The sequence below is a fragment of the Nerophis ophidion genome, linkage group LG20 (genome assembly GCF_033978795.1).
Source record: "Nerophis ophidion isolate RoL-2023_Sa linkage group LG20, RoL_Noph_v1.0, whole genome shotgun sequence".
Lineage (NCBI taxonomy): Eukaryota > Metazoa > Chordata > Actinopteri > Syngnathiformes > Syngnathidae > Nerophis > Nerophis ophidion.
Genome location: NC_084630.1, coordinates 30,091,499 through 30,152,446, shown reverse-complemented (window position 1 = coordinate 30,152,446; position 60,948 = coordinate 30,091,499). Strand labels below are relative to the sequence as shown.

Here is a 60,948-nt window from a genome sequence, read left to right as displayed (position 1 = left end):
GACACACACTAGCTATGTGCCCATAGCGTTGGCACTTGAAACAACGTACTGGGGGTGGCACGTAAGCTCTAACATAGAAGCTTAAATACCCAATCATGATTCTCTCTGGGTCCCGCAGTCCTGGGTTCAAATCCAGGCTCGGGATCTTTCTGTGTGGAGTTTGCATGTTCTCCCCGTGAATGCGTGGGTTCCCTCCGGGTACTCCGGCTTCCTCCCACTTCCAAAGACATGCAGCTGGGGATAGGTTGATTGGCAACACTAAATGGGCCCTAGTGTGTGAATGTGAGTGTGAATGTTGTCTGTCTATCTGTGTTGGCCCTGCAATGAGGTGGCGACTTGTCCAGGGTGTACCCCGCCTTCCGCCCGATTGTAGCTGAGATAGGCGCCAGCGCCCCCCGCTACCCCAAAAGGGGAATAAGCGGTACAAAATGGATGGATGGATGGATTCTCTCGGGTAGGACCTCCTCTGCAAACTGCACTAGGACAGATTCGCTCTCAGTCTTTTCACCGTTCCTAAATGCCATCATTCTTTTCATCATAGTGACATTTCCTCCTTTTATTTCTCTTTTCAGATCATCTGAATTTTCTCCTCTTGGGATTCCTGTCATGACTCCTCTTGCCCCCTTTCGTTCTCCCACTTCAATTTTTTCCTTTATTATTTTGTTGCACAGTTTTTGCAATCGCATTGCTTTGTTCTTTTGCTCTCATTTTTTGCATTTAATCAACAGCCGTCCGTCCCTGAGCACCTTCGCTATCTCCACCTCTCCAATGTCCTTCTTTAATCCCTTAACCAGTGTCATCAAACTAATGTCATTCATATCTTGGTTTGATTTAAATGTATGAATTATCTTATATTCATCCACCATAACCCTTTTCCTCTTATCAACCTCTTCATCGTCTTCATGCACTCTTTTAGCACTCGACTTTACTTCACTCCCTCCTCTCTCCCCTCTATCCATCCATCTTCTTCCGCTTATCCGAGGTCGGGTCGCGGGGGCAACAGCCTAAGCAGGGAAACCCAGACTTCCCTCTCCCCAGCCACTTCGTCCAGCTCTTCCCGGGGGATCCCGAGGCGTTCCCAGGCCAGCCGGGAGACATAGTCTTCCCAACGTGTCCTGGGTCTTCCCCGTGGCCTCCTACCGGTTGGACGTGCCCTAAACACCTCCCTAGGGAGGCGTTTGGGTGGCATCCTGACCAGATGCCCGAACCACCTCATCTGGCTCCTCTCGATGTGAAGGAGCAGCGGCTTTATTTTGAGTTCCTCCCGGATGGCAGAGCTTCTCACCCTATCTCTAAGGGAGAGCCCCGCCACACGGCGGAGGAAACTCATTTCGGCCGCTTGTACCCGTGATCTTATCCTTTCGGTCATGACCCAAAGCTCATGACCATAGGTGAGGATGGGAACGTAGATCGACCAGTAAATTGAGAGCTTTGCCTTCCGGCTCAGCTCCTTCTTCACCACAACGGATCGGTACAACGTCCGCATTACTGAAGACGCCGCACACCGCGGCGTCTCTCCCCTCTAGTCCTATCCATTTCCATACTATCCTCATACATCCCGTCACTATCCCCTTCCATTTCGATCCAGTCACAAAACAGCTTATGCTCAACCGCCAAAACAGATTTAGACACTCTCGCCGCCGCCAAATTCACTCCAAATGTTTGGTAGTTCCGCGTCTCTCCTTCCGGAAGCTTCCTCCTCCTCCTCGCCCCGGCGTCTCGCAGGCGTGTCCAAATTCGGCGAATCACAATGAACCAAAAAATGATTGACATTTTGTCTGGCCATTCAGTAACCACGTTGTGTTAACATCTCATCAGGTCGTTTGTTCAACCAATAGTAACAGAGATTCTAACGACACTAAGTAGGCGGGACTTCCCTTCCGTTTCAGCGTCCAGGCCTCACTCACTTGAAGGGCACACGTCTCTCTCTATTTTCTCAAGGTTTGTGTGCTAGAGGTAAGAACACGGCGTCTTGTTACTTACTCTTTTCTGTCAATGGATGATTTTTAAATAAATGCATTGCAATGTAATTTTGCACCTTTACAAAAATGTGCCAGCTAGTATACCTCACTGTAGTACTCTAGCTTGCTATGCTAACAAGGCAAAGCAAGTCAATGTCAGCTTGCTGGTAAAATTATTACCAAAGGACAACATTGGTTAAATAAAGTCAGGAAAGACCTCAAACTTTGTAACATCGGAATGATATGGCTATCATACTGAGGTGACATCGGTAGCATTATTACAAATAATCATATAAATCATTGACCCCAATCGGGACAAGCGGTAGAAAATGAATGGATGAATAAGCTTAGTGTAGTGTAAACCGTACGCATTGATTTTTAACGTGAATTTTCCATGGTCTTCTTGGACAAGTGTTTGAGAACAAACTTAATTGTAATTTTTCTCACCAGAATTGCGATTATACATTAAAATGTGAAATTAATTTATAGACCAGGGCTCACCAACGCGGTGCCCGCAGGCACCAGTTAGCCCGTAACGACCAGATGAGTAGCCCGCTGGCCTGTTCTAAAAATAGCTCAAATAGTAGCACTTACCAGTGAGCTGCCTCTATTTTTTAAATGTTATTTATTTACTAGCAAGCTGGTCTCGCTATGCTCGACACTTTTGATTCTAAGAGAGACAAAACTCAAATATAATTTGAAAATCCAAGAAAATATTTTTAAAGATTTGGTCTTCACTTGTTTAAATAAATTCACTTATTTTTGTACGTTGCTTCTTATAACTTTCAGAAAGACAATTTCAGAGAAAAAAATACAACTTTAAAAATGATTGTAGGATTTTTAAACACATATATACATTTTAAATTCCTTCCTCTTCTTTCCTGACAATTTAAATCAATGTTCAAGTAAATGTATTTGTTTTATTGTAAAGAATAATAAATACATTTTAATTTAATTCTTCAATTTAGCTTCTGTTTTTTTGTTGAAGAATATTTGTGAAATATTTTTTCATCAAACTTATTATGAATAAAATTCAAAAAAATTATTCTGGCAAATCTAGAAAATCTTTAGAATCAAATTCTAATGTTATCGCAAAGTCTTTTGAAATTCTTTTAAAATTTTTGTTGTGGAAAATCTAGAAGAAATTATGATTTGTCTTTGTTAGAAATATAGCTTGGTCCAATTTGTTACATATTCTAACAAAGTGCAGATTGGATTTTAACCTATCCAACACATGTCATCAAAATTCTAAAATTAATCTTAATCAGGAAAAATGACTAATGATGCATGAATTATTTTTTTTATTTTGTCAAAAAGATTCGAATTAGTTAGTTTTTCTCTTCTTTTTTTCGGTTGAATTTTGAATATTAAAGAGTCGAAATTGAAGATAAACTATGTTTCAAAATTAAATTTTCATTTTTTTTCCCTGTTTTCTCCTCTTTTAAACCATTCAATTAAGTGTTTTTTTCATCATTTATTCTCTACAAAAAAACGTCCGTAAAAGGAAAAAAAATGTACGATGGAATGACAGAAATACCCATTTTTATATATATAGAGATGTATTTATTAAAGGTAAATTGAGCAAATTAGCTATTTCTGGCATCAAACTGGTAGCCCATTGCATTAATCAGTACCCAAGAAGTAGCTCTTGGTTTCAAAAAGGTTGGTGACCCCTGTTATAAACTGTCAATCATCATAACCTTGTTTTCAGGTGCCACACATGAGAACAAAAGCTGGCGTGCACATCACTTGTGCACGCCAGCTTTCTGAGGGATCACTTGTGCACGCCAGTTTTCCGAGACTCTGTATTTAGTTGGCGCAGGCAGCATGAAGCAGGGCTTTTATTGTGAAGATAGGAAATGTGCAGTCGGCCTTTAGAGTTTTGACGGAAGGTACGGCGCGAGAGTCTGTTGAAATAAAAAGTGTTTCTCGCCTTCCTCTCGGTCATTTTTCATAATAATGATCTTGAAGCAGCCAGGGTCATCTCACAAGACCCTCCGGTACCGTGAATGTCATTTAAGTGACGTCTTGGTGAAGATTGATGATCACTAATTTTTAGGTCTATTTTTTTTTAAAGCCTGGCCGGAGATCGACTGACGACCCCCCGCGGTCGACTGGTAGCTCGCGATTGACGTAATGGGCACCCCTGATCTATCTAGTACTATCTATCTATATGTTATAGTTATTTGAATGACTCTTACCATAATATGTTACGTTAACATACCAGGCACCTTCTCAGTTGGTTACTTATGTGTCATATAATGTACACGTATTCAGCCTGTTGTTCACTATTCTTTATTTATTTTAAATTGCCTTTAAAATGTATATTGTTGGTGTTGGATTTTATCAAATAAATTTCCCCTAAAAATGCGACATATATTTGTTTTTTCCTTCTTTATTATGCATTTTCGGCCGGTGCGACGTATACTCCAGAGCGATTTATAATCCGAAAAATACGGTAATTTCTGTAAACAAATTAAATTAAGAACTTTTTTTCCCGAGTTCTAAAAACAAGGCTGAAGTTTGTCTTTTTGTTCCACGTGATCATGGCATACCCGCTTGTTTGTCCACGCCCATTCAATTTGATGCTGAAATATTCCCACATTTCCTCCTGATTATAGTTACTTACTTACCGAGGCTCTCTGTACATGCTTCCTATGTGTGCAAATCTGGCGCCCCGCTCTCCACCCACTGAGACAAAGATTCCAACTGACTAAAAAGAGAGCTCACTGTGTTAAGTTCATTCTACCGTTAGACGCGCTCAGAGCGCTACAGTGAAACAGTATCTGAGGGGTCTTCAAAAGTTTTAAATCCAATAATTTGGAATTTAAGGCCTTAAAATGTCTAAAATTCTCCTAAAATTTCATAAAAGGTCTTAAATATGATTTTGAAAGGTCTTAAAATGTTTTTTATGTTACTTTTTTTTTTTAAAACATGCATAAACATCAATCTTGCTTTTTAAATGTTTGGATTTTTGAGGACGCTAAAACGGAACAAAAGTAGGCTACCTGTGCTGACCCGTCAGAATTTATTGAGCACCACTAGCTAGTGTGCTGTACACGCAGCGTTGTTACTGCTAAGCATAGCAGCGGAGAAAACTTAACAAAAGCCCACAGCAAAGCCAAATGACTTGCGTAAGATGGGTAAGTATAAGCTCAACGATTTAGTCGGTGTTGTTTACTCGAGTTATATTGCCATCATAATGCAGTCCGCATGAATCTCTTGTGTGTGACTGCCATCATATTGTAGTCTACACATATCTCTTGTGTGACTGCCATCATATTGCAGTCTACACGTATCTCTTATGTGTGACTGCCATCTGCTGGTCACACTTATCATTCCACCATGTACCAAATAAAACTGCTTTGAGGTCGGTAAGCAAAACCAGAATTATTCCGTACATTAGGCGGTCAAGTTATGAGCAAAATAAAGGATTTTAAGTGCGCCTTATAGTCCGGAATATACGGTACTTACAATTCATTCTGAACCTCTGATTTTACTTTGTTGTTGTATTATTTTGTCCTTATGGCTGTGAACTGGTCTTAAATTATTCTTAAGATGGTCTTGAAAAAGTTTTACCCTGTGAAACGTCTTTCTCCCCGTTTAAAGAGAAACACGAACAAACACGAGGCTCAACAATTCTGATTTGCGAACATGTTTGCCACTCAAATGCCAGTTAAATCAACATCAATTAAAACCTTGATGTCGATTAATTGTGCAGCCCGAGACAGTGTCGTTTATTCGTATGCTAATACATCCATTTGTCTTTATCCTAATGTAGGATTAACAACATCCATCATGGGAGGTCATGACAGCGGATCGCATCCCCAGTTCACTGGACTTGCAAAGTACTTCAACTCATACACCATCACAGGCAGGAGAAATGTAAGTTGGCAGAAGTTATGTAAATACACTATTGACCTATTTTTCAAGTTTGATTTATAACTTTTCTTTTCTCAAGTGTGTTCTGGCCACATATGCCACCCTAGTCGCTATTGGCCTTTTCTTCCGATTGAAACCCAAGAAACAAGCCGCCGTCACTGAAAAGTAATGTAAGTACATACTACTTAATGTAATAACACATGAATGTATTAGTTAACTAACATGAGTATGTCTTTTACAGATCTTGACCATGTCTGACTGCTGGGAGTGGAGAAGGCATCTGGGTGTACTTGTAATAAAATAACTGTTTGGTTTCCTTATGTTAAGAATAAAGATCTATGGCCAAAACATAAAAAACACTTTTTTTATTTACATGTTTAGCCATAAAATAATATAATACAAAATGATTTCTAACATAATTACCAGGTACAGTGGCACATTCTTAGGACTTCCTTTAGGTCCAGTGTAGTCGTTACAAAACATAATTTACAAAACGTGTCATCACGTGTCATCCTTAAAGTGCCTAATACTATCAGTCACTTTAAGGAAGAAATGTTCATTTCAAGCTTTTGTTGGTTTCTCTATTCAATAAAGTCCTAAGGGTTGTAGGCACCTGCAGCCAACAGTAGATTTCTGCGGGTGAAGTGAAGATGTATGACAGGTGAGGATTTAGTTGTGTAGCAGCCAAGCAGAAGCTCCTGTGAGTTATCTTGTAGGTGAATGTGTCCTGTAGCTGCAGTGAAGTCGTCAGTCTCCAAATCATCAAACGCTTTTGTGGCGTTCCAAAGGCGAACGGTGTTATCCATAGAGCCTGACGAGACAAAACATGATTTATAGACACAAAAGTTTCCAGAATGAATCATAAATTTGGACTACATCCCTTAGTTCAGAGGTGTCAAACTCATTTTAGCTCAAATGCTGCATGGGGGAAAATCTATTCCAACGCGGGCCGGACTGGTAAAATCATGGCATAACTTAAAAATAAAGACAACTTCAGATTATTGTCTTTGTCTTACTTTGGCCAAAATAGAACAAGTACATTCTGAAAATGTACATACTAAAAATAATACTCTTGGCAAAACACTTGACCTACGTTGAAAACTAAGGAAAAAAACTGGTGCGGTTTAAAAACCACAATGTACTTAGAATATGTCTCAGTCATTTACAAAGTCCATCCATCCATCTTCTTCCGCCTATCCGAGGTCGGGTCGCGGGGGCAGCAGCCTAAGCAGGGAAGCCCAGACTTCCCTCTCCCCAGCCACTTCGTCTAGCTCTTCCCGGGGGATCCCGAGGCGTTCCCAGGCCAGCCGGGAGACATAGTCTTCCCAACGTGTCCTGGGTCTTCCCCGTGGCCTCCTACCGGTTGGACGTGCCCTAAACACCTCCCTCGGGAGGCGTTCGGGTGGCATCCTGACCAGATGCCCGAACCACCTCATCTGGCTCCTCTCGATGTGGAGGAGCAGCAGATTTACTTTGAGTTCCTCCCGGATGACAGAGCTTCTCACCCTATCTCTAAGGGAGAGCCCCGCCACACGGCGGAGGAAACTCATTTGGGCCGCTTGTACCCGTGATCGTATCCTTTCGGTCATGACCCAAAGCTCATGACCATAGGTGAGGATGGGAACGTAGATCGACCGGTAAATTGAAAGCTTTGCCTTCCGGCTCAGCTCCTTCTTCACCACAACAGATCGGTACAAAGTCATTAAACTTTAATCACTTCCTGTTTAGCATTCTAACGTTAGCAGTTTATTAAAAATGTTTGATAAAGCAACCGATTGTTTCCACAAACTGCCACAATGGTGAAATCTGCATACTGCCACAACACATTAATTTTTATTTCAAATACAATTACATTTAAACATGGTGTCAGTTATCAAAACAACACCATAGCTTTGATGTTGCTTTTATGAACAGGGCCTGCCAGGACTTAAGACCTTGTTTTAATTCTTCCACCTTCTTTAGCCTTTGTTCAGTGTCCATATTCTCGTCTTTGTGTTTCTTAGACGTTTCATAGTGCCTTGATAGAGTATATTCTTTCATTATAGCCACACTTTCTCCACATGCAAGACACATAAGTTTGCCTTTTACCTCCTTGACTTTGACACCTAGGACTTGAAAATTCAACCTAAATCGTACTCGTCCTAATACTTTGTTGACAATACTACACAGTAAGGCCCTTTTCTGCCTCTGTGCAAAAAGCAAAGTTTATTAGAGCAAGTTTTGGTTGAGTTTTTTGTGAATGGCACACACATAAAACACTTATGAAACTACAATTGTGAAAATTTCAGTGACCTTTAATTTAATAATATTGTGGATAAACCGCAAACATTCCAAAAGACCTAAAACTTTAAATATTCTAGGTCGCCTTACTTAAGAACATGTATGTTAAGGTATGCATGTCATTCCCTTGATTACAATGACAATCTGAAGAGGGAGTGGGAACTCGTTGCTAAGCAACAGCATCAAAAACCATAAATAACTGCTACCCTGTATGGTTCTATGGGATCAAAAATGTTCAAAAAATAGAAATGCATTTTAACTCAAACTCAACCTTTTATTTAATGTTTTCATCTGGATTCTGTTCTTTATACTGTCCCCGTTCAGATAGAACTGCCAAAAATATCGACTGTTTGTTATTTTAAATCGAGTAAACTTATCAAATCAGGATGAAGTAATTGTTTCCACCAGTGCAAAGAATGTATTTAAAACAGCATTTCAAATAGGGGGGTAACGATTTAATTCAATATTTGTCTTTTTTTTTTTTTTAAAGAATGGCACGATCCAAAACGATTCAGTGACTTCAAAACAATTTAGTAACTTTCGAGTAAAAACAATCAAGCAGTGTGACTGTAAAATAAATACTGGAAACTGCAGGTAAATGTGCCTATACAGTATTCCTGTATTTTCTGGAAGGGAATTAGGTATAAAAATGAATTATGGATACAAACGAGTAAACAACAATTAATGGCCAATGCATTTACATCTTATTTGAATAAAGTGCAAATAACACTTTGTTTGGAATTAGCAAGAGAAAACCTTTTTTGCTGACATTTTCAGAATTCACACATTTCATCACTTTTCAACATTTAAACTGTTGACTTACCTCCTAAATAAAATTCCCCGACACAGCCATATCTGTATCAGTTTTATGTCTTAGCATCATCGATGAAGGACAGCATTCCAGGTGTGTAGAAGCATGTATGCTCCCTCATCCCTGTTATTGGTTTTGGCCCCTATCTTCCTAATTTCCATAGCCTTGATTGATTTATTCATCTGGTCTATTTATTTCTGAAGAATTCACCTTTGCTTGGCTGCCGATTGTTGTCGCTTCATGTTGTGTTACGGAAGTCGGTGCGTCGCTGTAGTGGTCACTTCTGTTGTGTCTTCTGTAGCTTAAAGTTGTGTTATGGCTTCATATTATTGTGTTGTATTTGTTGGGGCTTTTGCAATCGTACTGTAGCTGAAAGTTTTTGTGTTATAATTTATGACATTGTCTTGTGGCGTTTGCATTTGTTATGACCTTTCACTACCACCTTGGCTGTCCGCAAATAGACTTAACTTTTAACGCCTTTCTTTTTAAAAGTGATAAACTTCATAAAATCTGCTGTTCCTCAATCCAATGTTTTCGTTTTTGTAGTATCGATATAATTGATAAATTCCCTTTTAAAACGATCTTGGATCGATACTAGAGAAGTCCGATAATATTGGACTGGCGATATTATTGGCCACTAGATGCTTTAAAATGTAATATCGGAAATTGTCGGTATCGGTTTCAAAAAGTAAAATTTATGACTTTTTAATACGCCGCTGTGTACACGTAAGTAGGGAGGAGTACAGAGCAACAATAAACCTTAAAGGCACTCCCTTTGCGTGCCGGCCCAGTCACATGATATCTACAGCTTTTCACACACCAGTGAATGCACTTCATACTTGGTCAACAGCCATACAGATCACATTAAGGGTGGCCATATAAACAACTTTAACACTCTTACAAATATGCGTCACACTATGAACTCACACCAAACAAGAATGACAAACACATTTCGGGAGAACATCCGCACCGTAACAACATAAACACAACAGAACAAATACCCACAACCCCTTGCAGCACTAACTCTTCCGGGACGCTACAATATACAACCCCCGCTGCCCCCTACCATTAACCGCCCACCTCAACCTCCTCATGCTCTCTCAGGGAAAACATGTCCCAAATTCCAAGCTACTGTTTAGTGGCATGTTAAAAAAAAATATTGCTCTTTGTGACTTCAATAATAAATATGGCAGTGCCATGTTGGCATTTTTTTATCCATAACTTGAGTTGATTTATTTTGGAAGACCTTGTTACATAACTTGAGTTGATTTATTTTGGAAGACCTTGTTACATTGTTTAATGCATCCAGTGGGACGTCACAACAAAATTAGGCATAATAATGTGTTAATTCCACAACTGTATATATTGGTTGATATCGGTATCAGTAATTAAGAGTTTGAAAATATTGGAAATCGGCAAAAAAAGCCATTATCGGACATCTTTAATCGATATTTATCTTCTGGAAGGATAAATCTTGCTGAGCACAGATCAATCGTTACACGCCTAATATCAAGCCTACAGGCTAATTAGAGAATTTTAAACTAGTCCGCAGCATAAAATAGTGAAGTACCCACCAGAGGCAAGAATCTCTCCGTCCCTGCTGAACCTCAGAGAGTAGATGGTGTCTGTGTGGCCTTTGAGCTCTGCGATCATGAGGCCGTGACCAAGGTCCCACAGGAGAACTCGGCCATCAGTAGCCCCCGAAGCCAAAAACTTTCCGTTGGGAGAAAATGACAACGCATGGATTGGACCCTAGAGGATGGAATATGTAGTAGATATTAAACATTTTTTTTTTCACCTACTGTGACCTGTATTGATCAAAAATATACACTCATTGGGATACTTATAGCTAGGAAGTACTGTTATGGTTCTAACCTTGTGACCAGTAAAGATGCGGACACAGTTCCCCGTCAGAACATCCCACAGGCGGATGGTGCGGTCAGACGACCCTGTGGCCACGTAGTTTGAGTTGGGATGGAAGCGGGTGCAAGTGATGTCTGCCAGGTGACCAGCGAACATCCGCAGTGGCTGGTAGTGATCTGTAGCCCACAGACTAAGCGAGGGAGAGAGAGAGAAACAACTGAGCACACCTTAACAACACGCCAACAGGTGCTTACAATGGTCAGATTAGATCAGGGGTCGGCAACCCAAAACGTTGAAAGAGCCATATTGGACCAAAAATACAAAAAATAAATCTGTCTGGAGCCGCATAAAATGAAAAGCCGTATAAAAGTATTATAATGAAGGCAACACATGATGTAAGTGTCTACATTAGCTATAATAGCCTACTATCAAAATGACTGAATGATGTGTCGCAGGCTGAAGCAAATCTTAATTGACAGAAATGTAGAAATTTAATATTTATTCTACACATTTTTACAACATTAGAAACCATTAGTAAATCAGAGGCTACTCAGAAGGTGAGATAACTGGAAACTACTGGCTTTTAATGGCCAAAGATATTCAAACCCCGTTTCCATATGAGTTGGGAAATTGTGTTAGATGTACATATAAACGGAATACAATGATTTGCAAATCATTTTCAACCCATATTCAGTTGAATATGCTACAAAGACAACATATTTGATGTTCAAACTGATTAAATTTTTTTTTGTGCAAATAATCATTAACTTTAGAATTTGATGCCAGCAACACGTGACAAAGAAGTTTGGAAAGGTGGCAATAAATACTGATAAAGTTGAGGAATGCTCATCAAGCATCTTATTTGGAACATCTCACAGGTGTGCAGGCTAATTGGGAACAGGTGGGTGCCATGATTGGGTATAAAAACAGCTTCCATGAAATGCTAAGTAATTCACAAACTAGGATGGGGTGAGGGTCACCACTTTGTAAGCAAATTGTCAAAAAGTTTTAGAACAACATTTCTAAATGAGCTATTGCAAGGAATTTAGGTATTTTACCATCTACGGTCCGTAAAATCATCAAAAGGTTCAAATAATCTGGAGAAATCACTGCACGTAAGCGATGATATTACGGACCTTTGAGCCCTCAGGCGGTACTGCATTAATAACCCACATCAGTGTGTAAAGGATATCACCACATGGGCTCAGGAACACCTCATAAAACCACTGTCAGTAACTACAGTTGGTCGCTACGTCTGTAAGTGCAAGTTAAAACTCTACTATGCAAAGCAAAACCCATTTATCAACAATATCCTGAAACGCCGCCGGCTTGGCTGGGCCCGAGCTCACCTAAGACAGACTGATGCAAAGTGGAAAGGTGTTTTGTGGACTGACGAGTCCACATTTCACATTATATTTGGAAACAGAGGACGTGGGGTCCTTCAGAACAAAGAGGAGAATAACCATTCGGATTGTTATAGGCGCAAAGTTTAAAAGCCAGCATCTGTGATGTTATAGAGGTGCATTAGTGCCCAAGGCATGGATAACTTACACATCTACGAAGGCGCCATTAATGCAGAAAGGTCCAAACAGGTTTTGGAGTAAAATATGTTGTCATCCAAGTAACGTTATCATGGACGCCCCTGCTTATTTCAGCAAGACAAGTGTTACAACAGCGTGGCTTTGTAAAAAAAGAGTGCGGGTACTTTCCTGGCCCGCCTGCAGTCCAGACCTGTCTCCCATTGAAAATGTGTGGCGTATTATGAAGCGTAAAATACGACAGCGGAGATTCCGGACAGTTGAACAACTGAAGCTCTACATAAAACAAGAATGGGAAAGAATTCCACTTTCAAAGCTTCAACAATTAGTTTCCTCAGTTCCCAAACGTTTATTGAGTGTTGTTAAAAGAAAAGGTGATGTAACACAGTGGTGAACATGCCCTTTCCCAACTACTTTGGCACGTGTTGCAGCCATGAAATTCAAAGTTAATTATTATTTGCAAATAAAAATAAAGTGTATGAGTTTGAACATCAAATATCTTGTCTTTGTAGTGCATTCAATTGAATATGGGTTGAAAAGGATTTGCAAATCATTGTATTCCATTTATATTTACATCTAACACAATTTCTCAACTCATATTGAAACGGGGTTTGTATATCAACAGAGCTAATTATAGTGTTTTTAGATCAGGGGTCACCAACCTTTTTGAAACCAAGAGCTACTTCTTGGGTACTGATTAATGCGAAGGGCTACCAGTTTGATACACGCTTGTATAAATTGCCAGAAATAGCCAATTTGCTCAATTTACCTTTAATAAGTAAATCTATATATATAAAAAAAATTGGTATTTCTGTCTGTCATACATTTTTTTTCCTTTTACGGAAGGTTTTTTGCAGAGAATAACTGATGAAAAAAACACTTAATTGAACGATTTAAAAGAGGAAAAAACTAGAAAAAAAATGAAAATTTTATTTTGTAACATAGGTTATCTTCAATTTCGACTCTTTAAAATACAAATTCAACCAAAAAAAAATGAAGAGAAAAACTAGCTGATTCAAATCTTTTTGAAAAAATTAAAAAAAGAATTTATGGAACATCATTAGTATTTTTTCCAGATTAAGAATAATTTTAGAATTTTGATAATATGTTTTAAATAGGACAAAATCCAATCTGCACTTTGTTAGAATATATAACAAATTGGACTAAGCTATATTTCTAACAAAGACAAATCATTATTTCTTCTAGATTTTCTAAAACAGAAATTTTAAAAGAAATTCAAAAGACTATGAAATAAGATTTATATTTGATTCTACAGATTTTCCAGATTTGCCAGAATATATTTTTTTTAATTTTAATCATAAATTTGAAGAAATATTTCACAATTATTCTTCGTGGAAAAAACAGAAGCTAGAATGAAGAATTAAATTAAAATGTATTTATTATTCTTTACAATAAAACAAATACATTTACTTGAACATTGATTTAAATTGTCAGGAAAGAAGAGGAAGGAATTTAAAAGGTAAAAAGGTATATGTGTTTAAAAATCCTGAAATCATTTTTAAGGTTGTATTTTTTTCTCTAAAATTGTCTTTTTGAAAGTTATAACAAGCAAAGTAAAACAAATAAATACATGTATTTAAACAAGTGAAGACCAAGTCTTTAAAATATTTTCTTAGATTTTCAAATTCTATTTCAGTTTTTTCTCTCTAAGAATTAAAAATGTCGAGCAAAGCGAGACCAGCTTGCTAGTAAATAAATGAAATTTAAAATATAGAGGCAGCTTACTGGTAAGTGCTACTATCTGAGTTTTTTTTAGAACAGGCCCGCGGGCGACTCATCTGGTCCTTACGGGCAACCTGGTGCCAGCGGGCACGGCGTTGGTGACCCGTGTTTTACATCAACCGCCTTATTAGGCAGCTAATGGTCCTTTGGTATTTAAGGCAGCTCAATGCATCTCAAATAATTAGTCTACAAATATAAGCACAATGACGTTGTCTTCTACTGTGCTATTAATTGAAAACATTTGTTTTGAAAAAAGAGCCAAATGAACACATTTTCCTAGCTCAATTTAGTGCGGGTGTACACCGCCTACCGCCCGAATGCAGCTGAGATAGGCTCCAGCGACCCCCCCCCGCAACCCCAAAAAGGGACAAGAAGTAGAAAATGGCTGGATGGAATTTGGTGCGTCTCATCACAACTGAAGACCTTGTGGTTAGAGTGTCCGCCCTGAGATCGGTAGGCCGTGATTTCAAACCCAGCCGAGTCTTACCAACAACTTTAAAAATGGGACCTAATACCTCCTTGCTTGGCGTTCAGCATTAAGGGTTGGAATTGGGGTTAAATCACCAAAAATGATTCTTTGGCGTGGCCACAGCTGCTGCTCACTGCTCCCCTCACCTCCTATGAGGGTGAGGGTGATGGGTCAAATGCAGAGGATAATCTCACCACACCTAATGTTTGTGTGACAATCATTGGTACTTTAACTTTTAACTTTAACAACTAAAGACCACAGTGATATGCATAAACTATGACTACCAGATAGATTGCCTGTTCTAAATATATCAGCATTTCAGTTAAGCTTCGGCTTTTACAGCAGTCGTACACAATTTGTCCAGAAATTGTCTTATCTAGTAGTTAAATGTGACTTCTTGACTAGTAGCTACAGGGTATGTGATTTTAAACACATCAGAAACTGCTTTCCTCCAAAACAAAACATTTTACGCCAAACCATATTACAGAAAAGATATGTGCTTTGATATAAAAGAGCAGGCAAGTTGACACATTTTTACTTCTGGATGATGTTTGATTATGGTAACATTCTGTATTTAACAAACTGAACGTTCTGATAGGTGATACTGACACACAGAGACAAAAGTGCTGTGTGTGGTGAGGAAAATAAAAGCCCACAATTCTTACCGAGCAACTCTGTCGTGTCCTGCAGAGATAAAATAGTACCCATGCGGAGAAAACTGGGTATCCCACACTGGGTAGTTGTGACCTTTGTAGCCCACCAGGCATGTAAAGGTTTGCAGGCTCCACAGCCTGATTGAGCCATCTTCAGAGCTTGACAGTAGGTAGTTTCTAAAAGTGCATGGCAGCTTTTACTATGATGATCAAACACACCATAGCATGTTTTGCTTCATCCAGAGAATGTGAATAATGCAATACCAGGTGGAGCATAGCTGATGTTTTTTTTTTTTTTTACCTGTCTGGGCTGAAGCTGATACCATACACAGGACCACTGTGCCCATACAACATCTTGGACTCGCTGGATGTTTTTTCATCCATGATCCTCTCCAGCACATCATCGGACTCCTTGTCAATCAGATTCAAGTCTGAGAAAAAAAAGGAAGAGCACACCAAATGTAGCTTGGTTGCACAACATGTGCTGGACGACAGCAAAGAGTTCATCTCAACCAATTTAGATTTTTTCCAATTTAAGTATTTTCTCAAGCATATAGCTATAGTTTGTAAAAAAAAAAAAAAAAAAAAAAAACCCAAAAAATATGCTGTGTAAATGCAATATAATCTTTGTGTGTATGCCGTGTATGCACAGTCGCCCCTCCCCTCATTTATCGCAGTTAATTGGTTTCGGACGCAATAAACAAAATTTAAAATATAGGAATCATTGATTACAAATGTATTATTTTTATAGCTAGAGCATGAAAAACTGTTTACAACATTATGAGAGCCCTCTAAACTTGAAGAAACATATGACTGACCATTATTATGTGTGTATGTGTGTGGTGGGGGGAAAATGTGGTATGGGGGTTGCAGAGTGACACTCTTTGAGCCTGGGGTTATATAATGAGGACAGGAGGAACTGTTTTGTAAATGTTTTTATTGTAAAGCACTTTGTGCTACATATAATATGCATGAAAATTGCTATAAAAATTAAGTTTGATTGATTGACACTCTTTTAATCCAATATAGCATTGGTTCTGAAATGGGGGTACGCAGGTATGCCAAGGGGTATGTGAGATTTCTTTAAAATATTCTAAAAATAGCAACAATTCAAAAATCCTTTATAAATATATTTATTGAATAATACTTCAACAAAGTATGAATGTAAGTTCATAAACTGTGAAAAGAAATGCAACAATGCAATATTCAGTGTTGACAACTAATCTTTTGTGGACATGTTCCATAAATATTGATGTTAAAGATTTCTTTTTTTGTGAAGAAATGTTTAGAATTAAGTTCATGAATCCAGACGGATCTCGATTACTATCCCCAAAGAAGGCACTTTAAGTTGATGATTTCTCTATGTGTAGAAATCTTTATTTATAATTGAATCACTTCTTTATTTTTCAACAAGTTTTTAGTTATTTTTATATCTTTTTTTCCAAATAGTTCAAGAAAGACCGCTAAAAATGAGCAATATTTTGCTTGATGTAATTTACTTCTTTATCTCTTTTTTTCAACCAAAATTGCTTTGCTCTGATTAGGGGGTACTTGAATTAAAAAAATGTTCACAGGGGCTACATCACTGAAAAAAGGTTGAGAACCACTGCAATATAGTAATGCTGGCCGAAGCTGAGTCAATCAGTGGCCATTATAATGAACAGCACGCTCTGATTAGATTGGTCTCCTCTAGTGGCCAATACTACTTAAGTATTGGTATGTGTAGTTGATTTAGTCCTTTTATGTTTGAAAATGATTAATTTAGGCCAACAATGTTGTCTAAAATGCTTTGAAAAAATAAGGCAAAAAAAAGCTAAATCTACAATGTGGTGAAGCCGCAATATTTTGGAAAAGGATGACTTTATACCAAAAAACTCTTGTTGTAACTCCTTTAAAATATAACTAACAAATAAATCAAATATAGCCACATAACATTTATGCTAATAGCATGTTGACACTAAGCACATTACACTAATTTAACACAGATTGTATTTTAAAAATACACAAATAACTTCCAAAAACGATTCAGGCACCAGGACATTTATTAACAATACAGAAAAACAGTGACCTTACCATGGCCAGCGGAGCAACTATATGATACAACAAATGCTAGTTTTACAGTCTTCAGGGTAGTTTTAATTCATAATTTAAATTGTATGTATTCATAATCAGATCAATGTTCTAAACACTTTGCTTCATTTAAAATAAATATATTACAGGTAATCTTATTGTGCATTTATGTTTTGTTTCCTTGGGACCCAAATAGCACCAATTTGGTTTTGTTATGTAGGACCCAAAGGATTCTAAAGCTTTTTGTGAACTATATTGGGACTCTTAGTCTGGGTTTGTTGTCAATTTGGCACATTTTCAAGCCGTGTTAACGGGGAGTGCCACTGTTTATTTACTGTACCTGCAGCCGACTTGACCTTGCGTAGCTTTTTCGGAGTGACGCTCCACAATCTGACTGTGGAGTCAGCGAAGCCTCCTGCAATTAAGCTGGAGTCGTCTGTAACGTCCACAGCTGTTAGACCCTGTTAGGCAACATGAAAAAAAAGACAAATTACTTTATATTTAGACCACTTGACACCTTTGAACATCCATTTAAGAGTCATAAGAAGTTCAAGACCTGATATGCATTAAGAAACGAGTAGAAGCAAATGGAAGGAAGGTTATCTGGTCCCAGTCGGATCCTCTTGGTGGCCTCTTTCATGTACATGATCTTGTCCAGTTTGTCGGAATCTTTTAATTCTGGAAGGGGTATTCTGAAAAACACATGTGAAATTTGCTTCAATACACACTTCAAACAAAAAGTACATTCATGTGTGCCAATAACACAAACAAAGGGGGAAAAAAAAAATCACACCTTGTCTGGGAAGGTGCATTTGGGTCCTGCTTCTTGCTCTTGGAGCCCATGCTGTCTTTTTTGGGTTTCTTCTTCTTGGGTTTACCCTCTTCATTCTCTGCTTCCTCGTCCTCATCATCAAGTGGGAGTTCAATTTCCGGCTCCTTAAGCAATCCATAGTAAACCTAGGAGAGAGTGGTTAAGAGGCAAAACTTTACACACTTCTTTTGAAGACAATGATGGAAAATAGCAAGTGAGCAGGGGAATGAAATATTGCCAACCTTAGCCTTATTAGCTTCTCTCTTGCCCTCTCCTGCCAGACTGCCAGACATGGCATCAATCTGACTCTTGCTGCGTGGCATGCCATCAAATATGTCAATGTAGAGGTGCTCCTGGATGATATTCCAAATCTGATTGTTCTGGCGCTCCTGCAGGTGCCTCTTGAGCAGCTGGTATGAGTCCCGGGAGATTCGCAGGACAAACTTGCTGGTGCGGAAGTCCAGCAGGGTCTCATTGCCTCGCATATGCTCCTTCTTTGTTATACCCGACAAAATGTGCAGGTCATCCCTATAATAGCACTCTTGATCCCCCCTGAACCTAAAATGGAGTAGAAGGCAGTTTAAAATGTCAAGCAAGCAGAAGAAGAAGAAAACACCAGTGCTTTCCATACATTCATTTGTGGCATTACCTCTTAAGAATTCTCCACTTATATACAAGTTTATGGGGAGACTCCTATTTTAGATGCGTCACTTTTGCTTCCGATTTTGCTTATGTGCAAGATCGGTGCCCAAGTCATTGGCGATGAGTTTTTTTTTTAACACGTTAAGAGATATATTTGAAGCATTAAATATGTGACATGTTTTACCAATCTCCTCATATCTTTATAGTGGGAATGAAAGCCTTCTGAGTTTAGTAAATAGCAAATGACTTGCTAAACAAATGAGTTTAAATGGCTAACCTGCAAATAATGATACTAGACTACAGTTTGATTGACACTTGCTATATGAAAGTATCTTTGCTGCATTGTTTTTAGGGCTGCTCCTATCGATTATTTTAGTAATCTAATAATCCTTTGATTAATTTGTTCAATTGATCAGATAAAACACATGTTTTAGCCTCAATGCATGTTTTACGGGAAACTAATCGAATAAGCATTAGAAAATGGATGGATGGATGGATGGATGGATAGTTGAAATAATCAAGATTTTTCCACTTGCCATAATCTTTCTTTTTCCGAAAAAATCCACATCATTAACATTGACATTTCACTTTTAACATGTATGAATTCATAAAAATAATACAAATTAAAAACTCAGTGCCGTTCGCCTCCACACAGATCTCGCCACAGACACCACTCTTATGTGTGCTCGATTGCAGCGGCTGTGCAGAAACTATGTCCGCGTAATTAAAGTTCCGGATCGAAGCAACAGAATATTAGTCAAAGCTCTTTTCTACTCGATTTCATCGATTAAATGTCACAGCCCTAATTGTTTTTATTTATATTTCAGTTAATACTAGGGGTGTAAGATAACCAGAATTAATGATAAACAGCGGTAAAACGCCCGGCGGTCAGTGTTACTGTTTCAGATGAAAATGATCAATAAACCATGATTGATAACCGCACTTCAATAAACTCTTGGACTGATGATACTGCTCATTAACTGGAGAAGCAAGCTAACACAGTAATGACTAGCTAGTTTAAAGGGGAACTGTACTTTTGTTTTTTGTTTTTTTTCCTATCATTCACATAATTATTAAAGACATGACGATGGATGCATTTTTGTTTATGTTTTGTAAGTCTTAAATAAACGTAACTAAATGTCAGCTCATTGGAGGTCCTCCATTACGCCTATAAAATCTGATAAATAAAAGCGTCAACAATACTCAATTTACATTTCGTGACTTGACTAATAAATAAGTATCAGTAATATTGTTAATATAAGAGCTGACGCAGACAAACTATTTATAGCGGGGACGTGATCACTACCGCGTGTCCCTATGTTTACATCTTTAAGAGGTCTACTGTTTCCTCGCTTCCCTGCTCCTTGAAAGTTTATTGTAGATCATAAATCATGCATGTCACCTAGAAAGTAGATGGCTGAGAACATAAAGTTGGGACACTGACAGCCATTGGAACTGGCGGGAACGACACGAAAAGAGCTTGGTCAACCCACCGCTCCCCAACCCCTTTCGTCGCGAGGATTATGAGCCATTCTTAATCTAAATGGGAATATATGAAAATCCTAGCAGTCGGCATCCCAATGGCAGCAGACATTGTAAGTGATGTTTTATTATGTTTGTTGGCTCTCAAAGTCTGCAGTGAGCAGAAATCAGTGATTAAGGGGAAAAAAGAAAACCTAATGCGTTTTTTAAATTAATATGCCGTGTATGCTTCAAATTATCAAAATACGTTAATATTAAATGTTTTTCTTAACGTGCTTGTTACTACATTACATATATACTTACATCATGTTTTTAGGGGCTTTATAGGCAGAATTTAAACGGCTCCCATAGGCTCCACTGTAAACTGACTTTTGATCGCATTTTTTAAATATTTAGAATGCACACTTCTACCTGGGTAGAGCGGTATACGTTAGGTCAGGAAAAAATACGGAGGCCAATTCATCCCTACAAGCCTGTTCTGCAGTTTTCTGTGCTACTCAGGAGATTTTATATAAAAAATATATATATTTTATATAAAATCCCCTATATAAAATATCCGTTCAATACATTTTCTACCGCTTGTTCCGTTATAAAAAAATATAAAATATAATTTATTTTATATAAAACCCCCTGAAGAGCAGAGAAACCTGCGAAACAGGCTTGTAGGGATGAAATAGCCTCTGTATTTTTCCATGACCTAATGTAATTTGTATTGTATGTTGTCGAAATATCGCGCAACTTTAATGATAACCGTTTTAATTTAGGTCACAGGAACCATGATTTGTAATTTTCATATAGTTACATCACTAGTTCGTATGCAAATAAGAGGCAGACATCGCGTTTGTCATTATATGAGAGAACCAGAAAACATCTTAAATCCATCAATGTATTTAGTCTTTCATTATTCCGTTTCTAATATTTTCTGAGAGTCAAATCAAAGTCCGACCATTACTTTTTGAGCAATGTCGCTAACCAACAAACTAAGACCGACTGGATGTTTTTATCAGATACTAAAAAAGATTGCTGTCCAGAGGGAAACACTGAACTCGGTCACAATCACTCACTTTTCAAAGAAAGTCTTGGCCTCATTCTCGTTGTTGTTGTAGACCAGTTCCAGGTACATGTGCACAAACAGTGGGTAGAACACCTGGGACAGTTCTGCTCTGTGACAGTCCAGAACCGTCTCTATAAACTTTTTCAAGCCGCTGTAGTAAGTTTCGTAGAGAGTGGGATCTCCTTGCTGGCTGTAGGCTGACAGAACCACACTCACATCTGGCTGGTCCTCTCCCGCGGGTGCTGAAAGACAAGTTAACATTTTATCAATATCAGCATATACTGTAAATCCGACTTGGGCAGAATACGGCCCATTGAGATTTTCAATCCGGCCTGCCGGGCGTCTTCATAATTGTTTTAGACCTTTAACATCAAAACTGTAGCTGCCATTATGATGTGAAGTGCTGTTTTTAAACTTTTGTTTTTGAACTATAGAAAGTATTTCAATGGTTGAAATCTACGCTTTTGAGTTATTACTGTTATCTACGTCACAGCAGCTCAGAGGAGGACAAAGCAGAGTGGGCGGGGTTTGTTTTCAGAGCAGCCAACCCGAAACGCGTGTCTCAGAAAAATATGCGGAAGCAGATTTTTACAACACATTTCTCTATAAAGGTGATTATATAAATGATAAATGGGTTGTACTTGTATAGCACTTTTCTACCTTCAAGGTACTCAAAGCGCTTTGACACTACTTCCACATTTACCCATTCACACACACATTCACACACTGATGGAGGGAGCTGCCATGCAAGGCGCTAACCAGTACCCATCAGGAGCAAGGGTGAAGTGTCTTGCTCAAGACACAACGGACGTGACGAGGTTGGTACTAGGTGGGATTGAACCTGGGACCCTCGTGTTGCGCACGGCCACTCTTTCACTGCGCCACGCCGTATATATCATATATATACAATATGTATCATATATATATACAATATATCATATTGTAGGTGTTAATTACATGTTGTATTCATATTAAGCATTTTTTTACATTTTTGTTGTGTTTTGCTTGATTGTAAAAGATATCTGTCGAAGAGCTAGTTTGAGAAGTAAGAGAGGAGCGATGTTCATATGTTGTTAATATTCAGTGTTTTATTGTCCATACTTAATATTGTAAATCCCGCTTTTTTAATTTTAATGTACATTTTGGGTGTCCCATTCATTAACAAAACGTAAAATTCCATTTCGCTTTTTTGAGGTGGTCTGTCATAACTTGTTTTAGGAACCTATCAGACATTGTGACTTTTGGTATTCGTGTTCCTAAAAAAAGGGACCCAAACATGCATCCTGTAGAGCAGATTTTTACAGATACATGTGTATACTATATATAATTTATACACACATACACAGTGGCCTCCCAGACACATTTCTTCTCTCAATGTGGCCCCCCGAGTCGAATTATTTGCCCAGCTCTACTGTAAATACACACTATGCTCGCTCAGAGTGCATAGCTTTCATACAGAAAGAAAGCACACCTAATTCATATCGTCACATGCACAAGTGATTGTAGTTTGTAAATCCAGGTGTAATAATGTTCTCTTAGTTCTTCTATGGTACCACAAATATATCTATCAGTCTGCTGTTTTGCAGTTAAACCTTATTTTAGATACCTTCCCAAGAAACACAGCATCTTTGAAAAGTTAGTATGTTCACTACGATAGACTTACACACAAGTACTATGATGTACCGCAGTAGTTCTCAAACTTTTTTCACCAAGTACCACCTCAGAAAAAGTTTGGCTCTCCAAGTATTACCATAATGTCCAACATTAAAATAGAATAGCGTAGTAAACCTAAATATTGGACTGGACGAAGTGGCTGGGGAGAGGGACGTATGGGCTTCCCTGCCTAGACAGCTGCCCCCGCGACCCGGCATCGAATAAGCGGAAGAAGATTGAGGGATGGATGGATGGATAGATGATTGAAAAAAATATTAAGTTGCCGTTTTTGAAAGGCAAAAAAGTTGTCTTTTCCACGTGTCAAGACAAGCCTGTGGGTATTGATGGACAACAAAGCTCAAGACATTCCACGGTGTTTACCTTATCACATCATTATGCGCGGATTCGCTAGATCTCGTAAAAGCCTGCGCTCTTTCGTTGCACTGGGGAACCGCAACAAAACAGCGATGGGGATTGCCGGACGGCTGTTGGCGGTGTGACGTTTTGCTATGTTTTGCTGCCTTGCCGCATCCTGTGGATCTCAGGGGTCTGCCGGTCATCAGACGTTCCGAACTGACACTAAAAACTGACTTACTTCGTATTGTAAGAACAGAACTTGTTTGTAAACAGAAGACCTCTTGTGTGGTTTACTTAAAAGAATTGGCGAAAACTGCATTCTAAGAACTCTGGCTTACTAGTGATACCCAGAGCCCAAAAAAAGTCTGCGGGCTATAGAGCGTTTTTCTATTCAGGCTCCAGTACTCTGGAATGCCCTACAATAAGAGATGCTACCTTAAAACTCATTTGTATACGCAGGCCTTTCAATAGGCCCCCCTTTTTAGACCAGTTGATCAGCCGTCTCTTTTCTGCTCTGCCCCTCTCCCCTAAGTGGAGAGATTATTAGGTGACCACAGATGAGGCACTAGCTGTTTAAAGTCGGGACCCGGGGTGGACCACTCATCTGTGCATCAGTTGGGGACGTCTCTGCGCTACTGACTTGTATCCACTCAAGATGATCCCCTGCTGGCCCCACTATGGACTGGACTCTCACACTATTAACTAGATACACTCGACGTCCATTGCACCGGTTGCCCAGGGGGAGGGTCCCCACATCTGCGGTCCTCTTCAAGGTTTCTCATTGTATCCCATTGGGTTGACTTTTGTCTTGCCCTGATGTGGGATCTGAGCCGAGGATGTCGTTGTGGCTTGTGCAGCCTTTTGAGACACTTGGAATTAAGGGCTATATACGTAAATAAACTTTGATTGATTGATTCCTCCAAGTCCGAGTCCATTGGTTCTCGTCTGGAAAAGGGGGGCGTGCCATGTCCGGGTTGGGGAGGAGACCCTGCCCCAAGTGGGGGAGTTCAAGTACCTCAGTCTTGTTCACGAGTAAGGGAAGAGTGGATTGTGAGATAGACAGGCGGATCAGTGCGGCGTCCTCAGTAATGCGGACGCTGTATCAATCCGTTGTGGTGAAGAAGGAGCTGAGCCGGAAGGCAACGCTCTCAATTTACCGGTCGATGTACGTTCCCATCCTCAGCTACGGTCATGAGCTTTGGGTTATGACCGAAAGGACAAGATCACAGGTACAAGCGGCCGAAATGAGTTTCCTCCGCCGGGTGGCGGGGCTCTCCCTTAGATATAGGGTGATAAGCTCTGTCATCCAGGGGGAGCTCAAAGTAAAGCCGCTGCTCCTCCACATTGAGAGGAGCCAGATGAGGTGGTTCAGGCATCTGGTCAGGGTGCCAACCTAACACCTCCCTAGGGCACAGCCGACCAGTAGGAGGCCACGGGGAAGACCCAGGACACGTTGGGAAGACTATGTCTACCAGCTTGCCTGGGAACGCCTCGAAATCCCCCGGGAGGAGCTGGACGAAGTGGCTGGGGAGAGGGAAGTCTGGGCTTCTCTGCTTAGGCTGCTGCCCCCGCGACCCAACCTCGGATAAGCGGAAGAAGATGGATGGATGGATGGTTGAAAAAATATTAGGCTTTCGTTTTGAAAGGCAAAACCGTTGTCTTTTTCACGAGTCAATTCAACGCCGTCACAGCCTGTGGGTATTGATCGACGACAAAGCTCCAGACATTCCGCTGTGTTTACTTCAGTGTTTACTTTATCACATCATTACACGCATATTCACGAGCTCTCGTAAAAGTCTGCGCTATTTCGTTGACCTATTTCGCACTGTAAGAACGGAACTTGTTTGTTAACCGAACACCTCTTGTGTGGTTTACTTTTTAAAAAAATGTCAAACTTCCATTAGCAGAATAGGACCTTAATGTGGTAATTTATCGTCAATCTAAATCCTGTCGCCATGTATTATGTTATCTAACACTTTATTTACACTTAAAACGTTAAAGCACAGCAACTCTGGCACACACTAGACCAGGGGTCACCAACACGGTGCCCGCGGGCACCAGGTAGCCCGTAAGGACCAGATGAGTCGCCCGCTGGCCTGTTCTAAAAATAGCTCAAATAGCAGCACTTACCAGTGAGCTGCCTCTATTTTTTAAATTTTATTTATTTACTATCAAGCTGGTCTCGCTTTGCTCGACATTTTTAATTCTAAGAGAGACAAAACTCAAATAGAATTTGAAAATGCAAGAAAATATTTTAAAGACTTGGTCTTCCCTTGTTTAAATAAATTCATTTATTTGTTTTACTTTGCTTCTTAAAACTTTCAGAAAGACAATTTTAGAGAAAAAATACAACCTTAAAAATGATTTTTGGCTTTTTAAACACATATACCTTTTTACCTTTTAAATTCCTTCCTCTTCTTTCCTGACAATTTAAATCAATGTTCAAGTAATTTTTTTTTTAATTGTAAAGAATAAATCAATCTTAATTTAATTCTTAATTTTAGCTTCTGTTTTTTCAACGAAGAATATTTGTGAAATATTTCTTCAAACTTTTTATGATTCAAATAAAAAAAAATATTCTGGCAAATCTAGAAAATCTGTAGAATCAAATGTTAATCTTATTTCAAAGGCTTTTGAATTTATTTTAACATTTTTGTCCTGGAAAATCTAGAATAAATAATGATTTGTCTTTGTTAGAAATATAGCTTGGTCCAATTCGTTATATATTCTAACAAAATGCAGATTGGATTTTAACCTATCTAAAACATGTCATCAAAATTCTAAAATTAATCTTAATCAGGAAAAATTACTGAAGATGTTCCATAAATTCTTTTTTACATTTTGTCAAAAAGATTCAAATAGGCTAGTTGTTCTCTTCTTTTTTCGGTTGAATTTTGAATTTTAAAGAGTCGAAATTGAAGATAAACTACGTTTCAAAATTTTATTAACATTTTTTCCTGTTTTCTCCTCTTTTAAACCTTTCAATTAAGTGTTTTTTTCATCATTTATTCTCTACAAAAAACCTTCCGTAAAAGGGAAAAAAAGGTACGATGGAATGACAGACAGAAATACCCATTTTATATATATATATATATATATATATATATATATATATATATATATATATATATATATATATATATATATATATATATATATATTTTTTTTTTACAGGTAAATTGAGCAAATTGGCTATTTCTGGCTATTTATTTAAGTGTGTATCAAACTGGTAGCCCTTCGCATTAATCAGTACCCAAAAAGTAGCTCTTGGTTTCAAAAAGGTTGGTGACCCCTGCACTAGACTGAAATATAATTTGTGCAGCATGAATAAATCGTATTCGGTACAGTAGACAATCTTAATCACAAATATCGTTGACGCATCACAATTAACGTAGTAATAAAAACATACATTTTAAAATAAGTAACAATCTCATGATTAGTTACCAGACCTTTGACCGGCGCTGGTGCTCCCGCAGATGATGTCACACGGTTTAGAAGAGAGTTGGCATCCAGACCTCCTCCCTCCACAGTTCCCGGTGCACCCCCAGAACCGGCGGACACATCGCCCGCCTTCAAATCCAACAAATTCTCCGGTAATCCAGCTTCACGACGCAAAATGTCGACGGACTCCGACAGTTGGTTCTTTTTCAGGAATTGCAGAATTGCCAGCAACGTCTGCTGCTCCTCAGGGGCTCCTGGCGTTGGTTTGTTACCTCCGCCCGAAGCACCGGGACCGGGGGACGTGGAATGTATCTTCCCGTCGTTCGCGTTGTTGTTTGCAAGGCCATCTATTGATGGTTCCGTTTTAATGTCCTTTATTTCATCTACGTCGGCCATACCGCCTTGTACGGCCGCCATTTTTGAAATGAAATGCGCATGTGCAGCGATACAAAAAAAGTGTAACCCTCGTGGTGCTGCATACAAACACCTGATTGGCTAGCTTTGAATTACGTCACGAGTAGAGGGTGTATTGATAGTCACGTGGTGCAAGGTCTATTTCAATTCACAACTCGCCGGTGACATTTTAACTCTTTAATCAAAAGTTAAAAAGACAAACTAGGAAAAAACAGGTCATTTCAGTCAATTTCAGTGGTTCTCAAATGGGGGTATGTGTACCCCTGGGGATACTTGAAAGTATGCCAAGTGGTACGTGAGATTTTTTTTTTAAATATTCTAAAAGTAGCAACAATTCAAAAATCCTTTATAAAAATATTTATTGAATAATACTTCAACAAAATATGAATAAATGTATTGCCCCCTCAAATCAAAATTTGAGAAAGCAAATTTTAATAAACTCACAAAATTACTACATTAAAAGTTGACAAAATTATCTGCACCAGCGGAAAAATCCGCCGAAAAAGTGACACACGATATAGTAGTCGGCTTCCCTCTCATCCCCCCACCCCCGCCCGCTGTGCGTGTATTCACCATTCCACAGGATGCGCAGCAGACACACACCCGCACACATCCCTCAGCCCTCAGTAAACATCCAATCACTGTTGCAGTATGAAAGTAGAAGAAAAGGAAAAGTTGTCTACATTTATCATATACTTGTTAGGATGGGTGTTTTTGTGTAGTCTTATCTGTCATAAACACGTTTATCGTCGCGGACTTTCGGTGCTACGGAGTTCCTTTTTTTTTTTTTTTTTTTTTTTTTTTTTTTACAACTTGACGAGAGCAGTGACAGCGGAGGCTCTGAGCAGCAGTGGTTTGGAAGGCAGAGAGCCCCCACTGTCCCTGTAACAAGCTACGAGTCATTTATGATGCTGTTAATGACGGTAAAAATGAAACATAATAGGTAAATATCCTGCTTAGCAGTCTTCCTCTGCTGTCCTCTGTTCAGAGCGGAGTCCCTAGCAACGGCCCGTTTTACTTAGCAACGGTCTGGCAATCGACTGCTGGAATTCTTTTTCTGTTGTTTTTCTTGTAATTCTACATAGTCAACCTTTAATGTTTCAATCTACATTTTGCCATAAACAAATTATAAGTTTCATTTGATATGACCAAGACACCTAAAAACAAAAACACTGCCGTTTTCATCAATTTACAAGCAAGTGGGCAACACACATACATTGGAGTGAATTAATTTTGTGCCCAGATGAGTGCCCATGTTCTGTTTTATAAATTAGTTTGAGATTCTTTTTTATCATTATTCATCAGACTACCTTTCAGTTTTGTAAATATTGACTGTAGTGTGTGAAGTCCTACTTTGGGTAAAACTTTATTTGAGAGTTAGGCCATCCAGTTAGGATAAATGTTATGTTGTTGGTTGATAAAATCTGGATGAAGGATGTTTTATTTTATTTTATTAATTTATTTTTATTTTTATTTTTCAGTTTCCCCCCCTGAGGGATTGCCACCTTATTGTGGTCAGGGGGTTTGCGGTCCTCAGTGACCGTAAGAGCTATACCAGCAGGAGCTTAGTTTTCAGGTGGGACACCCAAGTTGGACAGGTCTAAGGTATAGGCCTGACAAAGTGCAATCCACTACTCCAGGTTGGGGTTGGACACATAGCTAAAGACCCATTTCAATGAAGAAAGCATCGTTACTATAAGCACAGGAAAAAAAGTGCTGGAGCATGATGTGTACACATGATGCCCCCTTCACATTTCTGACTGCCCCCTCATAAAAGCATGCCTAGAACCGCCCCTGATGTAAGTTCATAAAGTGTGAAAAGAAATGCAACAATGCAATATTCAGTGTTGACAGCTAGATTTTTTCTGGACATGTTCCATAAATATTGATGTTAAAGATTTATTTTATTTGTGAAGATATGTTTAGAATTAAGTTGATGAATCCAGATGGATCTCTATTACAATCCCCAAAGAGGGCACTTTAAGTTGATGATTACTTCTATGTGTAGAAATCTTTATTTATAATTGAATCACTTTTTTATTTTTCAACAAATTTTTAGTTATTTTTATATCTTTTTTTCCAAATAGTTAAAAAAAGACCACTACAAATGAGCAATATTTTGCACTGTTATACAATTCAATAAATCAGAAACTGATGACATAGTGCTGTATTTTACTTCTTTATCTCTTTTTTTCAACCAAAAATGCTTTGCTCTGATTAGGGGGTACTTGAATTTAAAAAATGTTCACACTGAAAAAAGGTTGAGAACCACTGATGTACTATGTTAAGTGGCCTTGTTTAGGTAATTGCATATTTCCATTTTTTCAGAAACATTTTTCAAAACAATGTATATTTTATATGTTCACATAGATCGGGGGTCGGCAACCTGCGGCTCTGGAGCCGCATGCAGCTCTTTAGCGCCGCCCTAGTGGCTCCCTGGAGCTTTTTCAAAAATGTATGAAAAATGAAAAAGATGAGGGGATGGATGGATGGAAAAAAATGTTTTAAATTTTTTGTTTTAATATAGTCTCTGTCGGGGGACAAAAATGACACAAATCTCCCTAATTCTTATAAAGCACACTGTTTTAATAATAATAATAATAGATTGTGTTTGTAAAAAGCACTTTATGTAGAGCAAACAACCTCAAAGGGCCACAGTGTAAAAAAATAGTAATAATAAAAATAAATAAAATATAAAACTAGAAACAGCCCAATAGCTACAACCAGCATGCATGTCCATAGAAAGGCTTTTTTAAAAAGATATGTTTTTAAGCCTTTTTTAAAAGCATCCACAGTCTGATGTGCCCTCAGGTGGTCAGGCAGAGCATTCCACAGACTGGGAGCAGCGGAGCAGAAAGCCCGGTCTCCCATTGTTCAAAGCTTTGTCCGTGGAGGTTGGAGGAGGTTAGCCTGTATGGAGCGGTGGTGTCGTGTGGAGGATTTGGGGGTGAGCAGTTCCTTGAGGTAGAGGGGGGCATTTCCATGGAGGCACTGGTGAGTTAGTATGGAGATTTTGAATTCAATCCTGAATGGAACAGGAAGCCAGTGAAGGGATTTGAGAGTTGGTGTGATGTGGTCATGTTTCCGCACTCTCATCAGGATCCTCGCAGCACTATTTTGTACTACCATGAATTGATTAACGTGAACCCCGACTTAAACAAGTTGAAAAACTTATTCGGGTGTTACCATTTAGTGGTCAATTGTACGGAATATGTACTGTACTGTGCAATCTACTAATAAAAGTATCAATCAACCAATCAATCAATCAATCAATGTACTGCAGCTTCTGGATGTTCTTGCTGGGGATCCTGACAAGAAGTGCGTTGCAGTAGTTTTTATTCAACATACTTCACTGATTCGAGTATTTATTTGGCGAGCCCCGTTTTGTCCTACAAATTTTGGCGGTCCTTGAACTCACCGTAGTTTGTTTACATCAGGGGTCACCAACGCGGTGCCCGCGGGCATCAGGTACCCCGTAATGACCAGATGAGTTGCCCGCTGACCTGTTCTAAAAATAGCTCAAATAGCAGCACTTACCAGTGAGCTGCCTCTATTTTTTAAATTGTATTTATTTACTATCAAGCTGGTCTCGCTTTGCTCGACATTTTTATTTCGAAGAGAGGCAAAACTCAAATAGAATTTGAAAATCCAAGAAAATATTTTAAAGACTTAGTCTTCACTTGTTTAAATCAAATCCATTCCAATCCACTTTATTTATATGGCACATTTAAACAATAAAATGTTTCCAAGTGCTGCACAACAATATTAAAAACAACATTCAAATACTATCCTGAGCACCACCAATGACTGAATAAAAACAAAAAATAAATAATAAATAATAATAAATAAATACATATAAAACCAGTATAAAAAGACAATATAAAATAAATATGATTAAAAACGATTTTAATAAATTCCTTTATTTTTTTACTTTGCTTCTTATAACTTTCAGAAAGACAATTTTAGAGAAAAAATTCAACCTTAAAAATTATTTTAGGATTTTTAAACACATATACCTTTTTACCTTGTAGATTCCTTTCTCTTCTTTCCTAAAAATTTAAATCAATGTTCAAGTAAATTCATTTTTTTTATTGTAAAGAATAATAAATACATTTTAATTTAATTCTTCATTTTCGCTTCTGTTTTTTCGACGAAGAATATTTGTGAAATATTTCTTCAAACTTATCATGATTAAAATTAAAACAATAATATTGTGGCAAATCTCGAAAATCTGTAGAATAAAATTTAAATCATATTTCGAAGTGTTTTGAATTTCTTTTAAAAATTTTGTTCTGGAACATCTAGAAGAAATAATGATTTGTCTTTGTTAGAAATATAGCTTGGTCCAATTTGTTATATATTCCAACAAAGTGCAGATTGGATTTTAACCTATTTAAAACATGTCATCAAAAATATATATTTATTGTGAGAAGTCATTAAGATGATCAGTGTTTCCACAAAGATAAATATCATTAATTATTAATAATAACATAGAGTTAAAGGTAAATTGAGCAAATTGGCTATTTCTGGCAATTTATTTAAGTGTGTATCAAACTAGTAGCCCTTCGCATTAATCAGTGCCCAAAAAGTAACTCTTGGTTTCAAAAAGGTTGGTGAACCCTGGTTTACATGTACAACTTTCTAAGACGTGTTTTATGCCACTTCTTTTTCCGTCTCATTTTGTCCACCAAACTTTTAACGTTCAATCAATCAATGTTAATTTATACAGCCCTAAATCACAAATGTCTCAAAGGACTGTACAAACCACTACGACTACGACATCCTCGGAAGAACCCACATAAGGGCAAGGAAAACTCACACCCAGTGGGAGGCCAGTGACAATGATGACTATGAGAAGCCTTGGAGAGGACCTCATATGTGGGCAACCCCCCTCTCTAGGGGACCGAAAGCAATGGATGTCGAGCGGGTCTAACATGTTACTGTGAAAGTTCAATCCATAGTGGCTCCAACACAGCCGCGAGAGTTCAGTTCAAAGCGGATCCAAGACAGCAGCGAGAGTCCCATCCACAGGAAACCATCCCAAGCGGAGTCGGATCAGTAGCGTAGAGATGTCCCCAATCGATACAGGCGAGCGGTCCATCCTGGGTCCCGACGAGCGGTCCATCCTGGGTCTCGACTCTGGAAGCTAGTACTTCATCCATGGTCATCGGACCGGACCCCCTCCACAAGGGAGGGGGGGACAGAGGAGAAAAAGAAAAGAAGCGGCAGATCAACTGGTCTAAAAAGGGGGTCTATTTAAAGGCTAGAGTACACCAATGAGTTTTAAGATGGGACTTAAATGCTTCTACTGAGGTACTGGAGCTGAACGGAAAACGCTCTATAGCCCGCAGACTTTTTTTGGGCCGGAGTCTTTTGAACGCAGATTTTTTGCCGGGACATATGGTACAATACAATCGGCAAGATAGGCTGGAGCTAGACCGTGTAGTATTTTATACGTAAGTAGTAAAACCTTAAAGTCACATCTTAAGTGCACAGGAAGCCAGTGCAGGTGAGCCAGTATAGGCGTAATATGATCAAACTTTCTTGTTCTTGTCAAAAGTCTAGCAGCCGCATTTTGTACCAACTGTAATCTTTTAATGCTAGACATGGGGAGACCCGAAAATAATACATTACAGTAATCGAGACAAAACGAAACAAACGCATGGATAATGATCTCAGCGTCTTTAGTGGACAAAATGGAGCGAATTTTAGCGATATTACGGAGATGAAAGAAGGCCGTTTTAGTAACGCTTCTAATGTGTGACTCAAAGGAGAGAGTTGGGTCGAAGATAATACCCAGATTTTTTACAGAGTCACCTTATTTAATTATTTGGTTGTCAAATGTTAGAGTTGTATTATTAAATAGAGGTCGGTGTCTAGCAGGACCGATAATCAGCATTTCCGTTTTTTCAACGTTGTGCTTGAATGCACAAAGGTGAGTTTTGTTGACGTTATTGACGTTGTGGAATGCTAATCAGACATATTTGGTCACTGCATGACTGCAAACTAATCGATGCTAACATACTATTTAGGCTAGCTGTTTGTACATATTGCATCATTATGTCTCATTCATCATATTTGAGCTCATTTAGTTTCCTTTAAGTCCTCATAATTCAATTTGTATCTCATGACACACTACCTGTATGTAATATGGCTTTTATTTTTTTGTGGCTCCAGACATATTTGTTTTTGTATTTTTGGTCCAATATGGCTCTTTCAACATTTTAGGTTGCCGACTCCTGACATAGATGCACAAATCCTATGTTATACTAACAGTAGCAAGCATTTTCCACATGTAGAAAAACATACAATTTTGTGCCAAAAGTCATTATTTGTCATACTCTCCCAATTGTAAATGCCTTTGCAAAGATTGCAAACTTATTAGTGGTGTTTTCACATTAATTAATTGATTGGTTGAAACTTGTATTAGTAAATTGCACAGTAAAGTACATATTCTGTACAATTGACCACTAAATGGTACTACACAAATACATTTTTCAACTTGTTTAAGTCGAGGTCCACGTTAATCAATTCATGGTACACACCTGACCAATTGTTGCATGCTTGGGTCCTAATTTGGCTGCACCCTAGCAGAACACACTTTCCCTCCTCTGGCACAAATTGGAAGATGTGGACCAAAACCCAAAACCAGTGAAGTTGGTAAAGTGTGTAATTCGTAAATAAAAACAGAATACAATGATTTGCAAATCCTCTTCAACTCAGATAAATTGAATAGACTGCAAAGACAAGATATGTAATGTTCAAACTGAAAAACTTGTTTTTTTTTTTTCAAATAATTATTAACCTAGAATTTAATGGCAGCAAACACATTGCAAAAAAGTTGGCACAGGGGCATTTTTATCACTGTGTTACATGGCCTTTCCTTTTAATATCACTCAGTAAAGGTTTGGGAAATTAGGACACCAATTTTTTAATTATTTTCAGGTCGAATTCTTTCCCATTTTTGCTTGATGTACAGCAGAAGTTGTACCTCAGCTACCTGTAGGTCTGGACTACAGGAAGCCCAGACTAGTACCCGCACTCTTTTACTATGAAGTCACGCTGTTGCAACACGCGGCTTGGCAGATATATACATATATATATACATATATAATTGGACTTGGACTTAGACTTCCTTTTATTGTCAATCAAATTTTAACTTTACTGTACAGATAATAACTAAATTTTGTTGCATTAGCTCGTTGTAGTGCAGGATAAATGAGCAATAAGGTGAGTTTATACCAAAATGGATACATGGATGATACAGCAGAGGATTGGGAGAATGTCATGTGGTCGGATGAAACCAATATAGAACTTTTTGGTATATACTGAACTCGACGTGTTTGGAGGAAGAAGAATACTGAGTTGCATCCCAAGAACACCATACCTACTGTGAAGCATGGGGGTGGAAACATCATGGTTTGGGGCTGTTTTTCTGCTAAGGGGACAGGTTGATTGATCCGTGTTAAGGAAAGAATGAATGGGGCCATGTATCGAGAGATTTTGAGCCAAAACCTACTTCCATCAGTGAAAGCTTTGAATGGTTGACCAAATACTTATTTTCCACCATAATTTACAAATAAATTATTTAAAATTCCTAAAATGTGAATTCGTGGATTTTTTTTCACATTCTGTCTCTCACAGTTGAAGTGTACCTATGATGAAAATTACAGACATCTGTCATCATTTTAAGTGGGAGAACTTGCACAATCGCTGGCTGACTAAATACTGTTTTCCCCCACTGTAGTATTTAGGCCACTATAGCATAGGTTTAAGACAAGTACCATTTTCTACCACTTGGAGGCAGTTTAGTCATACAACACCTCTGTCCTCCTTGGGAGCCCCAACACAATGACCTTCTTTAATATTATGTCAAAGATGTTGCAGAAAAGACAAAGGAAAATGCTGCCAGATACCCCACCCTGAATGCATCAATATGGTGAGAATCATCCGAGTAATGGTAGCGTCATTATTCTCTTTTGTCCTTTTTCCTGATTAACTTGAAGTTTTGTAGCATCTACATTGGGCCTACAAATGTAAAAAAAAACAGACACCCTATTTTTCTTAATAACCAGTTCCTTTAAATGGGAAATGCACATTCAGTTTTAATTTCAAAGCATAATTGCTCGTTGGTACATTTGGACAAAAGAAGGGTCGGCAGCACAAGCAGAAAGCTGTTGTGTAACACTGCAGGGGGCTTGTTTGATGGCTGCGGAGGAACACCGGGGTTTACATCATCATTTCAGGGTGTGGTCACCTGTGGAGAGTCATTGCATAGCTGCTTCTCATTGTATGTCAAAAACAAAAGGTGCGTCATTCAAAGATACGATAAAGTATTGGCAATGCCATATGTGTTTTTGATGTTGGCAGCAATAAAAAGCTATTTCAAATTCTGGATATGTGACATAAAGCGAAGCAGGTGCGATGAGGCATGGCAGCTTTTACAATTCACTTCATACAGTAGCACCCCATAGTTGAAATTAATGTGCCAAGGTGCATTTATGAAAACAAACGCGTAAAAGACACAGTATACGCTCCAACCCATGACTGTACTCTGATTTTCCAATTTAGAGATACGGGAGGAAACAAGTATGCAAAAATGAAGGCATTATATACACAATATATTTATCCTTTTGGTTATTTTTTTGTGCTAAAAAATAAAAGTGAACTGTTAAATGTGAACAACAGACCACTAACATTGCATTTTAGATTAAAATTTAGTTTATTTAAAAAGGGACAATACACATCCCACAGTGTTAGATTCAAGAACTCCTTCCTTCCACACTCCAACCAGCTGTATAATCACTCGCCATACAGCAATAGAGGACATCTGTCTATTACCTGATGTTAGCTACCTCTCTTTGTTTATAATGTAAATTTTCAGTTGGATATACTCTCTATTTTATGCTGCCTCCCTTTTTTGTTGTTGTTGCTGCAGCTGTTACATATACTGTAACGCCCTGAGATTGGTAGGTTGTGAGTTCAAACCAAAGACCATAAAAATGGGACCCATTACCTCCCTGCTTGGCACTCAGCATCAAGGGGTTGGAATTGGGGGTTAAATCACCAAAAATGATTCCCGGGCGTGGCCACCGGTGCTGCCCACTGCTCACCTCACCTCCCAGGGGGTGATCAAGAGTGATGGGTCAAATGCAAAGAATAATTTCGCCACACCGAGTGTGTGTGAGACAATCATTGGTACTTTAGCTTTAACTTTAATATTGTACATGGTATTTGGGATTTGTTACATATTGTACATATTATATAACAATATAATATAATACATCAATATGTATCATATACTGTATATATATTATATACTGTATGTATAATATATCAATATTACATATTTTATATTTTATATTGCTGCTATGGTGCATTTTTAGTCTACTTAATAACTGCGTTATCCTTTCCATCCTTACCCTTTTCAGCCTTTGTAACAATTTCGAAGAATTTCCCTTGTGGATCAATACATTTTGTCTAAGTCTAAGTCTATATTAACAAACATTTGACATGTAAATATGTGACATTATAGCCTAAGGCAGTGGTTCTCAAATGGGGGTACGCGTACCCCTGGGGGTACTTGAAGGTATGCCAAGGGGTACGTGAAATAAAAAAAAAAAAAAAAAAATTGAAATAGCAATTCAAAAATCCTTTATAAATATATTTATTGAATAATACTTCAACAAAATATGAATGTAAGTTCATAAAATGTGAAAAGAAATACAACAATGCAATATTCAGTGTTGACAGCTAGATTTTATGTGGACATGTTCCATAAATATTGATGTTAAAGACTAATTTTTTTGTCAAGAAATATTTAGAATGAAGTTGATTAATCCAGATGGATCTCTATTACAATCCCTAAAGAGGGCACTTTAAGTTGATGATTAGTTATATGTGTAGAAATCTTTATTTATAATTGAATCACTTGTTTATTTTTCAACAAGTTTTTAGTTATTTTTATATCTTTTTTTCCAAATAGTTCAAGAAAGACCACTACAAATGAGAAATATTTTGCACTGTTATACAATTTAATAAATCAGAAACTGATGACATAGTGCTGTATTTTACTTCTTTATCTCTTTTTTTTCAACCGAAAATCCTTTGCTCTCATTAGGGGGTACTTGAATTAAAAACATGTTCACAGGGGGTACATCACTGAAAAAAGGTCGAGAACCACTGGCCTTAGGCTTATTTACGTCGTCAGTCCCTTGGAAAGTTGACGTCAAAATGAAGACAAATGTATATGTTGTTATTCAAATCACCTGACATGTAAAGTGGGGCAAAAAGGTATTTAGTCAGCCACCAATTGTGCAAGTTCTCCCACTTAAAATGATGACAGAGGTCTGTAATTTTCATCATAGGTACACTTCAACTGTGAGAGACAGAATGTGAAGAAAAATCCAGGAATTCACATTGTAGGAATTTTAAAGAATGTATTTGTAAATCATGGTGGAAAATAAGTATTTGGTCAACCACTCAAAGCTCTCACTGATGGAAGGAGGTTTTGGCTCAAAATCTCACGATACATGGCCCCATTCATTCTTTCCTTAACACGGATCAATCGTCCTGTCCCCTTAGCAGAAAAACAGCCCCAAACCATGATGTTTCCACCCCCATGCTTCACAGTAGGTTTGGTGTTCTTGGGATGTAACTCAGTATTCTTCTTCCTCCAAACACGACGAGTTGAGTTTATACCAAAAAGTTCTATTTTGGTTTCATCTGACCACATGCCATTCTCCCAATCCTCTGCTGTATCATCCATGTATCCATTTTGGTATAAACTCAAATCGTCGTGTGTGGAGGAAGAAGAATACTGAGTTGCATCCCAAGAACACTAAACCTACTGTGAAGCATGGGGGTGGAAACATCATGCTTTGGGGCCGTTTTTCTGCTAAGGGGACAGGACGATTGATACGTGTTAAGGAAAGAATGAATGGGGCCATGTATCGTGAGATTTTTAGCCAAAACCTCCTTCCATCAGTGAGAGCTTTGAATGGTTGAGCAAATACTTATTTTCCACCATAATTTACAAATAAATTCTTTAAAATTCCTACAATGTGAATTCCTGGATTTTTTTTTCCACATTCTGTCTCTCACAGTTGAAGTGTACCTATGATGAAAATTACAGACCTCTGTCATCATTTTAAGTGGGAGAACTTGCACAATCGGTGGCTGACTAAATACTTTTTTGCCCCACTGTATACTTTGTGTATATATATATATATATATATATATATATATATATATATATATATATATATATATATATATATACACATACATTTATCAATTTTTTTAATGTAATTTTTTTATATACATGTTACAGGTTGTATATATTTTATTATTGAATGTATCAAATGTGACGCCTTTGGCTTATTTAAAGGATTACATGGATTCAATTCTTAAAGATGTCAATAAACTCAATAATCAATCTCTCAATCAATTCAAAACACAGTACAGAGTATTATTAATATTCAGAATATTAAAATGTACATTTCCAAGATTTAAGTGCCAAAGGTGCTGTTGCAAACACAAATCTACTTTGTACATTACATGAGTACATAAAACAACTGATGGAATACACATTTGATAATATACACTTCCATTTTGTAGCCTCGATGAAGATAATGCAATGAGTGAGGGGGAAGAGGTGATAGACGCATATAGTAGCCTCTTTTCACACCTCACTGGTGACTTCAATCTGTGTGTGCGCCTCCTTTCTTTCTCTTTTAAGAGGCACATGCGTGTGGCTCCTCCCAACACATGCAGCAGCCTATTCCTACTGTATATGAAACAAAGCGAAACCCCAAAGAAAAACCTTTCTAGATGTTCAAAATGCGTCCCAGGCTTATAGGATATTGACATTTAACAGTCAACCTCCCCTGCAGCAGCCGCACACCAGCGCTCCAAATTAAGAGGCCATTGTTGTGTTTACAGGAGAAGCGATGGAAAATGTATCCTCTAATTAGACAGCTGTAAATCAAAATGGGCGTCGCCGTGCTGGGATTGAGATGCATTTCATGATTGGGAGGCGTGATGTATCATTACTAATATCGCTGCAGAGCTGGCATGTTTGCATGTGAGGCAGCCATAATGCAGGGGGGGGCACTTGTAGGGCGTGGCGGGTCCACAGTCACTTTTATTTCTGAATCACTGCACGCTGCATGAAGGTTACGATAAATTCACCGTGTATTTTTCATTACTGTGGCGGTCCAAATGTATTGAACATGCTACAAAACTGTCTTGAAGATGACTCCATCTCACTGGATGTCCTCCACATAGTCAACATGGCACTAAAACAAGGCGTGCCCTGCCTCTCCTCTCTTTATTTCTTTAATATGTGTTTTTTTGCAGCTTGTCGGTGCGTCAGCGTGTGGAGCAAAAACAAAAAAATCAAGGGTGCTGCACTTTTTTTTTGAAAACCTTCTCTGGCTGCTTTTGAGGCGTAAACGGTCAGGCGGTGCGGCAGGGGTCCCCCGTGGCGTTGCAGGTGTAAATAATTCATGAGGTGTGACTCTCGGAGGGAGGTGGGAGCAGCTCAAGGAGAAGGGGAGTGAGGGAGAGGAGAAGATGAAGGAAGAGAAAGGAGGCTGCGTATATGTGGGTGGTTGGGGTTCGGAGGATAGGAGGAGCGGTGTGGCACCATGGGGAGCACGTGGTACCCTCGGAACGCATGTTAGATGCAGAAAACATGAAAATAGACTGAAAACATGTTGCATTGTATATTTGTGTCTAACTTGTTTATGTATTTGACATTTAAAGGTGCAGGTAAATGCAATGGGGCTCTTGTGCACAAAGGAATCAGAGAGAGCGTTTTGCCCATCCGAGCGGAATAATGGGTGTGAAGGCAAAGGAGCGGCTGCAGCTTTTCTATTCGGGTGATGAAATGAAACGGGGATCTGCATTATTCAATACTGACCTAACTGGAGAACTGAATCCTGCACGCAGGTTGGAGGCCTTATGGAAGGACATGTGCTATTACAAGGGCTGGAATGAAATCCATCCCCACTGTGTATTTATTTGTACTAATAACGCGATTTGTTAGCGACTTTGCAACTTTGTCCTATGTCTACAACTTTCCCGCACATTTTGGCCAATCAAATGTCAATCAATCAATCAATCAATCAATGTTTATTTATATAGCCCTAAATCACAAGTGTCTCAAAGGGCTGTACAAGCCACAGCGACATCCTCGGGACAGAACCCACAAAAGGGAAAGGAAAAACTCACAACCCAGTGGGATGTCAATGTGAATGACTATGAGAAACCTTGGAGAAGACCGCAGATGTGGGTGACCTCCCCCCACCCCCCCTAGGGGAGGCCGGATGCAATGGACGTCGAGTGGGTCTAACATAATATTGTGAAAGTCCAGTCCTTAGTGGAGAGTCCAGTCCCTGGTGGGGCCAACAGGAGACCATCCTGAGCGGAGACGGGTCAGTAGCGCAGAGATGTCCCCATCCGATGCACAAGCGAGTGGTCCACCCCGGGTCCCGACTCGGGACAGCCAGCCCTTCATACATGGCCACCGGACCTGCGCCCCCCCCTCCACAAGGTAGAGGAGGGCAGAGGAGAAAAGAAAAGAAACGGCAGATCAACTGGTCTAAAAAGGGGGTCTATTGAAAGGCTAGAGTATACAAATGAGATTTAAGATGGGACTTAAATACTTCTACTGAGGTAACATCTCTAACTGTTACCGGGAGGGCATTCCAGAGTACTGGAGCCCGAATAGAAAACACCCTATAGCCCGCAGACGTTTTTTGGGCTCTGGCAATCACTAATAAGCCGGAGTTCTTTGAACGCAGATTTCTTGCCGGGACATATGGTAGAATACAATCAGCAAGATAGGCTGGAGTAAGACCGTGTAGTATTTTATACGTAAGGAGTAAAACCTTAAAGTCACATCTTAGTGCACGGGAAGAGGGGTTGGGGGTTACTGCGGATGTCGTTATGGCTTTAGCAGCCCTTTGAGACACTTGTGATTTAGTGCAATATAAATAAATATTGATTGATTGATTGATATAAAAGGTATATACAGTAGAGGCGTAATATGATCCAACTTTCTTGTTCTTCTCAAAAGTCTAGTAGCCGCATTTTGTACCAACTGTAATCTTTTAATGCTAGACGTAGGGAGACCCGAAAATAATACGTTACTGTAATTGAGACGAGACGTAATGAACGCATGAATAATGATCTCAGCGTCACTCTTGGACACAATGGAACGAATGTTAGCGATATTATGTTATTAAATGTGTGTCCTTGCAGAGAGCAGTGTTTTTCAACCTTTTTTGAGCCGAGACACATTTTTTTTTATTGGAAAAATCCAGAGGTATACCACTGGCAGAAAACATAAAAAAATGAAACCCAGCAGCCGATCTTGACAGTAAAAAGACAATCTCGCAATTGTTGGATATAAATTCAAACCATAACCAAGCATGCATCACTATAGCTCGTCTCAAAGTAAGTGTGCTGTCACCACCTGTCACATCACACCGTGACTTATTTTGAGTTTTTTTTATGTTTTCCTTTGTGTAGGGTTTCCTATTTTGTTGTTGATTGTCATGTCATGTACGAATGTACTTTGTGGACGCCGTCTGCTCCAAACGCTGTAAGTCTTTGCTGCCGTCCAGCATTCTGTTTTTGTTTACTCTGCAGCCAGTTTAGTTTTAGCTTCATTTTGCATAGCCTTCCCTAAGCTTCAATGCCTTTTCTTAGCGGCACTCGCTCTTTGTTTATATTTGGTTTGAGCATTAGACACCTTTTTACCTGCACGCTGCCTCCTGCTGTTGTCTGCATATTGTGATCACGACAAACCATGTTTCCAACATCTACAAAGCAATTAGCTACTTGCTGCCACCTACTGTTATGGAATAGTATTACACAGTTACTCTGCCGAGCTCTAGACAGTACAGACACTCAACAACGGCACATTTGTGGATTATAATTACTGGTTTGCATAAAATATTTTTAACCCAATAAAGTGAAATTATATAATTTCCCACTACACACCAGACAATATCTCAACGTACGCTAGTCTGCTACGGCACAGTGGTTGAAAAACACTGGTGTAGACGAAGCAGAAACCGCAACCTGCAATAATCTACTCATTATTGCTCAAAGGATACAATTGTCATCCTCCTCTCCGCAGTTCAGACCAACTTCCGATTCCCATAGTAGAGCTAAGCATTCAGTGTAATCAAATACCGTATTTTACGGATCACAGGGCGCACCAGATTATAAAGCGCACTGTTGACGAATGGTCTATTTTTTAAATCTTTTTTCATACATTAGGCGCACCGGATTATAGGGCGAATGAAAGGAGTCATATTATCAATATTTTTTTCTAAATGTAAAATACTTCCTTGTGGTCTACATAACATGTGATGGTGGTTCTTTGGTCAAAATGTAAACATACATTGTGTTTTACAGACCATCTTCAAGCCGCTTTCTGACAGTCGCTACAGGATGCAAGGTTTTGTGGGTGGTCTTATTTACGTGGCTCATCTTCAGCAGCGTCTTCTCCCCGTCATCTTTGTTGTAGTGGTGTAGCGTGCAAGGACGGGAGAGGGAAAAAAAGGGTGTCAAAAGATGGAGCTAACTGTTTTAATGACATTTAGACTTTACTTCAATCAATAACAGAACAGTATCTTCTCATCCAGTAACAACAACACAGGAAATGTGTCCCATGAAAAACCATCTGACCGGAACTCTAATAACCTAAGTTCCTTGGGTGAATAATGTAAACTCACTACACTGGTATGTTTTAGCGCTTTCATAGCAAGTTTACTTACAGATATAAGTAAGAACTTTACAATACTTTATATTAGAAATGGCAACTGTGGAGGATCAATGTCCCATCATACGAAGATAGAGAAAAAGAGGAGGCTGATCGACGAAGGATTTATGCAGATCCCAAATTCAGATCAGCAGGTACCAGAAGGTAAGTACAGTTGCTTTTGCATAATATTGTGAAACAAAATGGCAGATAATATGTCTTACCTTATACACACACCACAATAATACTTGTATGTTTAATGCGACGGCAATCCATCAAGTGGTGCGGCTTCATAAATGGGTTGTACTTGCATAGCACTTTTCTACCTTCAAGGTACTCAAAGCACTTTGACACTACTTCCACATTTACCCATTCACACATACATTCACACACTGATGGAGGGAGCTGCCATGCAAGGCGCCAACCAGTACCCAACAGGAGCAAGGGTGAAGTGTCTTGCTCAGGACACAACGGACGTGACGAGGTTGGTACTAGGTGGGATTTGAACCAGGGACCCTCGGGTTGCGCACGGCCACTCTTCCACTGCGCCACGCCGTCCCGAAGTTGTACTAAAACTTTTTGATAGATTTTTGAGCGCCGTGTGTAATGTTCTATATTCTCAATGGAACATTTAAAATGTTGGAATTGTTTACTTGAGACATATTGCCATCATAGTGCAGCCTACACTTATCTCTTTTGTTTGACTTCCATCTACTGGTCACACTTATCATTACACCATGTACCAAATAAAATAGCTTCAAGGTGGGTAAGCTCAACCAAACTTATTCCTTAAATGATGCACTAGTTGAAAGTGTATCTTGTGTATTTTTATGTTGATTTAATAAAAATAATTAAAAAATAAAAAAAAATGAATAAGTACTTATTCCATACATTTGGCGCACCGGCTAATAAGGCGCACTGTCGAGTTTTGAGGGGAAAAAAATCATTTTAAGTGCACCTTATAGTCCGGAAGATGTGGTATATAAACAATTGGCAACACACACCAGCATCCTCGCTTCCTACAAACGTAGTTTAAAAGTGTTTAAGTATTTATTTAAACATTATTTATCCAGGGTTAGTCAATTAAGAGCATATTTTCGTTTGCAATGGCAACCTAGGATAGAGGCAACATTCTAGAGATATATTAATATCTGATCGTCCCTCATTTACCCCAAAAATTACCGTTACAGATCGCTCTTAACAGTTCACAAACACTGTTAACATACGAGGGGGAATGTGTTAGATCCATTCATCCATCCATTTTTTTACCGCTTTTCCCTTTTGGGGTTGCTGGTGCCTATCTCAGCTGCATTCGGGTGAAGGCGTTGCACACCCTGGACAAGTCGCCCCCTCATCGCAGGGCCAACACAGATAGACAGACAACATTCACACTCACATTCACACACTAGGGCCAATTTAGTGTTGCCAATCAACCTATCCCCAGGTGCATGTCTTTGGAGGTGGGAGGAAGCCGGAGTACCCGCAGGGAACCCTGTGGGTAATGACATTACATGGACAAAGCTAAGACCTTCTGAAGGAAAATTCTGTGGTCAAATGAAACAAAAATTGAGCTGTTTGGCCATAATACCCAGCAATATATTTGGAGTAGAAATGGTGAGGCCTTTTATCCCAAGGAACACCAAACCTACTGTCAAGCATGGTGGTGGTAGTATTATTATGGTCTGGGCCTGTTTTGCTGCCAATGGAACTAGTGCTTTACAGAGAGTAAATGGGACAATGGAACAGGAGGATTACCTCCAAATTCTTCAGGACAATCTCAAATCATCAGCCCGGAGGTTGGGTCTTAGACACAGTTGGGTGTTCCAACAAGACAATGACCCCAAACACACGTCAACAGTTGTAAAGGAATGGCTAAATCAGGTAAAAGTTAAGGTTTTAGAATGTCCTTCCCAAAGTACTGACTTAGATGTGTGGACAATGCTGAAGAAAAAAGTCAATGTCAGAAAACCCACACATTTAGCTAAACTGCACCAATTTTGTCAAGAAAAGTGGTAAACAACTTAACAAGAAGCTTGCCAGAAGCTTGTGGATGGATACCAAAAATCATCTTATTGCAGTGAAATTTGCCAAATATTAACATTGTAATATATATACTTTTGACAAAGCTGATTTGGTCGCATTTTCAGTAGACCCATAATAAATTCATAAAAGAACCAAACTTCTTGAATGTTTTCTGTGACCAACAAGTATGTGCTCCATTCACTTTATCACAAAAAATAAGAGTTGTATAAATTATTGGAAACTCAAGACAGTATGTTATTTACAGGTGTATGAAAACTTGTACATAGACTTTAACACATCCAACTATATCACCCACCTGAAACCTTATCCTCGCCAACAAAGAAACCTACTTTGCTAAAGAAGCTGCCAAGTATTTGTCAGAATAATTATGTATTTATTATGATCATAACTTTATGCTTGAGGGCCGTTACTATAAAGTATTGTCAATTTGTGTTGAAGTGGTATTTCTGTATTTGTGCAGAGCTAGCAATCCAAAAGATTTTTTATCAGTGTTTTGTCCAGACTCGGCCTGCTGACTGCCATGGCCGAACATTGGGTACTGGGACCTGACCAAGCAGAGACTGGGCGATAGCACCAAGTGTCAACATATTTGCATTTTTGTATAATCATATATTGTTTCTAACTGGAGTTGTCGAGTCTACCTCCTTCCCTCGGAGACAGAGATGTATAACGGACTTTCCTAATAAATAGAGGCGCACAGGCTTGATTTTTAGAATGTAGTTTGGATCTGTAAATAGAATACAGCCCAAAACACATGTCTCCTCATCAGCTAAATAGAACTCTGTCTCTGCATGATTCCTCGCTTCTTGTCTGATTATTAGATGTCATCAGTGTTTGAACCTGACAGTATTTCAAATTGCCAACATTTATTTTTGTGTGCTAAATATGTGGTGACATTAATGAATAAAGCAGGAACCCTTTTGGTTGAATGGTACGCTTCTTTCATGGCAAGGAACAAGGGTTCGATTCCTGGCCAGGGTTGCATCATGAATGGCATTCAGGGTAAAACTAAGTCAAAATCGGTCATGTGATTTACTCCCGTAGGCTATTGCTGACAATGAAAAATCAGCTGGAGTAAAATAAAAGCATGAACATGCATGCAGGAATTATAGATTTATGAATTATTGTTCCCTCATAGAGTGTGGATACAAAGTAGACCTCTTGAAGGACATCTATAATTAACTGGCTGTTAAAGATTGGCACAACTTTGATAAATCTCTAGAAGCTGTTAAACGTATCTGGACTTGATCCCTATCTGTATGCGTAAGCACCTTTAGCATTAAAGGTTATCAGTTCATTGAGGTCGGAAGGGACTGAAATGTCCACATTTTTTTTGTTATCTTGGAAGCAATGACCAGAGCTGGTTATCATACAATTGCACGAAAACATCCTAAAAACGTGCTTGGGACACAAAAACAAGTGAAGGGCGTTTTCCTTTGTCACCAGCATTTGATGACACGAGAGGAGGGGCAGGTGGATGGCCTGATGGGAATGTCCTTGGGGAATGACTCTTATGCGCAAACACAATGGCAGAAGGTGCGTGGTCACACAATCACCGACTGGTGAGCTAAATGATGACATTTCACACACACTAACGGCAGCAGAGATGGGGAAGTGGGAGCAAACACGAGCTCATGCAGCACATGGCTGTGCTTGTGTTCATGTTGTATTCCAAGGATTTACTTTACTGTCATACCAGCAGACAACATTGTGTACCTGAGTTCCCAGATTCAGCCCATCACAAGAACAATAGTATGTACATAACTTACGTACAATAGAATAGAAATAGGAGATTCTAAATAGCATAGGTTATTGTAATCGATTCTAGATATATTTAATATAAAAAAATAATAAATAGTGAACTTGAAGTGTAAATACAATGTAAAAACACAGACAGCAAACCAAAACAATTAAATATTTAGCATTAAAGCCCAGTTCAGTTTTATAGGGTTCTAATTAGCATTTGAAAAATCACAACTATCAAAATAACAACTATACAATATTAGTGCCTCAAAATAAAGGAGTAACCCAACCCCCGAAAAAGAGTGTTATTTCCTCTTGAGAACCAGCATCCTCTGCAGGTCTTATTCTTTTGTCAGAGTTGCACGTATACGAAAAGAGCCATGTTGTTATGATCCGCTGCCCGGATCATTCCATAGTCTTGTTTTGTTCCATTTTTGTATCACTCTCTGTTGTTTGACTTTCTTAGTTCCTGTTTGTTCTGTCACCATGGTTGCTTATTGCTTTCACCTGTCCCTTGCTTTTGATGCACACCTGTTTTTTGCTAATCAACATCCTTATTTAAGCCAGCCTCTTCTGTTCATTCGCTCTCGGATCCTGATTTGCATACACGCAACAAGTGACGACTGATAGCTTTCGTGCTACGCCTAGTTTTTCCCTAGCTCTCATGGTAGAAGTTTTTGTTTTGCCTTTTGTGCCCTTGTGCAAGTTTGTTGCCTATTTCCCTAGCTCCCTTGCTAGCGCTTTTGTTTTTTTTCTGCCTAGTACAAGTCTTTCTGTTTCTTAGTCTGTTTTATTTATTAATAAATCTTTGTTTCTTACCGTACGCTGTGTTCTTGCCCGACCGCATCCACAAAAGTACAAATTCGGCATCATCATGCCGAGCAAACGTCACACATGCTATGCAAAACACAAATATCCATTAAAGAAGTACTCTCAGGAGGATATTGTGTTGTGTTTTTACATTTTGAAATGATGTACCCATGCTATTGAGGTTTAACAAAGGCACTGAAAGAAAATATCGGCCCTTTGGTTGTAGTAATAATAACACTTAAATGTGTGTGCTCAATTCACTGTTAATACAAGTTTCTTACTAAGATTCCAACAACAAAAAGGATAAAGTAATTTACTTTCCATAAAAATATTTAGTGTACTTGTATTTAAATGTGAAGTACATAAACTATCCTTAATATAGATATAATTTAGAAATATACATATAATATACTCAATAGAAGCATTCAGAAATACTTTATTATTATTAATCCCAGAGGGGAAATTACAATTTTTAGCACAATCCCATTCAAGATCAGACAAACATTACTGGGAGACAGAACAGGATCAAACATTACAGGAGAAAGAACAGGATCCCTGACGGGTCTGCCAACTTGCCCTTACAAAGACGTTGAAATACAGGTAAACAATGGGGGGGGATCCAGACTGAGGCCAAGGAAAAAAACAACTCATAGCCATAGCACACATCAAAGATAACAAAGGACATTAAAGACATTAAAAGAGCAGTGTCAGGACTTTGACTTGGATTTGTTTTGCTTCTTCGATACAGAAGAAATTTGGAACGAGCCAGACATGAATGTAAGTACATTGTTAATTTATTTAAACACTACAATACAAAAACAGGAAAACAAAGGATGCGCACAATGGCGGATAATAAACTAAACTAAACTCCAAACAAACAGCACAATGGCATGACTATATACAAATAAACAAAATATACTATCTTTGGTACAAAACAAACCAAAAACTTGCACTGAGGCATAAATACAAACATAAATCTTACGTGGCGTGGTCAAAACAATGAACAGCGTGGCAAGGCATTAAGGTCGGCAAGGATAGGTAGGTGTGTGGTCATGAGGGTTCAATACAATCAAAGTTGCCAGGATGAGGACGGAAACTGAATGGTTTAAATAATGACTATGATGATGATTACTAACAGGTGTGAGGCTGAGAACAGGGGTGTGACTTGGAGACTAGGTGGAAACTAATGAGTAACTATGGAAACAAGCAAAATGGGAAACAAGAGTCCAAAAAACAAAATATAACATGATCAAACATACAGTAAACCTGATTCACAGGCATGACAAGCAGAGCTGGTGCAACCAGCCATTTCTACATACAGCTATGAATAAAAAGTAAAAGAAACATACACTGTGGTGGCCTCTGCAATGTTCCACGCCATTGTCTGCTGGGGTGGAGGGAGCATGGTCAGAGATAGGAGCAGACCCAACAAAGCAACCAATAGAGCTGACTCCACTCTCGGCCGCCCACTAACTCGGCCAGTGTCCAGTCCGCATGGATGAGCGAGGATGCGTCTAAGGGGACTGAGGTGTCCGATACCTGCTCATTCAGCCAAGAATTTAAGTCCCATCTTAAAACTCATTTGTATTCTCTAGCTTTTTTGCAATTTTTTTCATGTTTCATTTGTTTTATACCATTCTTCTAATTTTGACAGTAGCGGTTTTATTGACTGTTAAATGGGCCGAAAATAGACCATTTTGTACGCTGATGAGGGGATTCAATGCACAGTAGTGTGCAAGTGTGTTTCTGTATTGTATCTCCAGCCGTGTCCATGCGGTGACATCAATTACGGTATTTTGAGAGGTGAAGTCGGACTAAATAGGAAATCACTGAAGACCTAGGTGAGAAAAGCACGGCCCGCCACTGCCTGGTCAGGTACGATTAATTACTTGTAGCACTTAGTAACAAATTGATTGAATATAAGTCCCTTCTAAATGTCACCTTTTCTGGAATGATAATTGTATTTCTTTCAGTTTCAGTTGTCATGTTTCAATTGGGCCCATTGTTAGAAAACCTTAGTAATCCACATGACATTTCCACGTGGCTGAGACATAATGGGGCGTCCCCACCCTCTAAGATCATGTAATTATTGTGAAAAAAACAATCGAGTGAGAACAGTGTCATATTCACTGAAGCCTACCGATACAATATTTTACCTTCTCATTCTCCCAGCATTCCACAAAGCTGAATGATGTAATTGAAACAAAAGCCGGAAAGCACATCTGTCTCTTTATAAGGTTAAATGAATCTGTCTCTGTCCATTGCCTTTCTCTCGTCAAAAGCCCTTTCTTCTGTCTTCATCATTGGTTCAATAGTCACTTAAGCCAAATGTCTCCTTTTCACACCGTGATCCTATTTCCCAACAGTCCTATAATTTTTCCCACCTTGTACCTCCATGACTAACAAGTTATCCCCTTTCATATGTCCCTGTTTGAAAGATTTTATGTGGCCCACGAAAGCCTGGAAATAAAATGCTTTAGTATAGTACTTTATCCATTCCATCCATTTTCTACCGCTTATTCCCTTTCGGGGTCGCGGGGGGCGCTGGCGCCTATCTCAGCTACAATCGGGCGGGAGGCGGGGTACACCCTGGACAAGTCGCCACCTCATCGCAGGGCCAACACAGATAGACAGACAACATTCACACTCACATTCACACACTAGGGCCAATTTAGTGTTGCCAATCAACCTATCCCCAGGTGCATGTCTTTGGAAGTGGGAGGAAGCCGGAGTACCCGGGGGGAACCCACGCATTCACGGGGAGAACATGCAAACTCCACACAGAAAGATCCCGAGCCTGGATTTGAACCCAGGACTGCAGGACCTTCGTATTGTGAGGCAGACACACTAACCCCTCTGCCACCGTGAAGCCCATAGTACTTTATATTTTATTTATTTTCATATATACATGCTTGACTTGTGATTTCAAAAGCAAGTTATACAAGAAATTTTGCATAGATTATGTTTTACAGATCATCTTTAATTCGCTTTCTGACTGTCGCTTCAGGAGGAGCCGTTTTGTGGGCGGTCGTATTTATGTGGCTCACCTTCGGCAGCGTCTTCTCCCCGTCATCTTTGTTGTAGCGGTGTAGCGTGCAAGGACGGAAGTGAAAGAAGTGTCAAAAAGATGGAGCGAACTGTTTTAATGACTGTCAAACTTTACTCCAATCTACAACGGAGCAGCATCTCCTCATCCGGCTCACTAGTGCAATAACGCCGGAAATGTGTCCCGTGAAAAAAACGTCCGACCGGAACTCTCTTATAATTAAAGTTCCGTGGGTAAATGATGTAAACTGGTAGTTTTTAGCGCTTCCATAGTTCAAGTTACACAACAAATTTTACTGTGAAACAAAAATAGTTTTCAATTTACAGTAATTCAACGTAACTACAACAACCGCAGATTATAAGATATAAAACTGGCAGCTCAGTCGCCAAAATGTACAGTGGTACAGTTTTTCCATTCATAGTAATACATGTAAAAGCAACATCTGTAGATTTTTCAATTAAAAAAAAAAAAAAAAGGCCAGTCATTCCCCATAATTTTACCGTAAAAAATAAGTGGTACCATTTTTCATTTGCGGTAATTTGATTGATTGAATTGATTGAAAATTTTATTAGTAGATTTCACAGTACAGTACATATTCCGTACAATTGACCACTAAATGGTAAGACCCGAATAAGTTTTTCAACTTGTTTAAGTCGGGGTCCTCGTTAATCAATATGTGGTAAATACACTGTACAAACCACCATATATTTTATGGTCAAATTCTGGCGACTGACCCGTCAGGTTTTTAACCGTAAAATAAGAAAAAGTACAAAACCCAAAACCAGTTAAGTTGGCACGTTGTGTAATTCGTAAATAAAAACAAAATGCTGTCACGAAGTGGTGGTGACGAACCCCAAATGCAGCGATGACAGGCTTGGTACATGAAAACATGATTTAAATGTTCAAAAAAAGGCAAGGAAAACACAAACCAGAAACCAGGAAACAGCAAACAGGGAGAGGAGTCGGGATCCAGGGAATAGCTCATCCTCACAGCATACCAAAAAAAAAGGCAGTCCACAGCATACCGCAAACAATACTCCAGCACTGACTGAAGGGCAAGGCAGGTTTAAATAATGCCTCTGATTAGTGCTCAGGCAGCAGGTGAGCGGGCGAACACTAATCAGAGGCAGGTGGAAATAATAAGTAACTAAAACAAACAAGGGTGCACAAAAAACAGGAACCGAAGGAGTCTTAAACAGAAAATAACAAAAAACATGATCCAGACCACAGATCATGACAAATACAATGACTTGCAAATCCTTTTCAACTTATATTTAATTGCATAGACAAAGATGAGATACTCAATGTTGGAACTGAGAATTTTTTTTTTTTTTTTTGCAAGTAATCAATACCTTTGAATTTCATAGCAGCAACACATTGCAAAAAAGTTGGCACAGGGGCATTTTTACCACCGTTTTACATGGTTTTTCCTTTTAACAAAACTCAGTAAACGTTTGGGAACTGAGGAGACCAATTTTAAAATTATTTTCAGGTGGAATTCTTTCCCATTCTTGCTTGATGTATAGCTTAAGTTGTTTAACAGTCAGGGGTCTCTGTTGTTGTATTTTAGGCTTCATAATGCGCCACACATTTTCAATGGTAGACAAGTCTGGACTACAGGTAGGCCAGTCTAGTACACACACTCTTTTAATACAAAGCCACGCTATTGGAACACGTGCAGAATGTGGCTTGGTATTGTCTTGCTGAAATAAGCAGGGGCGTCCAGGAAAAATATGTTACTTTGATGGCAACATATGTTGCTTTAAAACCTGTATGTACCTTTCAGCATTAATGGTGCCTTCACAGATGTGTAAGTTACCCATGCCTTGGGCACTAATACACCCCCACACCATCACAGATGCTGGCTTTTGAACTTTGTGCCTAAAACAGTCCGGATGGTTCTTTTCCTCTTTGATCCAAAACCTTATGCATGAACCTTATTATTTGATGCTTTGGTATTTGTTCAACACAAGTACCCAACATTGTCACATTCCCAAGACCCAAAAGATCAAATCCAACATAGGTCCTTTATGGTTTTGTTATTTTTTGGTAAAGTTAGGGATCAAAATAAACAAAAAAAGGTTACATTTTGAGCTTTTTTGGCTGCTAATTCTCAGATGTGTGCATTAGAGATGACAAAAGATGTGTCAATATACTTAAGACCCACTGTATATAAAAGGTAAACAAATAGTGTATATTTTATAGTGATTTATCTCATTAATAGTTATTTAATTTATGTTTATGCTGAGGGCCAATAAAAAAAAGTTTCTTAGCTTACCAAAGTCGCACTAAAACATTTTGATGGATTTTTGAGTGCTGTGTGTAATGTTCTATATTTTCGGTGGAAAATATAGAACACCTATATTTTCCACCGAAAATAAACTACATCCAGGCATGAGATGGGAGGTTGTGTGTGGGGTTAGTGAGTCCCAACTAACGTCTATAAAATGCACACAAAGAACCGTTTGCACCTTCTCTTGTGACTGGCGGGTGGTCAGCGCCATAAAGCTGAGCGGGTCCCTGGGTAAATGGGGCGCGGACAAAAAACAGGACGGACTAAGTTCAACAGTCCAGTAAGGCAATTAGTCTAGGAGAACGATCTCTGATATAAAATACCCCTTCCAAGCCAGCGTGGAAGGTGTAGGCTAATAACCAGCATGAAAAGTAGGCCAAATGGCAGAAGCATGCTGAGGCTTTCGTCCAGCAGTGGACTGACAACGGCTGATGATGATGATATAACATTTGGTTACGTTTACTTGAGTCATATTGCAGTCTACACATAGATCTTATGTGTGACTGCCATCTACTGGTCACACTCATCATTTCACCATGTACCAAATAAAATTCCTTTGGGGTCAATTGACACAACCAACATTTCTGCCACACATTAGGCACACCGGGTTATAGAGCGCATTGTCGAGCTTTGAGAAAATGAAAGGATTTTAAGTGCGCCTTATATTCCGAAAAATACGGTACAATGATTCGTTCAAAGTGCAACAGTTGCAGTTTAAACAGTGTAACAAGTGCTACATTTTTGTGGACCGCGGCAATACCATGGGTGGTATAGCTCGGTTGGTAGAGCGGCCGTGTCAACAACTTGAGGGGTTCCAGGTTCAATCCCCGCTTCCGACATCCTAGTCACTGCCGTTCTGTCCTTGGGCAAGACACTTTACCCACATGCTCACAGTGCTAACCACACTGGCTTAAATGGAACTTAGATATTGGGTTTCACGATGTAAAAGCGCTTTTAGTCACTAGAGAAAAACCGCTATATAACTATAATTCACTTCACATTAAAAAATTCCTCATATTTTACAACATCCCCTTTCTTTCGGAAAATTTTCTTTCTTTTTTTCAAATGCAATGTATGGTTAGGACACTCCTAATGTAGCTGAATGAAGCAGTGCAGTTATACACCACTATAAATAACAACCACAATCACAAAAACATTTTCAATTAAAACCTGTTTCACAATTAAATATTTGTAATATTTATAAAGGCAGAATTAATGTGCCATGTCTCTTTAGATTAGGCAAGTGGTCACAATATTGTGGCTGCTCTGTGTACGTAAGGATGTAATACAACACTGCTACCCTGCTGTTATGTGTGGCCATGCAAACCTTTAAATTGCTTTTTAATTAATAGCCTATCCTGCTCCATCGATCTTTGTTGGCTTGCGGCCACCTCAATGACGTCACATATGGACACACTTAAACCTTTCCCTTTAGCCACCTAATTGAGGTAGGCCGGTATAGTATCTTAGCCGATGACCACGCCTAAATGAGCATGTGGAAAATCCGCTGGAAAATTTAATTACGACCGTGTCAAGATAATGGAAAGCCTGTGGTGTTTTTTAGCCAGTCAATAGCTGTTTATGTGTGTAGAGTGACACAGTATATCATCCTGTAGGCAGACTGCCAGGAGGCAGGGAATGGCAGCAGTCAGCACTCAGGAGATGGAAGATGAGAGCAGGGTGAAGCCAGCACACCTATTCTGTCGTCCTGGAGATGGCATCCACCGAGAGTTTGAGCAGTTGGGGGAGTGCACATTTTTAAATTGTTAAATACCTGGGATCGACTACATGTTCCAACAGTGTTAATAATGTCTTATATATGCTTAAACATAATGTGTTGCAGTTAAAAGGTATTGCAGTTATACAAAACCCAAAACCAGTGAAGTTGAGACATTGTGCAAATGGTAAAAAAAAAAAAAAAAAAAGAATACAATGATTTGTAAATCCTTTTTAACCTATAATCAATTCAATATACAGCAAATACAAGATACATAACGTTCGAACTGGAAAACATTGTTATTTTTTACAAATATTAGCTCATTTTGAATTTTATGCCTGCAGCATGTTTTAAAAAAGCTGGCACAAGTGGCAAAAAAAGACTGAAAAGATTGAGGAATGCTCATCAAAAATATTTGGAACATCCAACAGGTGAACAGGCTAATTGTGAATAGGTGGGTGCCATGATTGGGTATAAAGGAAGCTTCCATGAAATGCTCAGTCATTCAGAAACTTGGATGGGGGGAGGGTCACCTATTTGTGAAAAAATGCATGAGCAAATTGTCTAACAGTTTAAATACAACATTTCTATTGCAAATAATTTAGAGATTTCACCATCTACGGTCTGTAATATCATCAAAAGTTTCAGAGAATTTGGACAAATCACTGCACGTAAGCGATGATATTACAGATCTTCGATCCGTCAGGCGGTACTGCATCAAAAAGCAACATCAGTGTGTAAAGGATATCACCACATGGGCTCAGGAACACTTCAGACAACCACTGTCAGTAACTACAATTCGTCGCTACATCTTTAAGTGCAAGTTAAATGTAAATGTGAAAGCCTTTTATCAACAACACCAAGAAACGCCGCCGGCTTCGGTGCGATCGAGCTTATCTAAGATGGACTGATTCAAAGTGGAAAAGTGGTCTGTGGTCTGAGGAGTCCACATTTCAAATTGTTTTTAAAAACTGTGGAAGTCGTGTCCTCCTCAACAAAGAGGAAAAGTACCATCCGGATTGTTACAGGCGCAAAGTTCAAAAGCCAGCATTTGTGATGGTATGGAGGTATAGCAGACTAGTTTTAGTTAATAAGTGGTTGGCTAATTTTTGTAAAGAACAGGGATTAACATTTATTGATAATTGGCCCTCTTTCTGGGTCAAACCAGGCTTGCTGAGGAGGGCTGGCCTTTACCCTAACCAGGAAGGCGTCATCACTATTACTAGAAATATAGATTACTGTTTGAGTCACAGTTGATTAACTACACTAAAGCAAGCTCGGACACATGCAGGTACAGTGCCTGTTAGCCGGGGTGAGGAGTCAGTTAAGCTAGAACTAACCAGCGCCAGGCTGGAAAATTTCTGCACACATAGCATTTCTCGTAGAATAATACATAACTCACGGAATGTTTTTTTCTGTAGTGACTGTGCCAGAGGTGACCATGCATTCTACTAAAGTGGCAATTTATGGCGCGTTAAATCTATCGTTGCACCAAGCAGATAATCTCAAGATTCCCACCAAATCAATTCGTAGATGTGTTCAAAATTATTTAAGGCGTAGTACGTGAAACAGATGTAACAGTATTAATATCAGTACTATGGATACCATTAACAAAAATGCCTCAAAACTGCCCATTACCTATAATATGGGCTTTTTAAACATAAGATCATTGTCTCCCAAACCGCTATTAGTTAATGAAGTCATTAGAGACAACAATCTTAACCTCATTGGACTCAGTGAAACTTTGCTAACACCAGATCATTTTTTTCCGCTTGATCAGGCATCTCACATATTGCCCGTCCCCTTAAAAGGGGTGGAGGGGTCGCAATAATATCCAATGAAAACCTTTACCTTAGCCCTAACCTAAGTAATAAATATAAATAATTTGAGGTACTTACTATGAGGTCGGTCACACCGCTACATCTCCATCTGGCTGTTTTCTATTGCCCCCTGATTTCACTTTATCAGTGAATTCTCAGAGTTTGTTGCTGATACAATGACGCGCGCAGATAATACAATTATAATGGGGGATTTTTACTATCAATATGAATACCCTGTCGGACCCTCCGAGCGTGGCGCTGCAGACTATAATTCATAGCTGTGGTCTTACACAAATAATAAATGAACCCACGCATCACAACGGTAATACAATAGATCTAGTCCTTGTCCAGGGTGTCACCACCTCCAAAGTTATGGTACTCCCGTACATTAAAGTAATGTTCGATCGCTACCTTATAACATTTTAAGTTCCGACTCATTGTCAACAAGCTACTAATAACCAATGCCTTAGCCGCCGCAACATTAATGGTGCCACAACTACTACTCTTGCTGGCCTACTGCCCTTGGGAATGGCACCATTCCCAAATAAGTTGGGCTCTATGGATAACCTCACTAACAACTTTAACGATGCCCTGCGCAACGCCATTGATAGTATAGCACTGCTAAAACTTCAAAAGTACCTAAAAGGCGTAACCCCTGGTTTACAGAAGAAACCAGACCTCTTAAACTATCACGTAGAAAGCTGTAATGCAAATGGCATGAGACTAAACTTTTGGTTTTCCATCAAGCATGGGGTGATAGTTTAATAACTTATAAACACATAACTACTCCAATCTCATCTGCCTGAAAATAATCCTAAATATTTGTTTGATACACTAGCATCGCTAACCCAACAAGGGACTTCTCCCAGTAGCTCAACCCACTCGGCTGATGACTTTATGCAATTCTTTACCAAAAAAAAAAAATTGAATACATTAAAAAGGAGAATAAAGAAAACATGTTCCAGCTCCAACTGGGTTTTATTAACGCAGATTTGAATGTATGTACGACGGATATTACCCTCCAAAATATTATTTTTGAGGAAATAGCATTAGAGGAACTCTTGCGACTCGTGAATGGGACAAAACAAACTACATGTTTACTTGACCCACTTCCTGGGAAACTTATCCTGGAGCTGTTTGTAATATTAGGACAATCAGCGCTAAATATTATTAACTTATCACTTTCCTCTGGTACTGTTCTCCTAGCATTCAAACAGTTGTTATTCATCCTCCGCTCAAAAGTCCTAACCTCGATTCTGACCTCATGGTAAATTACCGGGCGGTGTCCCACCTTCCCTTGATCTCGAAAATCCTTCAAAAAATTGTGCACAGCAACTAAATGTACACTTAGCATCTAACAATCTCTGTGAACCCTTTAAGTCTGGTTTCTGGGCAAATCACTCTACTGAGACAGCCCTCGTAAAAGTGACTAATGATCTATTGCTAACTATGGATGCTGATGCTTTCGATACCGTCGATCAAAACATTCTAATAAAAGGTATCAAAACACGTATTGGTAAGTCAGACTTAGCCTTCTCTCGGTTTAACTTCTATTTTCCTGACAGGATGCAGTGCATCTCACATATCAACTTGACCTCGGAGTATGTTAAAGGGGAACATTATCACCAGACCTATGTAAGCGTCAATATATACCTTGATGGTGCAGAAAAAAGACCATATATTTTTTAACCGATTTCTGAACTCTAAATGGGTGAATTTTGGCGAATCAAACACCTTTCTGTTTATTGCTCTGGAGGCGATGACTTCAGAATGTGACGTCGCCGAGGTAATACAGCCGCCATTTTCATTTTCAACACGTTGTAAACATTGGGTCTCAGCTCTGTCATTTTCCGTTTTTTCGACTATTTTTTGGAACCTTGGAGACATCATGCCTGGTCAGTGTGTTGTCGGAGGGTGTAACAACACTAACAGGGAGGGATTCAAGTTGCACCACTGGCCCGAAGATGCTAAAGTGTCTGCCGCCAGACCCCCATTGAATTTGCGGGTGTGTCTCCACATTTTACCGGCGATGACAGACATGACACAGAGATGTATGGATAACCTGCAGATGCATTTGCAACGATAAACTCAACAAAATCACAAAGGTGAGTTTTGTTGATGTTGACTTATGTGTTAATCAGACATATTTGGCCGCGGCGTGACTGCCAGCTAATCGATGCTAACATGCTATTTACCGGCGGTGCTAAAGCAGACATGGCACAGAGATGTACGGATAACCTGCAGATGCATTTGCAACTATATTACGTTTCCTTCCACCCACATTTAATGCGAAAAAAACACTTACCAATTGACGGATTTAAGTTGCTCCAGTGTCACAAAATGCGAAAGTCCTGATCGTTTGGTCCGCACATTTTACCGGCGATGCTAACGCAGCTATTCGGCCATGCTATGGCTATGAATAGCGTCAATAGCTATTCGCTCAATAGCTTCAGTTTCTTCTTCAATACTTTCATACTCCAACCATCTGTTTCAATACATGCGTAATCTGTTGAATCGCTTAAACCGCTGAAATCCGAGTCTGAATCCGAGCTAATGTCGCTATATCTTGCTGTGGTATTCCCATTGTTTGTTTACATTAGCAGCACTGTATGACGTCAGAGAAATGGATAGTGGTTTCGAAGATAGCGAAAATAAGGCACTTTAAAGCTTTATTCAGGGATATTTCGGGACCGGTAAAATTTTGAAAAAAAATTCAAAAAATACAACAAGCCACTGGGAACAAATTTTTATTGTTTTTAACCCTTTTGAAATTGTGATAATGTTCCCCTTTAAGGTAATGTGCAGAGTTCCACAGGGTTTGGTTCTTGGCCCAGCACTCTTCAGCATCTATATGCGACTGCTAGGTGACATCAAACGCAAATACGGTGTAAACTTTCACTGCTATGCTGATGACACCCAACTCTACATGCCCCTAAAGCTGACCAACACAGCGGATTGTAGTAATCTGGAGGCGCATCTAAATGAAGTCAAACAATGGATGTCTGGCAACTTTTTGCATTTTAACGCTAAGAAAACAGATATGCTGATTATCGGTCTAGCTTTAATAATACCACTTTAACATTTTACTATAAAACGATTATACAAAGCGACTCAATACAGAATCTTGGAATTATTTTTGACCCAACTCTCCTTTTTGAGTCACACATTAAGAGTGTTACTAAAGCAACCTTCTTTCATCTTTGTAAAATTGCTCAAATTCGTCCCATTTTGTCCACCACCGACGCTGAGATTATTATTCATGCTTTTGTTACTTCTCTAATCAATTATTGTAACGTGTTATTTACAGGTCTCCCTTTGTCTAACATTAAAAGATTACAGTTGGTAAAACATGTGGCTGCGGCTTCTTCCAAGGTTTCTCAGTGTGCCCATTAGTTTGAGTTATTTCTTGCCCTAGTGTGGGATCAGATGTCGTTGTGGCTTGTGCAGCCCTTTGAGCCATTTGTGATTAAGGGCTATATAAATAAACCTTGATTGATTGATTGACAATGTCGCTTGTAACAACTCCTTTTATAATTGCATTTGGTTTTAAAGACTTCACGCAGACATCTGATAAGTGAATGGCCGCATGCAAGGAGTGTGGGACAAAATTGTATTATTCTGGCTCAACAACTTCAAACTTTATCAGGCCAGGAGAGGCCAGTGAGTCCCGGGAGGATTTGGATAATGTTTAAAGATTTGTTGATACAGATGTATTGGTGTAAATGAACGGGTCACCTTTTGGCAAACTTTGCAATTGTTTTATTTAGTTTTTTTTTTTTTTCATTTATTCAATTTACTTATTTTCAGTTGTATTTTTTCTCAATCTCCCATTTTTAGTTGTTAATGGACAAATGCATAAATACAAACAAGTTCAAACAAAGTTTTTATGATGTGTTTTTACATGGAAATCGTTCATTATCCTAAATAATTTTGATGAATTAGTGTGTATTAATCAGTGTTCGGACAATTACCTTAAAAAAGGAAATTTATTATAGCGACTTGTTGCTTTCCCAAAAAAATAATTGAATTACTGATAGAATCACTCAAATAAATGTAATGACTTAATTAATAATTAATTAATGTAAGGACTTAATGTGTTTCTTAAACAGAAACTTCAAATATCTACAGTCGTGGTCAAAAGTTTACATACACTTGTAAAGAACATAATGTCATGGCTGTCTTGAGTTTCTAATAATTTCTACAACTCTTATTTTTTTTTCTTCCTCCAGAAGGTCTTATCTTTGTCCATGTGATGTCAGAAAAATGAAACATTGAGCTGTTTGGCCACAATACCCAGTAATATGTTTGGAGGAGAAAAGGTGGGGCGTTTAATCCCAGGAACACTGAACCTACCGTGAAGCACGGTGGTGGTAGTATTATGCTCTGGGCCTGTTTTGCTGCCAATGCCTTACAGAGAGTAAATGGGACAATGAAAATTGAGGATTACCTCCAAATTCTTCAGGACAACCTAAAATCCTCAGCCCCGAGGTTGGGTATTGGGCACACTTGGGTGTTCCAACAGGACAACAACCCCAAACACAATCAAAAGTGGTAGAGGAATGTCTAAATCAGGC

The 60,948-nt window shown here is 38.9% G+C and overlaps 2 protein-coding genes across 3 annotated transcripts; one reads left to right on the top strand and one right to left on the bottom strand.

Annotated features, from left to right (window-relative positions):
- The first annotated feature begins 1,814 nt into the window (after positions 1-1,814).
- Positions 1,815-6,200, top strand: atp5md (ATP synthase membrane subunit k). Its single transcript, XM_061880957.1, has 4 exons — positions 1,815-1,956; positions 5,743-5,846; positions 5,923-6,013; positions 6,085-6,200. The coding sequence occupies exons 2-3, from the start codon at positions 5,760-5,762 to the stop codon at positions 6,010-6,012; spliced, it is 177 nt and encodes a 58-aa protein (XP_061736941.1). The 5' UTR covers positions 1,815-1,956; positions 5,743-5,759; the 3' UTR covers position 6,013; positions 6,085-6,200.
- taf5 (TAF5 RNA polymerase II, TATA box binding protein (TBP)-associated factor) lies at positions 6,194-42,657 on the bottom strand. 2 transcript variants are annotated; one of them, XM_061880956.1, is made up of 11 exons: positions 42,543-42,657; positions 21,270-21,501; positions 18,324-18,639; positions 18,064-18,227; positions 17,827-17,962; positions 17,611-17,731; positions 15,502-15,631; positions 15,213-15,377; positions 10,810-10,987; positions 10,509-10,686; positions 6,194-6,654 (listed from the first exon to the last, which is right to left on the bottom strand). In XM_061880956.1, exons 1-11 carry the CDS (start codon positions 42,559-42,561, stop codon positions 6,440-6,442), a joined length of 1,854 nt encoding a protein of 617 aa, XP_061736940.1. In that variant the 5' UTR covers positions 42,562-42,657; the 3' UTR covers positions 6,194-6,439. The 2 variants fall into 2 exon arrangements, with proteins under 2 accessions (XP_061736940.1, XP_061736939.1); XM_061880955.1 differs by lacking the exon at positions 42,543-42,657 and adding an exon at positions 26,719-27,153.
- Positions 42,658-60,948: the final 18,291 nt, after the last annotated feature.

Bases quoted from the DNA above. Each gene is read 5' to 3' on its own strand.
- atp5md (XM_061880957.1), top strand. From the start codon at position 5,760: ATGGGAGGTCATGACAGCGGATCGCATCCCCAGTTCACTGGACTTGCA. The intron at 5,847-5,922 runs GTAAGTTGGCAG...TCTTTTCTCAAG, and splicing joins CCATCACAGGCAGGAGAAAT to TGTGTTCTGGCCACATATGC.
- taf5 (XM_061880955.1), bottom strand. From the start codon at position 27,127: ATGGCGGCCGTACAAGGCGGTATGGCCGACGTAGATGAAATAAAGGAC. The intron at 15,378-15,501 runs GTAAAAAAAAAA...ATGCACTTTTAG, and splicing joins ATCAGCTTCAGCCCAGACAG to AAACTACCTACTGTCAAGCT. The intron at 10,687-10,809 runs GTTAGAACCATA...TCCATCCTCTAG, and splicing joins GCATCTTTACTGGTCACAAG to GGTCCAATCCATGCGTTGTC.